We start from the raw sequence: 71,757 nt of genomic DNA on the forward strand, positions 1-71,757 counted from the left end.
CTTCTGCGCCAAATCCAAGCCTCCCTTCACCAACCTAAAATAGAAGAGTAAGAAGGAATTGATCTGCTAAGCACGTCACAATTCCTGATTCCATTTGAAACTTGTTGATAGATTATGGCAAATTTCTGAAACAATCCTTGGACTGAGTTGATATAAGTGCTGTTGGTGGAAAAATGGACCACCCCACAAATGCAATTATAGCACCCAAATCCGTCCGCTCTCGAGCTCATCCAAGTGCTCGGGCTCTTCCGCTCTCGAGCTCATCTAAGTGATCGAGCTCTTCCGCCCTCGAGCTCACCAAGTGATCGGGCTCTTCCGCTCTCAAGCTCGAAGTGATCGGGCTCTTCCGCTCTCGAGCTCATCTAAGTGATCGAGCTCTTCCGCCCTCGAGCTCATCAAGTGATCGGGCTCTTCCGCCCTCGAGCTCATCCAAGTGCTCGGGCTCTTCCGCTCTCGAGCTCATCTAAGTGATCGAGCTCATAGGCCGAGCTGAGCACAGCAGGCCGAGCACAGAAGGCTGCCGAGCACAGAAGGCCGAGCACAGAGAGCCGAGACCAGAAGGCCGAGACCAGAGAGCCGAGACCAGAGAGCCGAGACCAGAAGGCCAAGACCAGAGAGCCGAGACCAGAGAGCCGAGACCAGAAGGCCGAGACCAGAGAGCTGAGACCAGAAGGCCGAGACCAGAAGGCCGAGACCAGAGAGCGCCGACCAGAAAGGCAACCCCGCCGAGCCCATGCCTTAGCCAAATATCCAATCTCCGCCTAACCCTCCAAAGGATCTGACAACTAAATACATGACTCCACTTCAATCTGCTACCATCCCCAAGTCATTAAGGCACAAGATCTCCGCAGGCATTCGGCACATCCTATCATTAATGCATGAGACCCCCTCAGGCCTCCGATGCACCCAGTCATTTAATGATCACGGCCCAAGACGATCTCCGGATCACTGAACCATCAGAGCGTATGGCTCTTTCTGACCACCGGTTCACTCAGCAATCAATGCACTTGTCATCTACGGACCCCAGGCCCACCACGGCCGGCGGTTCAATCACCCCAACGGGTCCGATCAATCGTGACAGCTCCCTGACAGTGACGGTAACCCATTAATTCGCCCAGTCACATCACAGGTAACCCTGCCACTCTCCCTATAAAAGGGGAGCTTCTCCCTCTAAAAGGGAGGAGGCTTCTTCCTCCCAAGAGAATTTTTCGGACTTCACATACAGTCCCTCTCTCTTCTCCAAAATTAAGCCCCCCCTCTGACTTAGGCATCGGAGGGCCGGCGCCGGAAAAGCCCGGCCACCGGCTTCTTGCAGGTCCCCCGAAGGACGCTGCTCGCCGACGGATCGCCGTCCGCCAGTGTTCGCCGGAGCTCCTCCTCCTCGGTTCACGGCCGCCCCCGGGTCCAATTTCCAGCAACAGATGGCGCTAGAGGAAGGGCCCGAGTTCGCTGCCATGAAGCTAAGAAGCAAAGGGGCTTCCAACGCCTCTCGACGTCCTCCACCAAGTCCAGAACGTTCCGTTCGGAACTCACCACCTCCGGCCGAGTCAGCGCCTCAAGTTCGACCGGAGCAGTTTGATGCCCTGGCGCAGCAAGTGCAGGCGTTGGCTACCGCCGTCCAAAGCTTGCAACCCAGGGGCATTCCAGCGGCACCGCCTCCTCCGGCTCCAGTCCAACCTGAGCCACCGCTGGAGCAGACCCCGAGTTTGACATGGACTCTACATGTCGATGGCTCTTCAAACTCGGGGGGTAGCGGAGCAGGATTTATTCTCACCAGCCCGGAGGGGGTGGTCGCCGAGCAGGCCCTGCGCCTCGAGTTTCCTGCTTCCAATAACATGGCGGAGTATGAAGCGCTCGTCGCCGGGCTTAAGCTAGACAAAGAGCTAGGAGTGAAGGACTTGAAGGCCTTCAGTGATTCTCAGCTCGTCGTCAACCAAATTGTGGGCGACTTCGAAGCCAGAGACCCGACCATGCAGAAGTATCTTCAGAAGGTACGGGATCTCGCCTCGACCTTGGAATCCTTTCATATTCAACATATTGCCAGGTCGGAGAATCTTAGGGCCGACCAGCTATCAAAGCTGGCGTCCTCTCGCATGAGCGAGCTTCCCAAAGAAGCGGTACTGGAATATCTCCAAAAGCCCAGTACAGATGAGCCCGAGCAGACCCTCTGCACCGAGTTCGAGCCAAGCTGGATGGACGAGCTCACCAGCTACCTGCAAGATGAAGTCCTCCCCACTGATGAACAAGAGACTCGCCGAATCAAGCGCCTCGCCACTCGCCACGCCATCGACCACCGCTCCTACGGCGGACTTGCACCCCTCCAGGAGGACGCCACCAGCCGGCGCACGGTCATCCACTGTCCCTGCGGCGGAGCCCCTCCTTCCCCTGGCTTCGTGGCGGCCCCCGGGTCCAATTTCCAGCAACAAGTGCTGTGAGCCATGTCTTCAAGCCTATCATTTGCAAGCAACACCAATAATAGGCTGATTTTGTACGATTGTGGGGGAACATCGAATATAAGGACATCATGGACGGTGGAAAATTTTGGAAAATGGTTCCATGATTGCTCCAGATACAGGGTAAGTTCCTGAATTTTTGGATTTTCATTATTTTTCTAGTTAGATGTGAGAGTTAATTTGAGTATTTGGAATATTGCTTTACAGGTTAATGAGCAATGCAAATACTTTTCGATTGATCATCCTACTTGCAGACATGGGATTGAGTTAGCTGCAAAAATTGTGGAGAAATTTATAAGAATTCAGCAAAAGGCATATTTTCCTAAAGAGAAGGAAGAAATTCTTCGTGCTAAGGAAAAGATAGCTATGGAAAGAGAAATAATAGCTCGAGGGAAGGAGGTTTACAAGTATGCATTGTTTGGGTCTTGGATATTGTTTGTTATTATTGGTGGCAGTTTATTTCTTGGGGATTTTCACAGCAACTAAAACTCATTTGTTGAGTTTCCTTGCAAATGGTATTTATGCTGAAGTTCTGCAAAATAGTTCTTATAGTTGGTATTCAGCTTGCATACAGCTGGAATGAAGAAGAAAAATAGTTCTGTAACCCATGGTGTACTTGAAGTGACTTTTGGTAAACTAGACATGTCATTGTTATGATTAATAGGCAACATATTCGATTGTTATGAGTAATATGTAAAGATTTAGAGTTTAAGAAATGAGTAACATGGAGAATTCCTGTTATAGAAATCTGTACCTGATTTCAATCAGGACAAGAAATGTTATGGTGGATATGGGTCCGAGTAATGTGAATTATTGTTCTTAATTCCAGCTAACTGTTTCTGCTTCATTCTGCTAGCTGATTTAGTTCACATTTTTGCTAGCTGTTTTTAGTCTATGGACAGTGGTCAATAGCACAACAATGATGGTGCATAATAAGAGAAAAAAATGTTTGGATAGAGCCTAGCAATAGTAGTTATTTTGATACATAAAAGTGTGAAATTAATCGAGCGAGAAACAAAAGATACATCATAGATATAACTATCTTGTAGCTGTCCAGGAATAAATCTAAAGACCATCTAAAACTAGTTTGCACTTCCAGAAGCCAAGCTGAACAATGGAACAAATCTGGATCACTTTTATCAAACCCCTGTTAGTATATATAGACAATTCAAACACACAAAGATTGGATTTACTTCCATGCATGGCAGAGAGTCTGCAGCCTACTTGAGCCAATGACATCCAAATGTCTTCAATATACTGTTAGTAAGAGCACATGAAATATTTTGTGGAATATATCTGAACAATCTGGGAAATCACATCATAGTACAGAATCTACTGTTTTGATAATATCTTTGATAGCCTACACATACGAAAGTTCATGTGAAATGCAAATAAACATAGCTTAACACTAACATTTCAGCAAATACATTATACTCATTTAGATAAGCTGGTCTTACAAACATATCAACCAAAAAAGATAATTCTAAGAAACATTTCAACAAACATTTGATGCTTACATATGTATATATATAGATTTCATGCTGCAAATATTGCAACTAAGATATTTGAGCAGACATTTCGATTATAGACCCATGGAATCTCAGCTATATTCGTATTTTTCATAAGAAAGTTTTGGCTCGCCTCATTGGTCGGACACGGGAGGCCAGCAAATGATGGAGCTTAGGATGCCGGGATGAACGACGACCTCGCCTCCACGTTGTCGCGGGTGAAGAAGCCGCGGAGCCGTGCAGTTGTCTCAAAGACTTGACATCGATGTTGAGATGATGGTGCCGGAGAGGAAGAGATGAAGATGACGACAATGATGCCGATGGGATCCAGTGGAGCACGGCGTTCGTTCTAGTCAAGGAGTGGAGGACGAACAAAGGAGGGAGAAGAAGATGACGACGGTAGAAGTACGGTGGAGCACGGGGGCTATTCCAAGGATGTTAAGAAGATGGTGTACCTACTGTTGCTGGAAATTGGACCCGGGGGCAATCTTCGGTCGAGGAGAGGAAACGACTGTTTGTTCTCACGGCGGGGCGGCGGTCTGTCGGCGGGCGGCGTCCTCCGTCCGGGGCGGTCGGAGAGAAGGAACAGCAGGTCCTCGCAGCGGGGCGGCGATCCGTTGGCTGGCGGCGTCCTCCATCCGGATGCCTGCACATGAACCGGTGGCCGGGTTCTCCGGCGCCGGCCCTCCGACGCTCAAGTCAGGGAGGGGGCAAATAGTGGGGAGAAGGAGATGAACAGTGATTTTTGGGTGTATGAATGTTTCGATCCCCTCTTGGGAGGCCAATGCTCCCTTTTATATGCGGGGGTCGGTTTATCTGTGATGTAACAGGGCGAGGCCGTAGTACGGCTTGGCATGTTGTTCAGGTCGGCGCTCGGTCAGGCGAATCATTGCACTGATGTCGGCGGTATGGCCGAGATCAGAGACTTATCATAGTCGACTAGACCCTGCTGGGTCGATTTGCCGTGGAGAGCCGGGGATCCGTAGATGTCAGGAGCCATGCGCATTTATTGTGGAGTAAGCCGGAGATCCGCATTTATTATGGAGTAAGCCGGAGATCCGCATTATTGGTGGAGTAAGCCGGAGATCCGCATTTATTATGGAGTAAGCCGGAGATCCGCATTATTGGTGGAGTAAGCCGGAAGATTACAGCGGCCATGCGCAATAAATGCCGGAGGGGTGTTAGAGTACGGTCCTCGGACATCGGGGTTTCTCTTAGGTCGGAGGTTTTGGGGTCGGTCGTCTTGTGGCCGAGCGTTCCGAGGTCGGACGCTGACTTCGGCTGTCCGGGGTCGGAGGTTGTACGGCTTCTTAGGGGTATTTATGTCATTTGGGGGGAAACTTTATTCCCCCCAACACTACCCCCCGACTTCCGAGTTCGAGCGGCTTGTGGAGCTCGGACGTGGGAAGTAAAGTCTGTCACTAAGGTTGGGGGGAAGGTCTCGCCCGCCCCCTTGTGCTTTCCGGAGCTTTTATGGTGAGATATGCGCCCTTTGGCGTCTCGAGGCTGCTTTATTCGGTGAGCTAATGATGGAGCTCGTATCATCATGCTTCTTGAATCGCCAGGATCATTTTACGGCGGATTAATAATGGGGGACCTCGAGCTCGTCGAGGCGGTGTCTCGATTCCGTAATCGATGTTTCTGGCTCATTAATGAGTGTGCCGTTACGGGGTTTGAAACGGACACGCGGCGCGACCCGAGGTCGGACGTTTTCGATTTCATGTTACTGGATCATAATTCCGAAGAAGTGGAGGCCTCATCGGGGCTCCACGTGTCCCAGATCTTATTAAACGAGGGGAGCGGGGGTTACGTCCGCTCGTTCCTCAGGACGATTTGATTCTGTGGGCCCATGATGAGGCCCCGAGATCCGATGGGACAACGCTTCGATTTCGTATCCGATTTATTAGACCGGAGTGAATACGGTGCCTCGGCTTCCGAGGTCGACACGTGGCGCAACCCGGGGGGATGGGAACCGACCCCGTCGATCTGGGCCGTCAGGGGGGTCTATATAAACCCCACGAGTCTGCCCTAAAGGTCTTGTTTGGCTGCCTCTTATTTTCGTCGTCTTTCCCCCCTGCTTTCTCCCTCAGCTGAGTCTTGCTGGTGGTGCCCGGAGCGATTTCCGGCAATGTCCAGTAGGTTTTCTTCCCGTTTTCACTAGGGTTTCCTCTTTTCTCCTCCTCGTCAACCTCCATTTTCTACTCTTAACTTTTGCTCCACTCTTCCGTGAGAATGAGTTCCGGTCCCGAAGAGGTTGGGTCGAGTCTGTCGGAAGAGGAGCTGGAGTTAATCCGCTCCCGTTTCTTCTTCCAGCCCGGGTTTCGCCTTGAAACCGCAGGGCCGGAAGACAGGGTGACGCAGCCGCCCCCAGGTCGGATCGCGGTTTACCGCGAGACACTTTGGGCGGGCCTGCGTTTTCCCGCCCATGAGTTCGTGAGCAACTTGCTGGCCGAGTACCAACTCGTCCCGGCGCAGTTGGCTCCGAACTCATGGAGGACCATAATTGGGTTTTTATCCCTGTGCCTCGGGCACGGAATCCCGATTTCGGTAGGCCTTTTTCGCTGGTGTTTTCTGTTAAAGAAAAATCCGGCGGACGTAGGGTGGTTATATTTCGCCTTTCGGGGCGGTATGTCACTCTTCCGGGGCGCCCCTTCCTCGATTCACGAGTGGAAGAGGAAGTTTTTCTTTCTGGCGTCTGCGGCGCCTTGGGGGTTCGAGCCAAGGTGGGGACACCCTCGGCTGAAGGCCCTCAACAAACTCTCCGAGCCCACGGGGAGGGAGCTGAGGACCCTGGACTCTTTGCGAGCCCTCGGGAGGGGCAACGACCTGACCGAGCTCCTGCGGGAGGACGCCCTGGTGAGCGTGGGTCTGAGCTCGGCGCGCCCCGAGGGTAAGGGCGGTTGCATTATTCTATTTATTTATTTCTTGTTCTCCGTCTTTACGGTCACTGGTCTGACTCTTAACAAAATTTTTGATTTCAGATATTCCACGCATGCCGACCAGCAACACATCACTTTTCTCTCGCCTGAGGAGGCGAGAGGCCGAGGTCGGGGGCGCAGTGCCCCAGCCTCGGAAGAGGGCGAGGACGGACGGCGCTTCTTCGTCGGCCGGGACGAGGGGCCCCGAGGCGGGGGCCCCTGCAGCCGACCCGAGGCGGGAGCGGGTTGTTGGTGATGCGGGCCCGTCGACCCCTCCTTGCCCTACCCCCCTTTCCCAGCGGGGGGAGCCGTCCGTGGTCCGGCCGCAGCAGCCAGGACCCGGGCTTACCCGAGGCACCGAGGCGAGCGGCTCCGGGACCTCGGGTTCGATCGTGCCGAGCTCTTCTCGGGCTTTCCGAGAAGAGTCGGCCAAGCCGGACTCTCCTATTCCCGAGGGGCGCTCGGCCTTTCAAGATGCCGAGGTCGCACGCTCCATGTTGCGGCGTGCGGTGCTTCCAGCGGACCGGACCGTGTTCCAGGGTATTTCGCTGGAGGAGGTCGTCGGCAGTGCTTACTGCAACACTGCCCGGGTAAGCTTTCTTCTTAATTTCTCCGAGTTTTTAGCGTACATATGTGCTTTTCAACTCACAATACCCTCGTTTCTTCCTTTTCAGCATATTCTCGAGCTCGACACCATGGCGTTCATCGCCCATGGGTATCGGGAAGAAGTTCAACAGCTCGGCCAGCAACTGGAGCCGGCCAAGAAAAGAGTCGCCGAGCTGGAGGCGGCGTTGGCCGCGGCCGAGGCTCGGTGGACAGCCACCGAGGCTGAGCGCCTTGCCATGGTGGGGGCGCTCGAGGAGGAGAAGGCGGCTCATGCCCTGACCAGGGCAACCATGCGCGGCACGGAGGCGCGCTTAGGGGAGGTCCAGGCCAGGGTCGCGGCCCTCGAGTATGAGGAGGGGGTCTTGCGCCTCCGACTCGGGCAACTTGAGGCCCGGGAGAGGAGGGCCCTCGAACGAGCCGAGCATGCTGTGGAACTCTTCAAAGAGTCGCAAGAGTTCCGCGACATGTTGGAGGAGGAGACGGTCGACGGTTTCCTTCGAGGCTTCGAGAACTTCCGGGACCAGGTGCGCCGGTACTGCCCTCAGTACGACTTCTCGACGGTCCGTCCGAGGGAGGACCGGGGCTGGGGGTCCGACGTGCAAGCCCTTCCTGCCATCCTGACGTCCGAGGCGGGAATATACGAGCAGGACCCCGCCGAGCCTTCGACGGGGGTAGCCGAGGCGGACGGTGTCATGGAGGCGGCTCCGGCGGCCGAGATCGATGCTGTCCCGGAGGCGGCGCCCGAAGCTCCTGCTCCCGGCCCCGAGCCTGTTCCGGAGGAAGATCATGAGGTCATCAATGTGCCGGATGACCCCCCGGATGTGGCCCCCGCCGCTTAGGACTTAAGCATATTTTTCTTTTCTTTTTCATTGTATCCGGGGTCGGCCCTTGAGTGGCCGACTTCCAATTTTGTAATTGGCCTTCCGGCCCTTTGTTAATGAAGAAATGTTTGTCATTCTGTGTTCATCTTTCCCTCTGTTGTCGTGGATGAGGCTAGAACCTTGGCTAACCGCCTCGACGACCTCTAACTTCGTATTTTAATCTTTGGGCTGCTTAACGAAGCTGCCCTTTTCCCTGGCTATATCTTAGCCTTCTCGGATTCCAGTCGTCTCGACCAAAGGGAGCTCCGAGCTTAGGTTTCTAGAAAATTTCTCTAAGTCCTATAACTCGGATCTTAGAGTCGTGGGAGTTGCCACGTTTGGCCTTTAGGAAAATCTTAAGGCACCGAGGTCGGGCCTTAGCCCTTCAAGTGGGACCGGAATAGGTCTATTCGTGCCGCTATTCGGGGAGTTTAGTCGGGTTTCCGAACTCAACTCTGAACCTCTCATAGGGAGCGCGGGCTAATAAACAAGTTATTGCCGAAGGTTTTCATAGTTATCGTCCTCGGACCCTGCCGAGATTTCGGTGAACAAGGCTGGGATTCCCAAAGATCGCCTTGGTACCTGTGCTTGGCTGGTACATTCGTGACCGGATCCACTTTCCCAGCTGGACGTCGGAGTTTACTTAGAAGAGCCGAGTTGGGCCCTACTTTATAAAGCCTTAGTACGGATTACAGAGACTTGACGAACAGAGCAGGCATAATGAGGTTGGGAGGTCGGTCTTAAGCCGACCCAGCGAAGAAGCCCGGCTTTGGGGCAAAATAAGACTCCAACATTGGACGAGATCCCGCTTGGCAATATGTAGATAAAATTTGACAAGGAGGGCGTCTAGTTGGGTGTACCTGTTGCATTCTCGGGGTCATGCTTCGCATGGTGGAGTAGGTCGCTTCCCTTCCTCGTCGACCTCCGGAGTCATTTTTGACTGGTAAAAGGGGCCCGGGCTTCCCACGGACCCGGCGACTCTTGCCGGAGTTGAGAGGATCTGGGGAGGCTCTGTTAATTTGTAGCCCTTTTTGAGATCGAGGGGGCTTAAGACCCTATGGTTGGACCTCGGAGCGCCTCAGCCTTGGTCGAGGGATCTCACATCAGGTCGGCGGGTTTGTGGACGCCTTGCTGACCTGTGATACCTCCCGAGGTCGAGGGAGTCTGGTTCTCTACGGTCGACTCTCGGGGCATCCCGACCTTAGTCGAGGGATCGCTCGCTTCGGGGGTCGGGGATCGTCGACCGCTCCCGGGGGTCCACTTTGTGGCGTCCCGGGTGGAGCCACCCTTTCCACCCCTCACGGCGCCTTCCCGAGGTCGAGGGAGTCTGGTTCTCTACGGTCGACCCTCGGGGCATCCCGACCTTAGTCGAGGGATCGTTCGTCAGGTCGGCTGGTCTGGGCACGCTCTACCGACCGGCGACGCTTCCCGAGGTCGAGGGAGTCTGGTTCTCTACGGTCGACCCTCGGGGCGTCCCGACCTTAGTCGAGGGATCGCTCGCTTCGGGGATCGGGGATCGTCGACCGCTCCCGGGGGTCCACTTTGTGGCGCCCCGGGTGGAGCCACCCTTTCCACCCCTCACGGCGCCTTCCCGAGGTCGAGGGAGTCTGGTTCTCTACGGTCGACCCTCGGGGCATCCCGACCTTAGTCGAGGGATCGTTCGTCAGGTCGGCTGGTCTGGGCACGCTCTACCGACCGGCGACGCTTCCCGAGGTCGAGGGAGTCTGGTTCTCTACGGTCGACCCTCGGGGCATCCCGACCTTAGTCGAGGGATCGTTCGCTTCGGGGATCGGGGATCGTCGACCGCTCCCGGGGGTCCACTTTGTGGCGCCCCGGGTGGAGCCACCCTTTCCACCCCTCACGGCGCCTTCCCGAGGTCGAGGGAGTCTGGTTCTCTACGGTCGACCCTCGGGGCATCCCGACCTTAGTCGAGGGATCGTTCGTCAGGTCGGCTGGTCTGGGCACGCTCTACCGACCGGCGACGCTTTCCGAGGTCGAGGGAGTCTGGTTCTCTACGGTCGACCCTCGGGGCATCCCGACCTTAGTCGAGGGATCGCTCGCTTCGGGGATCGGGGATCGTCGACCGCTCCCGGGGGTCCACTTTGTGGCGCCCCGGGTGGAGCCACCCTTTCCACCCCTCACGGCGCCTTCCCGAGGTCGAGGGAGTCTGGTTCTCTACGGTCGACCCTCGGGGCATCCCGACCTTAGTCGAGGAGGCGCTACGGGGGGCCGCGAAGGTACTACCCCATTGTTGGTGTCGAGCGCCACGGGGGACTGCGAAGGTACTACCCCGTCTTTCCGAAGTGTCGAGGGGTCTGGGCACGCACTGTCGACACTCGGGGCATCTCGACCTTAGTCGAGGAATCTCGCTCCAGTCGACGTTTCACCGTCCTGCGATTCTTTCCGAGGTCGAGGGAGTTTGGGACTCTACGGTCGAGCCTCGAGGCATCCCGATTTTGGCCGGGGGATCTCAGTTTCCCCGTTTGTCTGGGGATGGGCAACCGAGGTGAAGCGATGATCAATGCCGAGCTCAGAGCAAAACTCCCTGAAATGAACATTGTCAAATTGTCGACCATTGTCAGATATAAGGATACGGGGTAGTCCGAATCGGCAGATTATAGACTTCCACACGAAGTCCCGCATCTTTTGCTCGGTGATCCGGGCGACAGGTTCGGCCTCGACCCATTTGGTGAAGTAGTCGATGGAGACGACCAGGAACTTTCTCTGTTCGGTGGCCAGGGGAAAGGGCCCCAGGATGTCGATCCCCCATTGGGCAAACGGCCAGGGGGCAATGATGGAGGTCAGCAGAGCTGAAGGTCGGCGCTGGATATTGGCGTTTCGTTGGCACCGATCGCACTTGCGGACGAAATCCGTTGCGTCCTTCTGGAGTGTGGGCCAGTAGTATCCCTGCCGCAGGATCTTGTGGGCTAAGGCTCGACCCCCCAGGTGATTTCCGCAGATCCCTTCATGGACCTCTCGGAGGGCGTAATCCGCCTCGGAGGGGCGGAGGCATCTGAGAAGGGGAGAAGTAAATGATTGTCGATAGAGTTTATTCTCGTACAAGACATACCGGGGAGCCTGGCGCTTGATTCGGCGAGTCTCCGTCTCGTCATGAGGTAGAGTTCCGTCCTGAAGATAGCAGACGAGCCCGTCGATCCAGCTTGGCTCGGAGTCGATGCACATAGTGGGCTCGGGTTCCTCCGTGCTGGGGACCCGAAGATACTCGAGCGCTGTTCCCTTGGGAAGCTCGCTCATGCGGGAGGTGGCCAGTTTGGATAGCTGGTCTGCCCTGAGGTTTTCCGCTCTGGGAATATACTGAATATTGAAAGAATTCAGGGCAGATGTGAGTTCCCGCACCTTTTGGAGATACTTTTGCATGGATGGCTCTTTAGCTTCAAAATCTCCTTGGACCTGGTTCACCACCAGCTGGGAGTCGCTAAAGGCCGTCAGGTCTCCCACTTTTAGTTCTTTCGCCAGCTTGAGCCCGGCGATGAGAGCCTCATACTCGGCCTCATTGTTCGAGGCCGGGAACTCGAGGCGCAGAGCTTGCTCGGCCACCACTCCATCTGGACTGGTGTGGATAAGTCCGGCCCCGCTGCCCCCCGGGGTCGAAGACCCATCTGAGTGCAGGACCCATGGCTGTTTCGGGGTCTCCTCCACGGACTCAGATGGCGGCTCGGGGTCGTCCGGAAGGGTGCACTCCACGATGAAGTCGGCGAGTATCTGAGCTTTGATAGCCGGCCTGGGCCGATATTCTAGGTCGAATTCCCCGAGCTCGACCGCCCATTTGGCGATCCTCCCCGCACGATCCGACCTCTGCAATATCTGCTTCATAGGCTGGTCGGTTAATATAGCTATCGTGTGGGCTTGGAAGTAAGGCCTGAGTCTCCGAGCCGAGTTGATGAGAGCGAAGATGGTCTTCTCAAGTTTAGAATATCGGGTCTCAGCATCCCTGAGAACCCGGCTGGTGTAATAGACCGGCTTTTGGAGCTTGTCTTCTTCCCGGACGAGGACCGAGCTTACTGCAGCTGGGGAGACGGCCAGATATAAGTAAAGAATTTCGCCCTTCTGGGGCTTGGTGAGCAGCGGGGGAGAGGCCAGGAGGCTCCGAAGCTCTTCGAAGGCTTGCTGGCATTCTTCTGTCCACCGGAAGTCTTTCGGCCGTTTGAGGCTCTTGAAGAAGGGGAGGCAACGCTCGGCTGATCGAGAAACAAACCTTCCCAGGGCGGCTACCCGCCCCGCGAGCCGCTGCACCTCCTTAACTGTCTTTGGAGGCGACATCTCTTGCAGTGCCCGGATTTTCTCCGGGTTGGCTTCAATTCCGCGTTGGGTCACTATGAAACCCAGGAACTTGCCCGAGGTGACTCCAAACGCGCACTTCGCCGGATTGAGTTTCATTTGGTATTTTTTGAGCTTGGCGAATGTCTCGCTGAGATCGGCTATGTGGTGTTCCGCCGCTTGGCTCTTTACCAGCATGTCGTCCACATAGACTTCCATGTTCCGGCCGATCTGGTCTTTAAAGATTTGGCTGACCAGTCTCTGATAGGTGGCCCCAGCGTTTTTCAGGCCAAAGGGCATCACCTTGTAGCAGTAGGTGCCCTTGTCGGTGATGAAGGCCGTCTTCTCCTCGTCTTCTGGCGCCATTCGGATTTGGTTATATCCTGAAAAGGCGTCCATAAAAGTTAGCAGTTGGTGTCCTGAAGTGGAGTCGACGAGCTGGTCGATGCTCGGGAGAGGGAAGCTGTCTTTTGGGCAGGCCTTGTTCAGGTCGGTGTAGTCCACGCACATACGCCATTTTCCGTTGGCCTTCTTTACGAGGACTACATTGGCGAGCCAATCCGGGTAGGAGACCTCCCGGATGAAGCCGGCTCTGAGGAGTTTGTCCACCTCCTCGGCCGCAGCTCGTTGTCGCTCAGGGGCGGAGCCTCTTTTCTTCTGCTTTATAGGCCTGCTGGTTGGTCTCACCTGGAGTCGGTGGACCATGACCTCGGGGTCAACTCCTGGCACGTCCGCGGGCGACCAGGCGAAGACGTCAGCGTTGTCCCGCAGGAAGCTGACGAGGCGATTCCTCTCATAGGCGCCGAGGCCGGAGCCAACCTGCACGGTTAGCTCGGGAAAATTTTCTTGTAGTGGGATTTGAATAAGGAGCTCACCGGGCTCTACTTGCTTCTTCCAGAGGGTGTCCCTCGCATCGAGGGTTTCTATGGGCAGTGAAGGGCCCATCGGGCGGTCTGGTGCCTCGGCTGGTTGCTTTACTGTGTGGGCCGCCATGTAGCATTGCTTGGCGACCAGTTGGTCTCCGCGGACCCCGCCCACTCCTTGGCCGGTGGGGAACCGCATGAGCAAATGGCGAGTTGAAACCACGGCTCGAAGGGCGTTTAACCCTGGGCGCCCAAGGATGGCGTTGTAGACCGAGGGCAGACGGACCACCAGGAAGTCCGTCCTTACAGTGCTCTCCCGGGGGGCGAGGCCAACTGTGACAAGGAAGCTAGCCTCACCTTCAACCGGGACCGCATCTCCGATAAACCCGACCAGCGGGGCATTGATTCTCCGGAGGTGTCCTTCTGTCAACCCCATTTTTTGGTAGGCATGGTAGTACAAAATGTTGGCTGAGCTTCCATTGTCAACTAGGACACGCTTTACATCAAACCTATTTACAATCATTGAGATGACCACAGCGTCATCGTGAGGGGTCTCAACCCCTTCTAAGTCCTCGTCCGAGAACGAGATGACTTCATCAGTGCGTGGGCGCTTCGGGGGTGCTCCCTGGGCGGCTGTTCCTGCCGAGGTCCGCCCAATCATGTTGATGGTGCCGGCGATAGGCCTGTTGCCGCCAGGATTTTCGGTTGGTGCGTCATTCTCCGCCGGCCTCCTTTCCTCATGTCGGTTCCTCACGAACCGGTTGAGTACTCCCCGTCTGATGAGCGCTTCTATCTCGTCCCGGAGTTGGAAGCAGTCCTCCGTGTCGTGCCCGCGATCTCGGTGGAAGCGGCAGTACTTCCTGGGATTTCGGAGAAATCCCGTGTCTCGCATAGGAGGCGGGGGTCGGAAGAAGTCCCGACCCTCAATTTCCATCAGGATCTCGGCCCGAGGAGCATTGACGGGTGTATAGTTCTCGTACCTCGCCTGGTACGTCCGGGGCCGTGGTGGAGACCTCGGGCGAGGAGGTGTCCTCTGCTGAGGTCGCCCCTGTTGACGGGGCGGGCTCCTCAGTCTGGGGAGATTCTTCTCTCGGCGGGGGGACCGGCTTCTTTGTCGACCGCGCTCCTCGCGGCGCTTCTTCCGCTTCTTCGAGGTGGGCTCGATTGCCCCCCGTCTGGAGGCGATTGCCTCCTCGGCCTTGGCGTACTTCCGGGCTCGGGCAAGCATTTCGGTGAAGTCGGCCGGGAAGCTCTTCTCGATGGAGAAGAGGAATCGATAGGAGCGGACCCCAGTCTTCAGAGCCGACATGGCTATCGATTGGTCTAGCTCGCGAACCTCCCATGTGGCGGCGGTAAAGCGGTCCAGGTACTCTTTGAGGGACTCCCCCTCCTTCTGCTTGATGTCCAGGAGGGAGTCTGATGTTCGTCGCTGGCGCCGGCTGGCAGCAAAGTTGGTGGCGAACTGCCTGCCGAGCTGCTCAAAAGAGGACACCGTGTTCGGCTTCAGACCAGAGAACCAAAGCCGAGCGGTCCCTCGGAGGGTTGCTGGGAAGGCCTTGCAGAGTATGGCCTCCGAGGACCCTTGTAGGGCCATGAGGGCCCGATAACTCTCCAAGTGGTCGAGGGGGTCGGTGATTCCGCTGTAGGGCTCCACCTGAGGCATTTTGAACCTCGCGGGAACTGGCTCGTCCTCGATCTGGCGGGAGAAGGAGGACTTGGTAGTGAACTCAAGGTCCCCTTCCTGTCTTGCCTTCTTGCTGTGGAGTGCCGCAATCTGGCGCTCCAGATGCTCGACTTTTCGGTCGAGCTCCCCCACCCGTGGGATTGTCGCTGTGGTTTGCGCTAGCTCACGGTGATCCGGGGCTGACTCCGCCTCAGAAAGTTGGGGTCTCCGGTCAAAACCTTCTCCCGGTAACTCTCTCCGGGGAGAAGCTCGTTCTCCATCGTTGGCTCTGGAGGAGCCATGCAAATTTTGGCTGGAGAGAACCGGGCCGTTGGGGAGACACTCCGGCGGGGCTTGGGCCTGCGGGGGAAGTGCCGGTAAAGCCTCCATGCGCCGCAGGCCCTGAACGGCGGCGGCCAGGGCCTGGACTTGCTGTGCCAGGGCATTGAACTGTTCCGGCTGGACCTGAGGAGCTGGGTCAGCCGGAGTTGGAGAATTCTGGACGGAGTGTCCAGGACTTTGCGGGGGACGCCGGGAAACGTTAGAGGTTCCCTTACTTCTCAACTTCATGACTGCTACTCGGGCCCTTCCTCTAGCGCCAACTGTTGCTGGAAATTGGACCCGGGGGCAATCTTCGGTCGAGGAGAGGAAACGACTGTTTGTTCTCACGGCGGGGCGGCGGTCTGTCGGCGGGCAGCGTCCTCCGTCCGGGGCGGTCGGAGAGAAGGAACAGCAGGTCCTCGCAGCGGGGCGGCGATCCGTTGGCTGGCGGCGTCCTCCGTCCGGATGCCTGCACACGAACCGGTGGCCGGGTTCTCCGGCGCCGGCCCTCCGACGCTCAAGTCAGGGAGGGGGCAAATAGTGGGGAGAAGGAGATGAACAGTGATTTTTGGGTGTATGAATGTTTCGATCCCCTCTTGGGAGGCCAAGGCTCCCTTTTATATGCGGGGGTCGGTTTACCTGTGATGTAACAGGGCGAGGCCGTAGTACGGCTTGGCATGTTGTTCAGGTCGGCGCTCGGTCAGGCGAATCATTGCACTGATGTCGGCGGTATGGCCGAGATCAGAGACTTATCATAGTCGACTAGACCCTGCTGGGTCGATTTGCCGTGGAGAGCCGGGGATCCGTAGATGTCAGGAGCCATGCGCATTTATTGTGGAGTAAGCCGGAGATCCGCATTTATTATGGAGTAAGCCGGAGATCCGCATTATTGGTGGAGTAAGCCGGAGATCCGCATTTATTATGGAGTAAGCCGGAGATCCGCATTATTGGTGGAGTAAGCCGGAAGATTACAGCGGCCATGCGCAATAAATGCCGGAGGGGTGTTAGAGTACGGTCCTCGGACATCGGGGTTTCTCTTAGGTCGGAGGTTTTGGGGTCGGTCGTCTTGTGGCCGAGCGTTCCGAGGTCGGACGCTGACTTCGGCTGTCCGGGGTCGGAGGTTGTACGGCTTCTTAGGGGTATTTATGTCATTTGGGGGAAAACTTTATTCCCCCCAACACCTACATTTGATCTTTCCCCACAATTGCACAAAATCAACCTATAATTTGGTGCTGCTCGCAGATGATACGCTTGAAGACAGTTCAAAGCACCTACATCATATCAGTCTAAAGGCTTGTTTCAGAAATTCATCATAATCCATCAATAAGTTTCAACTGGAAACAGAATTGCAGTATAGCTTACCAGATCGAGAAAGAAGCTTCGAATTGGAGAGATTTGGGGAGGAAAATGATTCAAAATCGAGTGAAAATGAAACCTAGACCGGTAACAAAGGAGGCCTCAATGAGCTCGTCGCACTAAGATTTCAAATTCATTCGAATCTAATCACAAGCACTATAATTAGCTCGTGTCGGCCTCTATAAACTCATATTGTAGTATCCATATAGGAGTTCGTTCGGATACAATCCAGAATCTCACCTAAAAATGCTAGCCAAAAAATATTATTTGTGTTCTTTAGTCTAGTATAAATATCCCAAAATTTATCGGCAAATAACCGATGTGGAACTAAATATACATCTGCATGGGTCCTCACAAAACCTCTATTTTCATACGAATTCATGCTCTGTCAACATCCAACAGAGCTGAGCGCAGGTGAGTTAAATGCTACCTTTTAAATCACAAGCTGGCTCAATGAAATCAAGCCTTACCAAACGTGGGCAATCGATAATTATCTCCTTTAAATATATCCGAGTTTTATATAGTCAAAGCCCGATTAAGCTAAATCATTTTTTTTTTGCTCGATTCGAAATCAATTCCAAGACTTCTTTGATAATTCAAGCTTGGTTTATCTAGCTTCAAGCTGAGCTTGATCCAAGCTTTCTCAATATCTCGAGCTCAAGATCGTGCTGCTCGGTTCATCTATCACCCCTACCCACAATTCCATCATGGACCTAGCTCAGCTCGATCTATGCGTCTTACAAGAATCAGACCTAATATCATGCGAATATTACTGTGGGAGGTGCATCTTCCATTAATATATAAAGATTTGCTCGCATCGATCCATAGGGTTGTCGACACGGCATTGTTCCCGGCCAGCAGCCACTTGCCATGAGGCACTCGCCACCACCTGTCGGCCACCCGGCCCTTTTAGGGGAACACTCTTCTTATTATAATGGAAGCAGCACATGTTATCAACCAATTAATAGAATCCAATCTCCTAACGAATTATATTTTGTGAGCCGATGTCGAGATTGATGTCATGATCCCTCCTCCTGCGATTGGCTGGTGAAGTTAGTTGAGCCCAACTGAAACCTGCCACCACCTTTAAACAATAAGGATGCTTGGTGATGCTCATTTGATAATTCCTGCTTGCTGATGTTGATTAAAGAAAGGACTTACTAAAGAGGAATTAATCCAATCCTAATGGAGGAACATGTTATGGAATGTGGAGGAAGTTGAGTGAGCTAATGAATGATGCGATAGCTATTTAAGTAATGATACAATATCTGGCCATGTCTATTGTTAACTGCATGTTTGCACGTCAATTAGAATAAAATAAATGGACGACAGAAATTTAATGAAGTGTGGCATTATGATATAGTATCTACTGTGAAATTATCCTTTCACTTTTCTAGCATCTTTCAGGTAACTACTTGGAAGATGAGCTCCTATCAAAGTTTCGCACATATTAACAAGGTTCTATGAAGTGATGCCTATGAGGTGAGAATGTAACGGTGGTCGAGGTCATTGTGGAAAAGTCTGATCCAGGTTTAATTGGAATTTGATCCAAATGGTCTTGGTTGAAATAAAATTTTATACGAAATACAGTAGGTTACCTGAGTTTACCTTGAGGGTGTCATGGGTTTGAGTAATTTTCTAAGTATAATAAATTCTAGTCTTACGAGCAATAGCAATTAAATTGCTCGAGTACGTATGGATTTAGGCTGTAATTAAGGTGGTGGCTCTGGTCTTCTCTATCTAAAAAGGATGAAGCAGTCCGATTAGATTTGGTCTTATATCATATGGTACTTGTAAGTTAAAACATTTCAATTTTATCATATATTTCTCATCCACTTTAAAGAGTACTCCACCCAAAAAAGACAATCACTGTGAAGGTGTACATTGTTGCTAATGAAGAAAAAAAACCCTCCTTCGTAGTTTTTTCAGTTCAAATACTAGCATGCATGCATGGAGTATTCATCCATCTCCTCAATAAAGTATCTTTTCTTGTGGACATTAAGCATCCACTGCCTCCTCTCTTTCCGTGCCTTTTCTCGGCATGGCTGGTCCCACAACACAGTCTTTTTTTTTTCTTTTTTTATTGTTTGGTAAAACACAACTGTCAAGTTGCAACTCCAAAGCAGCCATCGCGTTGGATTGCGCCAAGCACCAACTCTAGTGCTTTGGAACACTCTTGTCCCTCCCGTGTTCCCTCCTTTGTAAAAGATCTCAGGTTCCATGAGGCCCCCATGACTTTTTGCATCGAATTATGGAGCCCCATGACACTTACCTGAGAGAGAGCATAGTCCAAGAGCTAAGCATCCAAAAACCATATGGTGGATCTTGGACGGTTTAAACCCTCCTTTGATGGGATCCTCTTTTGTTTGGTTATTGTTCCATTGTCCCCACTTTGTTATGTCCCCCCCATTAGCCCATTAAGGTGACGTGTCCATGCCTTCTTTGGCTGATTAAGAATGGTTGCAACATAACAAGAGGATCTTTCCTCGTTTTTATTTATTTATTAAGCGGATGAATCATACAGTTCTAGTATCCAATAAGTCAGAAAAAACAAGGGTTTCGTCTGTTTTAAGATGAGATGATGAGAGGCGAGAAGTTATTAATTCATGGCAAGTTCTTTAGCTATGACAAGTTCTCCCTGTTTTTGAGGGATTTTGGTTTAGGATGAGATAATATGATGTGAGAGGTTATCAATTCATGACAAGGGTGTTATATTTTTGTGAGTTTAGCCTGCTCACTAGCTGTGAGCCTGTGAGAAGTGTGAACCACGTCATCCAATTCAAAGTTGGGGAGCGCTGACATGGCAAACAACAAGTATATTGAAACCGAAGCTGGTGCTCTTGTATGAACAATTCCCCCAAGCCATTTTGGGATGGGGGACCGAGACAAGGCCCCTTGATACATAAAGGTGTAGTAGAATGAGCATGGATGGGGACAGACCAAAGTGCGAGGTAGCCTCAAATGATGCAATGTGGACTAAATTTAGCTGGCTATAGTGGTAGGCCAACGAATTGACAAATAATGACTTGCAAAGGGCAACAATTAGAATTTTTTAACTGTAATCTTGTTTCCTAATTCTTGTCCGACAATCGAAGGAGAAGATGCTCGATAGACTCGACATTGTCCATATATAGGTAAGTTAGGTATAGTTTGGACTATACATATAACCCTATTGAAAGGAAAGTTGATTAGGTATGGTGTTGGGGTGGCAGACCTAAATCCAAATCTCGGAGCGAATCAAGCATGTCTCTAGCAAAATTTAAAGTCACTTGAACATCCATTATGAAACAATAAAGTTGTACTAATCGAAATATTGTTCAAAACGTTGGCTAAAGCAAAATTGAACCGGGACCTAGGTACTTATGCCCAAGTGTCTCGAAACCATATTCAGATCCTTAGGTAAATCAATCATGTGTCTAGTAAAATTAGAACTCATGCAGCATAATTTACTCAATGAGACTTGGCCTACTAAGAATATTGTTTGAGAGACCGGCTCCCATGCTTGGCTTCAAGATGGATCAGAGATGAATGCAGGCTGAGCAAATTTGGTTCGAATCCTATTGCAAACCATCTTGGCATGACTCCAGGTTTTCACCTTGGCCGAGATTATAGCTGTGATATATTTTGAGTAATAGGCCCTCACCGATATGGTATAATGGACATCTCAGCTGATGTTTGAACAATCAAAATATAAATTTCTTTACCAACATTTTACAATCTTAAATTTAATTTTGAATATTAAACATTTATTTTATGTTTTCAAATGGTAGTTACTTTGGATACACTATATTGTCTAGGATTTCGGTAATATTGGTTTCTATAATATTGGTTCCCTATTTTTCTCCCACTTTCTATGTTATCTAATATAAATAAAGATCATGATTCTTCTTGATATCAACTAACAGCCACCCACCAAGGTGGAGATCTTCGGTTTTTGAAAATGTTTACATAGACCTAAGATAGATAAGGAAAAATAATGCTAACTATCAAAAACAGTTTCATGCAGCTTGCCAGGTTCTGCTACATAGTTATTATGGCTTGCTTAGTTTTTGAGGGATATCATGGCATGCTTATATCTGAAGGCTGCCATCGGATATTCTTTGGAGGTGAAGTAAATAGTACATGAAAATAGATTCTTTATTGGATCACAAATCTTACAGACTCCTCTGTTCTACTTCTAGAGATCTTGAAACTTTATCTTGATAAATATAAGCTTTAGAGTCATTGACATGGCAATAAACACATTGTCTAATCTTTAATTTTAAAACAAAAAAAAGGGCAGAGTGCATGCAAGCATCGTACTGATGCTTTCTAAACAGATTCCCAGTCGCCTGAGCTTAGTGTCAGCTCCATGTGTTACTGGCCACCTTTAATGGGGAAGAGGCATGCGATTTTAGTTTTGCGAGAAGAATAGTGGAGTAAACTTTAGGAAAGGTAAACATCATTATGGAGAAGAGTGGAGAATATGATAAACCTATGTTAGGTTCTAAAAGTATTTATGTGGTTTGTACCATTTTGGTTTTTGGAGATTATGACATGTGGAGTTGGGACATGAAATGTGGACACAAATGATCCACAGGGCCAAAGGGGGTGAGGTTCATCATTAGGAGGTGGAATTGAAGATCAAGCAGGTGTTGAAGAACACATAAACAAGGATTACCCATGGTGGTTGGACTGAGAGGAGGCGGCTAACCAATACTTTCCAATAAGAAACCTATTCTAGAGCTTGGGATGAGGAGCTTCCCATGTAAGGTCAACTATGTTAAACCATACTTGATGGCTTCGTGTTTAAATAATATTAGAGAAAGCATTTCTCTTTTTAGAATTAGACAATTTGGTATGCTACTTTGCGTATCTCTATTTTTTTTCAAGATTCTACATTGGATAATTAGATCACAGTAACCATAAAAGATATATAATATTTTTTGTGTTAAATATTTATAAAAAATTGCAGTATTTTTCAGACAGTGCATGCGTATCAAAAGATGAACAGAATCATCGATTATGCAGCACAACACTTCGGTGAAATTTTGAATATACTAGAGGTCTCTCCTTCACAGTTATACTAGATTGTAGTTCTTAATTTTGCCGGCTGCAACTATACTAGAGTAGGTAAGCAGTGGTTGCACTAAAAAAATAAAATTTATATTTAAAATTTACTTAGTTAATTATTATCATACTAACATTATTCTTATTTTTCTTGATAATCTACTAATATATTTTTTTACATCAAACAAAATAATAACATCATTTTCAAGATCAATTATATTACATCAAGAGCACAAAGTCGAGCACATCAATGATGAGAGAGCCCTGTTAAAGATATGGCAGCAAGGAGAAAAAAGTAAGGGCATCATTAATGAAGGCAGGCTTGTTTTAGGAGGTGGTCTTCATGACATTAAATAGTTGTGAAGTATTGGGACTTGGGACGAGTTGGAAAGAAGAGCAGCTGACATTCTTTATTGACCATCCCAGATTGAATTGAATCCATTATAAAATAAACAAAAGATTTATATAAATCCTGAATACTCCAACATTTTTCAATAATACCAGGGTAGCCTGAGAAAAAAAAAAAAAAAAAAACCAGGGGTAGCAATGTGTCACTTCATCTTTTAACTCAGCAGAAGAAAAGAGAGAGGGAAAAGAGTCTGTGGGTGGGAAGCAGTTTATAAAGAAACAGTTAATGGCAATAAAAAGGAGAGAAAGGAGAAGAAAAAGAAGAGCTTTTTTCTTCTTTTTTTATGTTTCACCCTCCTCTGCTCTGGAGAGAGAGAGAGAGAGAAAGAGAGAGAGAGAGAGTGAGAGGTTCGGTAAAAGAGGACTCCAGAGCTTGTTCTTTGGATTCTTGTGGTCATTGGATTTGAGCTCGCTCTTCTTTTGCTTTTGCTGCTCAACAGTGGGTTTGGGGGAGTGAGAGGACTGACAGCACGCAGAGAGGAGGTGTGGGCATGGGAGGGGTCATCATGGGTTTCCTGCTGTGCGCCTATGGAGAGTAATCCTTAGAGGACGGGCTCAGTTCATGACTTTACGGTGGTTTCTCTTTACCCTTTTTCCGTTCTAAAAATATTATTGTTTTGCTCTTCCTAATAGTCCTAGTCCTTTCTTTTTGGCTTTTGGCTTTGTATTCCGCTGTTGTTGGTGGGTTTTAGTGCTTCGTTTTGGTGGCCATTTTCATGCACTTTGGAGGTTGGTTTATTCTTCTTTCTCCTGCTTTTCCTCTCTCTCTCTCTCTCTCTCTGTATGTGTGTGTGTGTGAGGGAGTTTTCTCTTTTTTCATCATTTTCTTCTCTAAAATGTGGGATTTCTTTTGAGGTTTTCCATTTATGCTGGGCTTTGGTTTTATTACTCTTGACTTCATGAGGATTTGTACTATTTTTTCTTGAAAAAATCAACCTGTTTTGCCTGGGAATTGATGAATGAGTTGGTATATTTCCCAACTTACAAAATACGAATATTTATTTGATGTATTTGATCCATAATATCATATGGTTTGCAATTACTTCACCTATACTGTTACTGTACTTTATTGTTTTAATGCTTTTCCCCCCTTGATCTCCATGTCTATATGCCAGTTCTTTCATTTGATTTGTAGTTAGAAGGTGGTATTTTTTTTATGGATTTTCTTTCGCTCTTCTAATAACTCCACTGGAATACTAATGCAGTCTCATGCAGTCTCGCATGTTTTCTTGACATCCATATATTTATAGTTATTCTATATGCCTTCAGATGTGGGATTTTGCCAACTTGATAGGATTCCTTCAAAGAAAGCAGTTGTTTTGGTCTCTCTGCACCCCCTTCTCCTCATTTGATGTGCTGTTTTGGTCTTGCAGGAGTTGTGATCACACAAGTTGGGAGTTGACTGGAGGAATAAGGATGCCATGGTATAAGCATTGAAGCATGGGACACTAGATCTTATAGATCTTTGGAACAACGCAAGGAAGAAAAAAGAAAGAATTGGAGAACACTATACACAGCTGAAATCAAGAGAAATTCATTAACAAATGGCAGGGAGGGTGGAGGTATTAGCTTAGTGTTTGTGTGTATCTCAGCTCTCCCTTGATTGTTTTCTACTTTAGAGAGCCCGTGGCTGTCTCCTGTGCCTGATCATTAGCCCTTGGACCTCGTGGGCCTGCTGTGGAGCAGGGAAACAATATACCTTCTCCCTTGGACGGCATCTCTGGTTCTCCTCTTCATTGAGTGGAATGGCCTTTGAAGTCTAGACCCAGTAGTTTCTTCTTGTGTTGGATGCTCTGCATCCGTTTCTATTTTTAGTAACAAATCGATCTGGAAGTCCACTCCACCATCTTGTAATTGCACACTTGGCAGCGTTCTTTATAGCAGCTCTTATTTACACTACTGGGGATGCAGGGAGGCGGTATAGCTGTTCTTACGACAGTTTAGTGGGGTTGTGTGGTTTGCTCTGTGTCATAGAAGTGAAGGGTGTTTTTTGTTTTGTACCACAATGAAGTTTATGAAGCTTGGATCAAAGCCTGATTCTTTTCAGACGGATGGGAACAATGTCAGGTGACATATCCTAAAACTTCTTTTTTTGTTAAACATAAGCACTTTAAGAACTTATTCTGCATCTTCCTCTAGGTAATGACTTATTTTACTTTGAGTTTTTTCTATGATGTTTCTTCTTTTACCTTCTTTCCCTATCTATTAGTTTTACGCTTTTTTTTATTGGACTGCATACGATCCTGTTTTTGGGTAAATCTTTTTATTTAGTTCATCTACTTTTTTGGCTTTCTTTCTAGGGTCTATAGAAGATCCAAGTAATTTGATATCTTTGAGGATGGTACATTAAAATCCAAAGTAACTTGCAGATTATGTTGCGATATCTTGCTGCTTAGGTGGTTGGTGATTTTTAATCAATAGCACTGAATAATAATTTACTCTGCATTAGGCTTCATTTGATCTAAACTGGCTTTCGGCTATTGGCATCTGAAATTAGTTAGAAGAAAGAAAAAGGTGGATCTACTTTCCTCATGCTCGTAGTAGCCCCAGTACAAGGATGGATTTCAATATGTCAGTGTCATGGATTTGACATCACTAGCATTCGTTGCTGATTGTGCTTTTCCATGTGGCACATGCCAGCTTGTGTGAGATGATATTATGATGTTCTTCCTTCACTATTTCTATTCATTAGATGAAATTTTAGCCTCACCACTTGTTCATCTTTGGATAGCTCTTGGTTCTTCATGTATTTTCTAACATTTTTGCGGTTAATTTCTTTGACTGAGGCCAACAGGACTTCCGTTCACTGGTTAAAACCTCTCTCCTCAGTACTTGCACAGGAGAGTTTCTGAGTTCAACTTGGAAATGTGGCACTAACAACATTGTTCTCAAAAAATGTTTAAGCAAGACCTGTTGATCATCTTTTATACAGTGAATGGACTCTTGGCTTAAAATGAGCATGAGCAGTTGACAATAAATTGCATGACACTTTGTGTCGTATTGCATTCTTTTGAATCCAACCAAGAGGGTAGGGATGTGGATGGGTTTTAGTCTGCAACTTCAGCTTTTGAATTAGATTTTCAGAGATGAAGTTTTTCTGACTTTCTAGATCAACAATAGCCTCAATGATGCTCTACTTCACCTGGATTTTCATGCGGAAGAGTTCTTCTTGTGCCCCTATATTTGCTTCAGTTACTATCTCGAGTTTTCTCGTTATCAGGCTCAATTTAGAGTCTGCTTGCTTAAGCTCGGGCAGCTCCACTTTTACAGCATTGAGAACTGCCTTTTTCTTTTCTTTGAAATCTTCATCCTTCTGCGTCTTCATCTTCAGCTGCAACTCAGGATGAAGTTTTCAGCACTTCTTCTTGGTATGTCCACGGAGGTTACAATGATCATAATAAATTTTTCGAGTCGTGTTGGCGTGCTTCTTTGCTTGCTCCCTCTGTTGACATGGATTTCCATCGCTTTTTTTGAACTTGTCTCCCTTTTTACTTTTTCTAGACTGATTCTTTTCCTCAATCTCCATGGCCTTCATGCTGGCTTCGCTGATATCTTCAACTTTGAATACTTTCAGCTTCTTTCGAATACTTTTGTGGAGACCTTCGATGTATTTAATGAAAATTGCATGATCATCGATGGAAATTTCGAGGAAGATTGCTTGCTTGTGGAACTCGATGGTGTAGTCCTGGACAGACTAATTATTCTTCTGTCGTAAGTAATGCCACTTGATCTACCGATCTTTCTTATGACCGATTGGGGAGAACTTCTTTTTAATTAGGCTTTTGAATTTGTTTCATGTCAAATTTGAAATGCATGTACGAATTCCACTAGATAAAAGCATGTCTAGAAAGCTTGAGACGGGCAAAAGCTACCTTCTGGATACTGGAGTATCCATAGTAAAATATGTTTCTAATTGATCTAGCTAGTTATTTAGTCTTTTCGCATCAACAACTTCGTCATATACAGGAATCTCGATTTGAGTATCAACTTTAAATAGTTGAAGAGAGATTTTTTTGTACCCGTAGATTGCTCATCCTCATTCTTCTCGCTAGATGGTGGATCTTCATCTCGAGCCGTAGGAGACAACTTCGTAACAGAAGTTGGTGGTGCTTGTTCTAAAGGTATTACCAATCTGGAGACGATCTTGGTGAGTTGGGCAATTTTCTCCTCTAGTTGTATGAGATGTCCCTTCGTCTCATCATCATCCATTGAGGAAGAACTACTAGCCATACTTGCCTTTGTCCTTCGATGTACTTGAAGCACGGATAGCTCTTCTCCTGATTGCTTTATTACTCATGCGTCTGGACCATGAATAGAGGCCCCTAGGCTCCTACAGATATAGAGGACCTGAGCTCTGATATTAATTTGATCCGATCGGAGAGAAAAAAGATTTTCTTCAACCTGCTCAACTCGAATCTCTCAAAAGATAACTAGAAGAAGATAGAAAATTTTCGAAAGTAGGGCTTTTAAGTTTCCTTTTCTTTCATTAACCCTTAAAAAAACAAGGTACACATCTTCTATTTATAATGATGAGGTCGTCCCTCATACAATTTGGTTCGGATTCCTCTTTCTAATTCTAGTAGAACTCTTTTTTCTAAATTAGACATCTCTAGTAGAAATTTAGAAAAAGCTAAAAATCTTGAGGTAAATCTTGTCTTGTATATCAACTATGTTTTTTGTCGCTCCGCCTAATTCTTCTTATATAGAGATCTATGCTCGGTTAAAGTAAGAAAACTTCGGTTTGATTGGCTGTTTTGGAGTCTAAACAATAGAATTTCGGATCGGGATCGATTTAACCTCCTAGGAGGTTAGCCCAAAGTTGTAGATTTCAAAGAAATCTCCAATTTTTTTTAAAAAAGATAATCTTAGTCAAGCATCGTATGACTAAATTATGGCCTTCTGAAGTTTGGCTTGCGACTCGGCTTTTCGATGTGGCAGATGTCGCTTCGGAACCCTGTCCAGCACTACTCGTAGTGGTCAAAGTGGTCCACATCGTGTCTGAGGATCCTTCTGGATCATAATTTCCTCTTTTATCAGCAATCATTTTATTCCACCTCTCTTCATGGAATATTTAAACCCAAGAAGACCGAGTTTCATGGAATATAGGGGAATAGGGGGTCATGGAATCAAATAATTTATTCAATTATATTTGGCATTGAACCAAACAATTCTTGTTTGCTCCGAAATTAAGGTAGGATAAGGTTTGGGATAAACTCGACCCCAGCCACATCTCATTTGCCAATCTAGTGTTGCTTTGGGACTATTTATTCTAGGTAGAGGGCTTTATTCTGTGAAAATAGGGATAAATTATTCCATGGTGAGAGAGAGGGGACTATATTCCTTCCCACTTCTCAATTCTAATCCATTCCATCTTAAGGCAACCAAATAGAACCTTGACTTATATAATGAACAGGAGTAATCTTAACTAGGAATCGCCGTTCCAGCTTTTACTTGTAACTAAAAAAGCCTTAGGCTACAAGATGTAGTTGTTTTACAAAATTGGACAGGAATGGATAGTAGTGATGGTTTTTGAAATGTGGTGGCAATGATAAAGATATATGGGATTGAGAGAGGAGTTCTCCAAGGTTTGAGGCCTTTGAAGAGCTTGGAGTATGGCATCTCTTGGATAGGTTGATCTTTTTTTCTCTTTACTTGTAAAGGCTGGTGCTTAACAACATCTGATAGGATCATTTAAAGTAATCAACTAATCACAGTTGGAGCTTCATGTATTTAATTGCTGAAAATGACATTTTCGTTAAATGGGAGGTTTTCTGAGAGAATGACAATATGTGGGCCAATAAATTGTACATGTATGTATGTATGCATACCTTTCTTGTGGTCTGGTAGTATTCTCACCATGGTGAGGACCAAATTCCTTGTATGTTTATATTTACCATGGGCAATATCTTAAAGAGTATTGCACGTTACCACATACTTGGCTTCTCTTGTTCCTCTCACTTGAATCTATCATAGTATCAGAGTCATATTTCTTCTTTGGTGTGCAATCATCTTCAACATTTGCATTTTTATCCTTGTGCTTCATTCTTGCAATTGGAGAGTGCTTTTGGAGTTTGTTGTTGCTCTTCTTTGGTTACGATTACTATGGTTCATCTTCATCTTGTCTTGCCTATTTGTTGGGATTTGAGATCCACTGTTTTGAGGCATAGTCTACTTAATCAGGACTAGCCATCCAACAAGATTTAATCTTTAATATGCTACACTGTTCATTGGTTGTCTTCTCACGAGCAGCAGCTTGCTAATATATCTTTACAAAGTCATCAGCTTGCTGTTACAACTGCATCTACCAGCTGTTTGTTGATTTGTCTCTTTGCAATCAACTTCCTGTTCTACACAGAAGCTTGTTGGTTTGTGTTAGATAGATGGAAACTCAACCACCTTACTGTTCAGTGGCTGCTGTTTTAGTTGTCGGCCTTCACAAGCTAGTGATATCATGATATGCCTATTCTGGTTCCTACTAGGAGTTTAATGATTGGCCCCTTTTTATACATCTCATCTACATTGATCAGACTTCTTGCTAACATCAGTACATAGCTATAATTGTCTTGGATCTGCAACAGCCCACCAACTGTTTGGCAGGATATCTCATTTGCCTTGCAAAGATAACCTCAAACAGTCAGATTTAGCACTCCTGAGGATTGTTCTGTTGCTTGACTTAGTTGAGCGCTCTTTTGGAGCATATTGTTAGAGCTTTCCGCTTGTATGCTACACCTCTAAGGTCCTACAATGGTATCCACCTACTTTTCAGATATTTTGTATTGTTCTGATTGGCTAGAGATGGTTGTTCGTGCTACTGTGCCTACCTCGTCAGCTTGTTCAGCCTCGACCACATCTAGATTCGGCTAGATTTCTTAATTCTTGAGCCTCCCATGACTGCTGATGCTTCCATCTTGGCACACCCATCATCACTTCGTACTCCTTTCCAGATATCTACTGCAGATGGCTCTCCCTTACCATTTAGACACCATGGCACTATTACTCCCTTTTGTGGTACTTCTAGTTGGTTTTCTATTTCTCATGATTTACATTTTTCTAAGCTTGCAATGAATATTTTTTCTGCTAGTCAGCTTGTGGATAGCCATTGTACTATTACCTTTGATTCTTCATCTTGTTCAAATCAAGATTGTCATACTGCTATATTGATTGGGACAGGCCATAGACAAGGAGGCCTCTACTACATGGATCATCTTCTGCTTCCACTACTGCAGCTACCACTTCATCTCTACTAGTGGCATTAGTCCTTTTGATCTATGGCACCACAAGTTAGGACATCTTTCTGGACTTAGGCTTAATTATCTTGTTAGTACTGTGCTCTTGGCTCCATTTTGTTCACTCCCTGACACTTTATATAGGTTGTTAGTTGGCAAAGCATACAGCCCTTCCCTACAATCCTAGTGACACTATATCATCAGCTCATTTGACTTAATACATTTTGATATTTGTATTTCACCAATTCCTTCTAAGGGTGGAACTCAATATTATGTCTTTTTTGTTGATGATTATAGTCATTATACTTGACTCTACCTTATGCATCATAACGCTCAGGTTTTTGTCAAATCTATAAAGAGTTTGCCACTATGGTCCATGCTCAATACTATGAGGTCATAAAAGTATTTCGCTCAGATTGTGGTAGTGAATTTTTATTTTTGTAGTTTTGGGCCTTTTTACTATCTCAAGGCACTTTATCTCAACCTTCTTGTCCACATACACAACAACAAAATAGTGCTGTTGTGCGCAAACATCGCCACATTCTATAGATTGCTCGTTCGATTCCGTTCCTACCCAGTTCTTAGTAGAAGCTGTTCTTACCATAGTGTTTCCAAGGTCACTACTGATGTTTCTCCTTTCAAGCGGCTTTTATCTCGTGCTCCCTCTTATTTTTATCTTAGGGTGTCTGGTTATACCTGTTTTGTCCTTCCACCTCTTAAGAGAATCAACCTTTCTACTTGATTAGTCATGTGTGTTTTTCCTGGGTAGAGCCTAGAGTATAAAGGACATCAGTGCTATGATCCTGTACCTTGATGCTTACTTGTCTCTAAGTAAGTTACCTTTCTAGAGTGTGTACCCTATTATGCTCTTCCTTCCCCACCTTCTCCTTTACCTAAGAGTCTTACCTTTCTTGATCCATGTCACTGTCATACTATAACCTCAATTCATTCTTCTACCCCAAGTGAGTCTTCACCGTCTTTACCAAATCCTCCTCCTAGGCCTCCTATTACCCATGTTTACACTAGGAGAGCACATTGCAGTCTATTGGTGGAGACTTCTTTGTCTATTGATCCTGCCATCCCCTCTACGGCGATGATCGTGATCCTCTGGCAACTTTTTCTAAGCATCGCTATCCTCTCGCAGTTGTCGTGCGCCAGATTATCTTTGAGATTATCATGTGACAGGTGTTCATTTTATTGGTGAAAACCAATTTATTGCATTATTTTATTTTTGTAATATGATGGCTTCTTCCACAAAAAAGCATTTTAGAAAGGGTTTAAAAGCTTCATTCATAACATTTTGCCCTTTGCACAAATTTTATCGCATACCCACTAGCAATACCACCAACATATTGAAGTTAGACATTGGGAAGCATATTATTGAGAAAAATATAATTGAATCTACATCTTCCAAAGATTGTGCCTAATCTTTATGAGGTTTGTCAAAGAATCTATTTGTGATATTCGGCACTGATTCTGACACCATCAAACATAATTTTGTGAACCCTTTTTTGCTGGTTTCATGTTTGCCAAAAGTTATTGGGTTCAATGGACCTCAATGCCTTCAAATTCTATATATATCAGATTGTTATTGGGATCTCTGGAGACTGGACTTGTCAATGCCTTCAAGAATGTAAACATCATATGTTTATTTACAATTGCAGATGGGAGTGAGGAGAAAAATAAGATTGGCTTTTTTTGATAAATTTTTGTGATGGAAATATGGAATACAAAACAGTTTAAGAGGAATATGCCCACAAATATAAAAAACTCTGCATTGGAGGAAGACTAGAGTTACGACTGAATAGGTTATGACTTATGAGGTTCATAAATTTTACCATGGAAAATCAATAAAAATATTGTTGTGGTTAGGCCTTTCTAAATAATGGAGGTTGGATTTGATTGAAGAATTGGAAGGTGGAAAGACTAAGGAAATCTAGTCAGAGTTGATTGGTAAATTGACTAGAATTAAAAGACATCACATTGTTATGGTGACTTCGTTGTAAGAGCTGTAACAAGATGATGCAATACAAGCACATACTATGGGATGAATTCGATCACTGACAAATGATTTACATGATTTAAAGATTAACATGTGCATTATCTTGCATGAATCCATCAAACGATCAAACTAATCGTGCAGATGATGCATTTTGGAATGTTTAATGTAGGATATATTTAATCATCACTCTTACTAAATCAGCAAAGCATATCCACGAACATGGAATGAGAGACTATTCCAATAAACACTTGATCCAAAAGCATGTACATGTTTTTGAGCTTAGATTCGATTTAGTTCATGTGTTTCTTTGGTGCAAAAAAAAAAACACTCGCATGTGTAGTTTCTTTACAAAATTAGCTAAACAAATGGATCCTGATCCATAGAAATTATGAGGTTGACTTGTATATGAAAGCTCATAATGTTCAAACAAAATAAATGAAGCAACGTTCTTTCACTAGAAATAGTGATTCGTACAACTTTTCTGCTGAAAATTCGCTGATCGGTAAGAATGGTGAAGCATATATTAAGTCCATTTGTGCACCTGTGACATTTTTAAAAAAGAAGCTTTTCTTCTGAAAAATCAAATATATTTTATTCAAGTTGTATTGAGAATCAACTGTTTGGTTAAATGAGCTCATTGTGTGCAAGTCATAGCTTAGTCATTCTACCAGCGAAATTCCACTTTCATCTCTCCTAGCTTATACCTGTAACTGTTCAAATTCGTTGTTTTTGCTCATTTAGCTCTGTCGATATTTTATTTATTTATTTATTTATTTGTTGAAATATGATTATATAGTTGTTTATCTTTGCAGGTTTGTGGCAACTGAGCTGGCAACTGATATCATTGTTCATGTAGGAGAAGTTAAATTCCATTTACACAAGGTAGGAACTCTGGTTTTCCAATCATAATGAATGTCCGAAATGATTATGCATGGACTCTGAATGTTTGACTTCTGTACCTTAATCCACTCACCTTGTGGCAAATGCACTTACCTTTCACGACGTATATGGGCGGTCTCCTCATTACTTGTGGAAATTGTATTTTAGTAATTTAGCTGAACTTAAATATATTCATTAAAATGGGCATGCAGAGAGTTAAAAAGTGCTGACATTTTTTTATTCTTTCTGCTGAATATAGGTGTTAGCTAATAACACCAAAGAATAGATATTGATAATTGTAATGAATTTCCTTAATCTTTTACTGCTAGGCCATTATGTTAGAACTTGTATGAGGAAAGCAGGGTGGTAATGGTTTTAAAAGTAATTATTGGGATATGTAGCGCCTTTTTCACTAGGCAGTTGTCTTTTATATGTCCATTCTTCCTAACTATATTACCTTTATCATTCATGCACCTTTGAAATACAATTCATGTTGTTAAAATAAATAAGTTGCGGGGACAGTTTAACAAAAGGTAATAGGCCTTTCATTTATGTATATAGGAAAGCATTATTCGTCATTGTGCATTGTGTTCAATCTCTGCTGGTTCAGTTTCCTCCAGGCCTCTTTTTCCTTTTACTTACTGTGCTTACCTTTTCCGCACCAATTGAAAAAATGCAGTTTCCTCTTCTGTCCAAGAGTGCTCGCTTGCAAAAGCTGGTGGCAGCTACCAATGATGAAAGCAATAATGAGATTCATATTCTTAATGTTCCCGGCGGCCCTGCTGCATTTGAGATTTGTGCTAAATTTTGTTATGGTATGACTGTCATCCTCAATGCTTACAATGTGGTTGCAGCCCGTTGTGCAGCAGAATATCTAGAAATGCATGAATCTGTGGAGAAGGGGAATCTGATTTATAAAATCGAAGTCTTCCTCGACACAAGCATATTCCGCAGCTGGAAAGACTCAATTATAGTTCTCCAGACTACAAAGTCTCTGCTACCTTGGTCTGAGGATCTGAAATTGGTGAGCCACTGCATAGATTCTATAGCTTCCAAGGCCTCCATTGATGCTTCTATGGTGGAATGGTCTTACACTTATAACCGAAAAAAACTTCCGTCAGAAAATGGTCTCGATACACAATGGAATGGGGTCAAAAAACAGCAGTCAGTACCTAAGGACTGGTGGGTCGAGGACCTCTGTGAGCTTGAAATGGATTTCTACAGGCGGCTTATAATGGCCATCAAAGCTAAGGGAAGAATGTCCGGGAAAGTGATCGGAGAGGCTCTGAAAGCTTATACATATAGAAGAATTCGAGGTTTTGGCAGAGGTTCCCTGATCCATGAAGGTGATGTCATGAAAAGTAGGTCACTGCTAGAGACCATTATCTGGTTATTGCCGGCGGAGAAAGGTTCCGTATCATGCAGTTTCCTTCTTAAGCTACTAACAGCTGCAAGTTTACTGGATTCTGGCGAAATGGGTAAGAAGGAGCTCATCAAGCGAATAGGCCGCCAATTAGAAGAAGCTTCAGTACCTGATCTTTTGATCCCCAGCATGTCAGGGGAGGACACTGTGTATGATACCAACATGGTTCTTAGTATAGTGGAGGAATTTGTGATGCAGGATAGTGGTGCTGCTCATACTAGCCCAAAGGCATCTGAAGTGCTCGAGGAGACCAGGAGCCCGGCTATAGTTTCAGGTAGTTCAAAGATCAGTGTAGCGAAGCTGGTTGACGGGTATCTTGCTGAGATAGCAAAAGACCCCAAGTTACCTCTTTCAAAGTTTGTTGATCTCGCTGAAATGATGTCAGCTGACTCAAGGCCAGTGCATGATGGGCTTTATCGTGCTATTGACAGGTATCTGAAGGTATGAATATCGGAATCCTTCAAAAGTTACATTCTTTCCTAATCCTTGTAAAAGATATGGTTGCCTGGACCATCACAGGACTGAAATTAGAAATTCTATATAGCATTAAATTTAAAATCTGCTCCCTAGAAATAAATTGTAGGCTTGAAGAATCATAATCAATGCATTATCATGTGATGAAGTTGCTACTATGTTAGCTACTATACTTTAAATGATTCATTCTTATTATTGTGAGCAGGAGCATCCGGGCCTGAGCAAAAGTGAGAGAAAGAAGATTTGTGGTCTGATGGACTGCAAGAAACTGTCTGCAGATGCCTGCTCTCATGCCGTGCAGAACGAGCGCCTCCCACTACGGGCGGTAGTCCAGGTCCTCTTCTTTGAGCAGGTCAGGGCAGCAGCTACTGCTGCAGGCCGGACCGAGAACTGTGGTGGTTCCTATGGGAGTTCGAGTTCAGGCGTCACTACCAACACAGAGGATGACTGGGATGGACTCCCAACAGTTGAAGATTTCAAGTTGCTCAAGTCTATGAAGCTCGTAGGCGGCGGGGAAAGCGAGAGGAGCAGCGACAGCAACGCCGCTAGTAAGAACCAAGGCAATGACAGAGCTGGCAATGGCAAGGTGAAGGGCATCATGATGCCCAAGAAGATTCTAGGCAAGCTGCTGTCGAGCAAGGGGCAGGGAGGGGAGAACACTAGCTCTGATACGTCTGGTAGCCCAGGCTCAGCAAACCCGGATGAGCCCAAGTCCACACCTTTAAGGAACACAAGATACTCAGTTTCATGAGCAACCTGCATCACTTAGGCCGAGCACGATGAAAGCTTACAAATGGTCTCTTTTGTGTGATCAAAGACCCAGTTTTGCATGTACCATAGAAAGGTGGTATGGTTTTGGTAGAAGATTAGAATGTTGAACAAGAGAGAATGTCGATGTGGGTGAATGTAATTGTCTATTATTTTATATTGTAGCAAAAGAATCGGTTAAATCTTCTATGACATCCATCCAACTGCATCATTTGATGGTTGGGAATGCCTTTTGATTCTTGATGGTGGAAAGAAAGCCAGAATGATCTATTTTTGCATGTAATCAACTGACCAAGAATGGAACCATTAGAGTGGTTTGCTTGAAGTGCTCTCACCTCAAAAAGTTCATGTTACGGGTGCAAAGATTAGCTGCCCATTTGATAAGAATCAAAAGCATGGGGATGAGCAATACTTACATAGCATGAATATCTTTTCCATAAAAAAATAATCTAATAAAGAGAAAAGCAGACGTGGAAGAACATTGTGAATCATGTGGCTGCCCAGCAGAGACTGCACGTACACAAAATTATTCTTTTATATGTCAAGTTTGATTTCCTTGCCCTTTATGGTTGAGATCCTATATGAATCAAGCTTTATTATTTGAAGATTGGTTATTGGAGCACACAGAAGATTGAATTTTTTGGGATGTCAGGTCGAAATGACATGGTGTTTAGGGGAAAAAAAAGGGATCCGTTGGCCATAGCTACCATATTTGAAAATTTATTGTGCGAGGTCAATATTCTGGTGAAGTAGTCCAAAGGAGAACCCTACTGACTCGTTGGAACCCTCCTTGGAACTACTACTATGAACTCAATATTGATGGTGCAATACTTAAAAATGACTTCTAACAACTAATATAAGTGTCGCAAGAATAGCAATTATTATCAGAAATTACTTGGATCAGTCCATTGCAATGATGTCAAAAAAAGAACGGGAATTGTGATTTCCACTTGATGCATTGAAAATTAATTACAAGACTTGGTTTTTAGTTTGTGCACTAGACTTGAGAATCACTAATATTGTGATAGAAGGGGATGCCCAAAACATTAAATGACTTCCATTGCAAAAGAAGAAGATTTCTCTATTGTCGGAGCAATTATCGACTCGATGAAGTTTGAGGAGTTGTGCCATGCTCTCATGCAAGTTGAGGAGGGAATTGGATTACACATCTTTTAGCTAAAAATGCTTATTCGATTGATTTCTAATCAGTTTTGATTGGAAGATGCCTCTTTTTTTTCTTTTCCAAATCAATTGCCGGAAGACTAACGAGTTCCACGATTTAGCAAAGTCATCATCTTGTCATCAAAAAAAGATGGTTCACTTCCATGTGTTTTGCAATCATGGAAATGATTTCCATGAGTGAAGTTTTGCAATCATGCCCGGATCTGAATTCATGCAACCAAACTGCTCTGACTGTGCTGGAGACTTTCTGTGACCATTTTGCTAGGGCCATATTTAGAAGGTCAAGATGGTTGCTCGGTGGAGCCCAGCTGGTGTCAGCCACCCCCTGGGCTCAGTGCTGTGGCCATCCACATGGGGCCCATAGCCTCTCAGGTCCCCTGGCATTTCTAGTACATTCCTCCCCACCAAGGCCATGGCCCAAAATCCAAAGGCCCTAAAGCCTCTTCTGACTTCAACTTGGGTTTGTTTACTTCCTTCCTTGTCTAGAACTCTGTAGTCTTATAGGTTACTTTCTCTCAGGTTCCCAAAAGTCCACCTACTTGGAGCTTTGGGTCAAACACATTGGAAGCCACGGATGCGGGGGGAGGGAATCTAACAGTAAGAGAATCACCTTTTGATTGGACTCATCGATTGACCTTTTTCCTTCCCACAGATGGAAGGATTCCACTGTCTTTGAGATGTGACATCGATGGGTCACAAAAGATTGGCGAGCGGGAGTGTTCCCCCAGCCACATGTTTTGGTCCCTGGTGGGGCCCTGTGGCTAAGTTGGCCCGTGAGTGGTTGCGAGGTGGGGCCAGGGCTGGTGGGCCTACACACATGAATGAAACTTGGAGGTTTGTATGCTTGTGTGGGAGCTGAGTGGGGTTTGCTTGCTTTTGTGGAGAGAGAAGGGGGAGGTGCGGATAGAAAGCAGTCGGCGAGAGGTCCTAAGGAGACAATCCCACGAACGTAGTCCAAATGAGAGGATCCCACCCTTAAAAGGAAATGGTACCTCAGGTGACATACGTGGCAAAAGGTTTGGAGTAGGGTGGTAAGTGGATCAGGTTCGGATCGAAATAGAAAACTATCAATCCATTTCCAATATGTTTATTAAACAATTCAGAATTTGAAATCTGGATGGACTTGATCGGTTTAATAAGCAGCTAACCTGATCTAACCTATTTGACCTGTTTAATAAATATATACTATCAGTTCAAGTATGCAGTAAATTTGTTTAATCGAAACATTTTTTTTATCAAACAAGTATTACCTATTTAAATTAAACTCGTATAACTTGTTTAGCATAATTAATCACAAACAAAATTGAGGAAAATTTTTTTATCATAGAATTTAAGTTTCTTTTTCAAAGCACATATTTGAACATGTTTTAAGATGCCCGATTAAGTTAACAAAATAATGAACCAAATTAAATGGTACCTCTTCGGAGATATTGAACTAAATTTAGAGCTACAAACATAATATGTTGAAATTGGTTCCAAAAAACTAGCCCCTGACCCACGTTAAGATACACCACAAATCACATGGATTTCTATCTTAAGAATAAAGGTTCCACATAGAATACAATAGCCAATAGCCTAGCCAAAATAGCTTGATATAAGCACTACAACTAGTTCGTTTCAGGTTTCAGGCTTTTAGTAATTCGAAATAATTTATGAGCATGGCCCTTTATCCGATTATCCTCTTCCTTGTTATGCTACGCCCATAACTATCTATAGCAAAAAATGATAGATGAATTAATACAAATATGAATTTTTTACTGTAATTCAAATGAAAGAGAAACAAAGGTCTTGACCACCTGAAAGAGCAGCTAAATTGATCATAGCTCGTAAGGTACTCGGCAAAAGCATGGCCTATGGAAGGATAACATGCAACATTGGAAGCTTAAGAGACCACTGAGTGATTATTTTAGATCCTACTTTTAGTAGCCAAACAAATGAAACAGATTCACAGGTAAAAGTTGCATCAAATAAACAATTTTTAGGATTTCATTATACAAGGAAATGGCTATGTAGAAAGAAAAACAAAGCCAAGATAATTTAATAGTTCACAACCATGCAACTTGCAAGAAAAGATTGCACTCTATGAAATGACAGCTTGAGTGAGCAAGCCCAAATTACTATCGCTTAACAATCTAGATATATATCAGCCCACAGATCCTTAATATTATCAAGAGTGCGCGCTAATAATTAAATTATAGCTGATTCTTTATCTACTAGTACACTAAAAAGTCCAAACTAAATGTTTAAATTGCCACAAAAATTTACAAACAAAAATTATTACATAATAAGAGAGTTAAAAGTATCTAGCAAAAGCAACTACAAAAACTGCAAATCTATGATAGGATTCATCATGAGAATTTTTATAAATATTCAGCTTTATTTTTGAGACTTAAGTTCAGGACATATACTATAAACTCATCTCACTTAATTTCCAAAGTATCTACACTAAAATATTGCAAAACTAATAATTGTTCATTCAAAAAGCAGGTAATGCTATAAGTAATGAAATATATACTTTTCTTTCCAAACATCCAACTCCAAGTACAAATTAAGGCCTTAGAGTGAACATTTACATTTGCTAAGAACTCTCCCATCAATACTAGAAACGTATTAGAGGCCACTGTAGAAAGGGAATACTTAAGATATCATGTCTTGTAAGAGAAACTTAATGATATCAAATTTGATTGGCTTTCCAAAATTCAAGGATGTCTAGCTTTATCTTTCTATCAACTAGTCTTAGCTCATCAAAGTATAATTTCATGTGTGACTTTTGCGCAGAAGGTTATTAATTCGATGTTTTCAAATGTATCAAAATCTTGCATTATTGAAAAAAATGAATTGAGTTATTTCTCATAAGCAAACTATGTACAAGTATAATGCACGAGTTTATTAATTCTGACAACATATTTTATATTACCTTCGAAATTTACATTTTTCTAGTCATGAACTACCAAGCTCCATATTTTCATGATTTGATATGCTACTACTTGAAGCCTTAGAAGGAGCAAGTTAAAGAGAGAGAATATGTTGTGATGAATGTGCATGCACTTAGTGGAACCATTTCCATATAGCTTCTTATAACAAAACTCCATAAATTGAGTTTTGTACCAAGAATCCAAAATGATGGTCGCAGCCAAAATTAAGCAATATGACCAATATGCTTTTCAAACTTTACAAATATCCATCTTATTGTTTTTTGCATCAAATCATTTAGACTTTGCATTTTTTGTCTCAATGTAAGCTCATTCATGAAAACTTATGAAACATACAATTTAATTTAGGGTATTTAACTCTTAAAAATATTGAAGTGGCATCAAAGAACACCCTAAAACTTGCAAGTCTTTTCTACTTTGTTCCACTTTTCTTTAGATGGACAACACCTATAATTAGAATTACTAATTATCAAAAGAAAAGCATGGCGATAAAAAAGAGAACTTTCAAACATTAAAAAAATAAACTTTCATCTTGTAAAAAAGCTTACTTTAAGCATTTTCTATTCCCTAAAGAAATTTGGCTATAACATTCCAAAAAATTTTGTTTTCTAGCATGTGAGTTTCTCATCTCTCTCTTTTAGTCCCTCTAATGTAATTAAATTAAGAATATGAGTACAAACTTGAAAATGAAAGAACTATTAAAAAATGTATTCCTCATATTAAGTTGGATCTTTTTAACATGTGAACAAAAATATCATTTGCAGATGTCTTATCTAAAGTCATGCACTACAATTTCTTTTCAATTTTCTATTTAGTCATTGGATTATAAATTATTTCACATAAATAAATGCCATTATATCGAGGAGGCATAAAAGAAAATTTAGAATTTTCTTTTGCGGCAAACATTCTTCATCAATCATAAATATCCACCTAGAGTAAAAAAGATCCTCAAATCTAAAATCAAGCTTATCCTAAAAAATTGAGTATAACCATGATTCTAGATTTTCCTTCTATTTTTTTTATACGATTTCAATATATCAACTTTGGGAATATTCCTTGATACTAATTTGGCATCCTTACAAACATAAGCAAACAAAACTCTAAACGCTTCATAATCGATAAATGAAATGGTAGATCATGTTTAATAATTGTAAATATTACGAAAATATAGGATCAAATATTATAGAATGCTTTGGCATAAATTCTTTCAAATTGTGATAAGATTATTTATCCTATAACATAATTCTTTCTACACTTCTGCACATGATGTTTTAAATTTTCAGTCCCAATAACTCTACCACCAATTGAATATTCTTTGCCATATCGATCACTTCATTTAAGCGATAATAATTATAAATGAGTGAAGTTATCTTTCTTTTAAATTTAATATGTTTAGAGTCACTTGCTATCTTTTTATTAGGAACTCAAAAGATTGATTCATTAGACTAGCTATATCATCTTTACTCGAAGTCTCCATATCTACACTAGGATCTTCAATTTCAATACTATCTCTATCCATCTACAATATGTAATTTAAAATAATATCAAAAGATCAGTATATAATACCAAAACTAGTGACAAGAGGCATGTTGAAAATTCTATAAATAAACTAACATGCATGCTAAATTTGACTTACACTAAATAAGTTATTTAACATTATAATTTTAACATGGACCCAAAATATTTTACTTACAACTTCCTCCACAACTAGAAAGTGAATTATACTTAAAATAAAATTTATTAAAACATATCATTAGCCAAAGACCCATTGATAAATCATCGTTTTCTGGTGAAAAATTGATAAATTTTATAATTCTATACATCTAATGAAAACTATGACTACTTAAGTTATGCATTTAACAGTCAAGGTAATTGATTTATGCAATAAATGAGACGTTAAAAATCTCTCTAACAACCATATATTATTGGAAACTGTATTAGAGTTTAAATAAAAATGATTAAAATAGAAAGAATGATATCGCTAGATATAACTAATAAATTTTTATCTGATATACTTCATGCATGCAATAATCTAGTATGCTATCATTAGCAAAATAAATGCATTAATAAATCAATAAAATATATGCATGTACCAAAAAAAGTAAGCAAGCAAGTATTAAAGAAGCTCTCTAAGCTTCTAACAATCCTATATCAATACACCATCTAGTTAAACCAACCAAAAACTATGTTAATGGATACTATCTAGCTAAAATAACCAAAAATCTAATGCAAGAATGCTAGATTTCTAACATATTTAATGCTTTAAAAATAATACTTTGAAAGAAATAAATCTCTTTAAATAAGAGCTAAGAACATCTCTCTCCCTCTGCTATTACAAGTTTAGATATTAAATCTAGAAAGAAAAAAGAGAGGAAAATGGAGGAGTGGAGATCACAGCCTTTGAGGAGTGGCTTGATATTCTGAATGGTGAAATGCCATTTTGGAAGTTGGAAACCGCTGTTAGAATGGCAGACCCTAAAATCATGGTGAAAAGTATCCCTTGACAAGATTATTTGGTAGTGAGGAAGGCGTGGTTGCTCACATAAGAAGTAAGAAAAAAAAAAATTAGCCCAAACCTAGGGTGTCATACGATATTCAAAGAAAAAGAGAGATGAGCGGATGAGCGGAGGAGAGCAAGGCTTATTGTGTAGTAGCTATAGCCAAGGGAAGAGAGGCAAGAAAAGAAGAGATTTGAACTCTAGGAGTCTTGCCCAAAGAAAAGAAGAGGGACCTAGCGCTAGCCAATGCTTTTTAGAATGAGAGAAGAGGAGATAAGAGATTAAGAAAAGAGGAACGGGAAGAGAGGTAAGAAAAAAAAAGATTTAGATTTTGAAGTCTCATAGAAAGAGAAGGAAGGGTGTAACCCTAGCCAACGCTCTTTAGAATGAGAGGAGAGGAAAAGAAAGGCACTCAACACTATGCCCAAACTCCTCATGTGTATATAAATATATATGTATTTATATGTGAGTTAGGTAAATAGGTTAACCCAACCCGACCTCATATGATTTGATTATTAGATGGGCTAAATAAGTTTAAGACATTGAAACCCAAATAGGACCCATTTGATAAACTTGTCAAGATGAGTTGACCTATTTATAATTTGAACTTGTTTAGTTCATACCCCAACTTGTTTATTACAGACCGGGCATGAGTTGGGTTGACAGGTAGAGTCATAATTTACCACTTTTAGTTTGGAGAAATGAAAAAAGTGGGCCACCTTCACCAAAGTTAAATCCCACAAAGCATTGACAATGAGAGTGGCTTTGTAAGCAGGAATATTCCTATATTTAGGAAATGTACAAAGGAAAAAGAAATATTTCTTAAAGACCAAAGAAATAACTAGGCAAATTTATAAAGCCACACTCATTATGTGATAGGTAAAGAACATTTGAACCTAGCTTCTAGCACCTAACTCCACAGTTGGACTAATGTAAACTCAATCTGTCTATGAGATGGTGTTGTCGGAAGTGATCGAGTTACCTATGCAATGTATTTGTTTGAAAGATTTTTAAAACATTCAGCGACTAATCATAGATGATAAATGAACATGTGAAACATCTAAGAATCATTAAGTCAAGAAGAGTGGATTATCACAATTGAATTGGCGCTATAAATTTGCAGAAAGCAGTAATTGAAAACTATAAGATATTTGAATGTAGCTGCCCAACAACTTAGACCCTAGTGTTAGGGATCTCTAACACTTCTTTAGCTCAGGGACTTACTTTAGAATTGTTTAAACGAACTTAAATTAGCCTACACTGCTTTAAGCTAGTGCTTGATGGATGAGTATTGATCAAATTATTATATCTTAATCTGTTGAAAGATGGATGGGTAGGATTCATGCTTGATCCTAGTCAAAGTTGTGCATTCTACGCGGTTTCTTGATTTCGATTCTAACACACGTTTACTGGATTGCTTCTTTTTGACTTGCTTTCCCTACCGGTCAACACCAATATTATCTCTATGATCCATCAACACCGACTCTAAGGTATGGGGGAAATTGAGGTCCAGCAAATGTTTGATAATATTAAATTCTAGCATAAGATTTGGAGTCTAACAAAATCTTTAGTGATATTAGCAGATAGGATTGGTGTCTACCAAACATTGGTGCCCAAAGTTGCCTAACAGGAAAAGAGAACCTGAGAACAAATCTAGGTAAAAATGAAAGAGAGAGAGAGAGAGAGAGAGAGAGAGAGAGAGAGAGAGTTCAAGCAAACTAATCTTGTCGGTTAGGCAGGCTTAGGCATAGTCAGGTAGTGGAGAACTAGCTTACGATGCTCCTCATCGAACCTAGAGTCAAGTCATGAGGGCCATTGAACTAATATTTTTATTAGGATGAATCTTTTAGCTTTATTGACTCTTTCTAATAACTATAATGACCTCATCTCTGTCTTATAATTGAGGTATTGATATATAACGTGGTTTGAAATATGTAACGAGCACAAACAGTTCATAGGTGGCACAAGTACTCTATGAGATAATAGACTTGATGCATTTTATGCACCAATGAGCAACAGCTTACTGGCGCGTAATTTGTAGTTTATTACAGCAACAAGGATTGAAATATTGCTGTGGGACGCCAATGATCAGTAACAAAAAATTTTCTTTTGTAACATTACATTTTTAATTTGATAATATTTATGCTATATTGATACACAAAGTTGTTTGTTCGGTTCTGTACCCTCTGTATATATATATATGCATGTAGGTACGTATGTATATGCATATGCATGTTTATGTATATGTGGGTAATGTATGTATGGATGTACATAAGTATGTTTTGAACCTTAATGCTGAGGAAGAAGGTCCAAAACAATCTATACCATAGGTACGTAAAGGAAATGATCCACATATAAATAAAGAAGGTTACAACCTGCTCCGCTATGGTCTAGTCGATATGCCACATGTAGAAATGTATAGTATTGTTTACAGTTCAAGCTATAAGAATTTCTGATAGGTTGGGTGTGTTCCAAAATTTAATTTTAAAAGGTTAGAGGTCAGCTTCCTTTCCATTAAAAACTATACATATGCCTCCAAAAAAAAAAAATCACGCTTTTCGAATAGGTAGTTCAAGAGTTACACGAAACACCTATAGAGCAAACATTTACATGCACTGCATGCCTTGCAAGTCATGCAATAGAACACCCATATTTTTTCGTATTTTATTGTTTGGATTTTTAACAACCCTTTTTCATTATCTACTTTGTGTGATGAATCTAATAATACCCCCAAAAAAATGCCAAAGCAAAGCAGAATTTGTTCATAACGCTTACGATGAAACCATATATTCATCATTCTTCAGATTATTAAAACCATCTCCGTTCGACATCATTCCATAGCCAGACCTCCACAACTAAACCTTGTGCCTACTCTTCCCGCGATTCACTATATGTTTCAGTATCGTACATTAACATGCCTGCTCTAACCAATACGCGAACTGATTCTTTGAGCTCACCCCCAAAGAATACAATGAACTAAAAGGCCACAAATCAGTGAAACAAAAGATAACAAAATCCAAGTTTGTGAAGAGTAGGAAATAACTCAAAATATCTTCCGTCCTAGTTGAGCCGGACAAAGTTCTCTCCATAGGGAAGCCTACCACTCAAACCTCTCGCCTTCACCCTTAATAATACACCCTTAAAAAGCTTGTTTAATAACCAGGATTCATATCTTTTATAGTAGATATGTCATTCTGCACTCATTATTCTTATATATCTAACAATGCTTCAATAAACTTCATGTGGCCGGCACGGTTTATGCTTAAAAATCATATCATGGAACAGTCAGGACATTGGAACCAACCATCAACAATATCATATCATATTAGATTATACATCTACAAAAGAGTTCCATCTTCCATCTATTCTTTTGACAAAAATAAAACAAAAAAAGGGAGAAAATTAAATGGAACTCTGGAAAGCGGAAAGAACCAAAAAGCTACCACCTTTGTTTCCGCCACATCTTCCACGGGATTCCCCCCATATCTACTATCCGTTACAGATCTTTTCCAACCAAAACAAGCAACCAGAACAGAACCCTTCCATGTACACGTCACCCCCGCGGCGCCATAATCCCCTTCCTTTCCTTTCCCCCACCCTTTTTTTAGCAAAAAGAGGACCAGAAAAAGCTCCACCCTTATCTAAGTCTAACCTTCTGAAGTGAAGTCCAAAAAAGGAAAGCTTGGGAGGGGGCGTCACAGCTCCCGGGGGTCTACGAAGATGGAGTTGCCCGGCGGCGACTTGGTCCAGTCCCCCACAGCCCCGCCGTCGCCGTAGCCCTCCGCCAGCCGCTTCGCGCACCACAGGTCCTCCGCGAACGACAGCCTCCGCCAGTGCGGGATCCCCCGCCTGAGCGGCTCGCACGCCGCCACCTCCGCCGCCACCACCCCCGCCGTCCCCTTCCCCATGTTGTGCGCGTGCCTGCACAGCGCCGCCACCATCGCCGCCGCCCCCGGCCCCTCCCCACCTATCCCGTACAAGAACAGCGCCCCGAACGGCCGGAATATGTCCGGCACCGACGGGATCCGCAGCCACGGCAGCGCCCTGTCCGCCGCCCTCGTCGCCCACGCCAGCCCCCGCCGCACCCTCGACGCCCCCCGCACCTCCAGCCGGAACACCCCCCCGCAGTTCCACACGCTCACCACCGCCCACGACTCCGGCGGCGCACTCAAGAATCCTTCTGTCCCAGGCCACTTCCACTCCCCTCCGCCGCAGCTGCCCGCCGGAACGGCCAAGAAGGTGCCGAGGGAGAGGTGATTGGAGAGGACGGCGTCGATGTCGCGGGGGAACAACTCGGTGGTGGAGAAGTGGAGGCGATAGAGGGACTCGGCGTCAGCGACGGGGAGGCGGAGGATGCGGACGAGGCGGGGGATGGGGAGACGGTGGGCAAACACCGGGTGGACCAGGATCGCCGGGGTCCGGAACTTGGAGTACCCGCACCGCCCGGTGAACAGCCGGACCGACGCTTCGTTGTCCTGGTCCGTCGCCATGTACGCGTACTCCGCCCCTTGCTCTTTAAACCATTCCTCCAACCTCCTCACTAACCTCAACCCAATTCCCAACCTCCTATAATAAAAATTATATATATCTTTTAATAAATAAAATAATATTTAATAAAAAAAATATATACAGAGAGAGTAGTGATGGCGGAGGGGGTTACCGGTAGAAGGGGGAGACGCGGAGGCCGAGGATGTAGGCGACTTTAGTGTACATAGGGGCGGGGAGTGGGTTCTGGTGCTTCATGGCGGTGACGGCGCCGGCGTTACGGGGGATGCTCTTGCCGCAGGTGACGGTCTTGACGCTGCCGCGGATTATACCTACGATCTCTTTCACCGGCTCACTCGTTTCAGCAACCTAAAATTTTAAAACTTTTATATATAATAATAATAATAGCATATATATTCATTCTATATATATATATATATATATATAAAGTAGCAAAAAGAAAGGAGAGAGATGATAATTACGAGCATGAGGAAGGCCGGAGAGTGTCGGACGCGGGAGACGGGGTCGCCGAGGTGGTCGGTGAAAAGAGTCATCTCACCGCTGGGTCCCACCTCGCACATCCGCTCCATGGCCTCGGCTCGCAGCCGGTCTCTCTGCTCCTCATACTCTCTCACCACAATTCCTTCCTCCATCTCTGTACCTATAGTGTCGTTGGTAGTGGTGCTATGAGCAAAGGCAAGAGATATAGCTGGGAGGGAGAGGAGAGACTCAGAAGTTGAAGGAAGGAGAGAGGAGATAAGAGTGAGGGATGGTTTTATATCACTCTCTTGAATCACGTGTAGAGCAAGAATAAGGGCAACTAAGGAGAGGAAGAGGAGTTCACTCTTTTTTTGAGCGCCTTAAGAGTTGGTGTGCGAGTAGTTTAAGATGATTGGGCTTTTAGTGTGATGGGGTTGGAGGGGGGGGGGGGGGTATATATACTAGTTTGTGTAGGGTGGTGGGGTTGGGATGAGGGGCCTTCCCTTCCCTCTCTGTCTCTCCAATTTCCTCTTCTTTTTTATTAGTTTATTCCGTCTAGAATCCTCCCCTTCTCTCTCTTTCTCTTTCTCTCGCGTTATTAGTATCGCATTTATTTTAATTGGAAGTAAGTAGTAAAGGCGGTGGAAACAACGTAGACGTAGGGGGAGGAAGGAGGGGGTAAAACTGCAAAAGGCTTAGAGAGAAATGGCGGCTGTGACTGCGCGCGGACTCGTGGGTGTGCTCCCTGGTGTTTTTTTATTTATAGTCATTTATTTCCATGGAGTAGATACGTGTATCGTGCCATTAATTATGGCCCAGCACCAATAACTTGTTGCTCCCAACATTGAACGCGTGTCCATAGTATCATAAATCATATGCATGCATCCATGCATCCTCATTCACCATACATGTGATGTGGTAATTATAGAGGCCAGGAAGAGACATATTACATCATTCCCATATTACATGTCCGCAACTGAATGCAAGACTAAAGAACTTCTACTACTCGAAATTTTCCGTTATGTCCTGCGAGCATGATGTAATTGAGCAAATTGTCATTAAAAAATTGAGCATGGTATAAGAAAGATCTTAAAATATGATTGCTGCTTGAGTGCAAAAGAACAAGAATATTTCCTTTGATCATATGATCAGAACATCAGTAAGGAGTCTACTACAATAACTATTGTGAACGGTAGACTTCGGCGATTGTTTCGGCGTGGGCTTGAGACTGCAAATCAAACCATAGAGCCCTGCTCTCGAACTGGGCTTGAGAACTGCTAAGTGAAGGGGAGCAACCATAGAAACAAACAGATAAGAATGACCTATTATAATGGAAGGAGCTTCAATTGCTTCAATTGCGGCAGGAAAATAAAGATGTATAGAGCATAAACAGTATGGGAAAATATTTGCAGAAAAATGAAGCCATCCTAGATCAACATAAGATTCACTTGAAGGAAATGGCAGGATAGATGGTTAAGGGATCACACTTTGGAAACTCTCTTTCCACATCTATATAGGCTACCAGACAACAAGGAAACAATGGTGGCAAAATGCTGCGATCCATAAGCTAAAAGTTGGAATGTTAGCTTAAATGCACCTCTCTCATCAGGAGCCTGGAAGGAACTAAAGGAGCTTGAAGCATTTTTCCTTTCAGATGGCCAGGACAGAGCAAATTGGAGATGAACAGAAAAACAAGGTTTACTGGATCCTTTTACAAATGCATCAAGCCAGAAGTGATTTAGCCTATAAATTTTTTCATGTGGCTGGCCTTGAGTAGCAAGCTTAACACAAGTGAGGCCCTCAACAAGAAGGTTTGGTATGCAATGTTGAATTGCCCATTGCGCAAAGAAAGTTTTGAAAACATAATTTTCATTGACTCTTGAATTGTCCTTATGCTAGAAGGTCTTGGAGTCTTATTGGAGCTCTCTTGTGGATTAATTGGCCAAAGGAGAGGACCGTTAGGATAATATGGAGCTGATGTATTAACGAATAGCATGGAACTCTGTTATGGAACTCTGTTATGCTTGCATTAGCTTGGGTTATCTAATCTGGTTGTAAAGGAATAACCCCATCTTCCTCAACAAAGAAACAAGTGCAAAGCAAACTCTTTATGTAGCAATGGAAACACTCTTAAGCTGGGAGTCGCTGGTTTCATACAAGCTTCTAATTTGTTGCCACTTATTTTTGAATGGATTAAGAAATTCAGTGAGAGGCTTATTATCCTTGCATTAGTCAACCACTTAATGTAGAGTTTCTTTGTTATCTGACTTTATTTTCTTAATGAAGATGGGTGGAGCTTCTGCTCTTCCTCTTTCGGAAAAAATGGTAAACAGGACTCTATTTCTCATTGTAGCTTGTCCATATTATAATACCCAGGTTACATTGTAAACGGCTTTATTTAATTAACTAGCATATACCCCACACGATGCCCCAGATATGATTTGTTTATCTATTTTTAAATTAATCTTGAAATATAGCATAGCAGTATAATAAATTATATTTAAAATATTATGCATATTAATTAAAGTCATCATGGTGTCATTACAGTATTACAAAAGCTGTTACTTCAAGCCATAAAATAAATTATATATATGTAGGCTAAAGTATAGAATATATTAAATTTCAAGATCGTAGATACGGTTTGAGTTTGAGTTAAAACTAAATTATGAACATATAATTATTATGCATGATTTTAAATATATTTTATAATAAATTAATATATATATATATATTATATTTTTATTATGTATAATTGTTATATTATATTAAATTAATTATGAATGTTGGATATATTTATTTCAATTGTTATATAAATTTTGTATTAATTGTTACAATGTTTATATAACAAATTAAAAACCACTATTATATAGCCTTAAATTGTTTATTTACATGTTTCAGTGTTGTCCCGTGGATTTAATTAATACATAGCTATCTTATTAATGATAACATGCAATGTGAGATGGATATAAATCCTGTCATCAATATTAATATTCACATGACGAGTGATTAAAAAATATTACTTTATAGCCTACAATTAATTAATGCATGATTATATGGTTTTTACTTTATTAATGATAAAATAGAATGTGAGAATGATTAAAACCTTATCATTAACGTTAGCAGAGGCCCTATTTTAGTACATATGGAGTAGATGAATTGAATGGAGCTCAGATATTTTCTTAAAAGAATTAAAAAAAGAAAATATAAATAGGAATCTTTTTCTCATTGTAAGCGTAACTTGTCCACGTTAGTGCCCATATTTAGATACTATCTGCTTTTTCTGGATAACGTAGGCTTCAGGCATTAAATGACATACATGTAATTAAGAGGTACTTATTTATTCTAATGCTAAGAATGGGTTTGGTCCGTAAAAAAAATAATTTTTTATTAAATTTTTTTTAAAGCTAATACCTGCATATATGATAGCTGAGATAGTAATTTTTGTATATTTAATTAAAAAATACCGTATTCCAAAATAGTTTTGATTTAGTTTAGCCACTATTTTTCTAAAAAAAATTATATAAAATATCTATTATATTTTTAATTAAAAAAATAATCTCATTATATCTAAAAGTCTTAAGGTTTTTTTATAAAAAAAATTATCGTAATTTTCAGCGGGCAAGAATTAAAATTTTTTATGCATAATTTTTTTATAAAATATAAAACTTTTATTTCCATCCAAAAACTATTTTTAATTCTTTTAACAATTAACTAATTATACGATATTTTTTATTTTTTTTTGTGGCTTACACCTTCCTCGCGGACCGAACAGTCTTCAGTTCGTTCGAGGATTTACCAGAAGAGACAAAATAAAAAGGAAAAAAACTTTTTTCTTTTCTACTACAGACCGCCGCCGGAAAAGGTGACATGGCGGGACGGCCGCCAGGCTTGGGGCGCGCTACGACCTCCTAGGCCTCAAGGCCACGGATGCTTGACACGTGGAATTTCGAGGCGGCGATCACATCATCACGGCAGATTAACGGCTGGTGGAGGTGATAAGAGTTCCCGTGGTCCCCACCTCCCACTCGACCTTATCCCTCAGTCCACGATACATACATAGCCGCTGCGGACCAGCTTAACAAGATATTTCTCAGGTTCTTTTCCGTTACTGTCGAACCGTTGGCCAAGTAAGTTCTCCGTTGCGGCCGAAGGCCGTTACGGGCGACAACGATCGGGAGCTGCCTTCTTTTGCCTACGCTGTGCTGACCGTGACGGGCGGCTCTATCCCGCACAACGCCATGTGGGCCCACTCAGCTTTGGACAAATCAATAATGGCCATCCAATCATTTTTAGGTCATTTTCAACTCTAAATCAGACAATTTAGATCAATATGATAGAACAATGTCTTGTATAACTAAATAGAAAGCTACATTTATGCTCCAGCTTGTTTTAGGTTAGTCATGTGCATTGCATGATTTTGTACCATGAACTTAAACAACCTTGCTTTTCTCATGCTAGTAACAATTGCCTTCATTTGCTTTTTGATACGTAGAAGATTATTAGAAATTTTCACAATAATTTGAAGGTTCAAAGTAATTCCTTGTGATCGAGATACCATGATATATAAAGGGTATCAAACAATGAATGCCATGTTAGTAAATCCATTGTGGTCGTTATCGGTCAATCATGTTGGTGTAATGACATCGACCTCAACATTAAATTGAGCGATTTTGGGTGGCCATGGCCTTCTTCATAGCCTTTCATCTATTCGCTTGACTTGTGTTGCTAGGTTTCCTACTTGAGTTATAAGGAGGTTGGGTAGGTAACCTAATTATTAAGAGTACAAGATGGATAGTTGTTCATTAGTTATATCAGGAATTTGGGATGTCTTTCATGGCTAAGAAGTTATGAGCTGCCATGCATGAATTTGAGATGAAGATGTGAAGAGAGCAACTAGGATGAAAGCAATGATAGTGATATTGATGATAGTTACAATAACAAGGACAATGTTTACGACGATAGTAATGATTGGCTGCATGGCTACCATGTGAATTAGTGGAAATGGGGAATGCTTCTCCATGTCAATGAATGCTCATCCAACTAAAAATCCAATCATGATTAAGCACTAGGGTCAACAAGAAATAATAGTATTGAATTCAATGAGTTTGGACTGAAGCTATCATTTAAGAAAATTGCCTTGAAAAATTTGAAACATATTAACAAAATGGGTGGAATGGGACCATTATAAGGTGTTTTAAGCTACTTTACAATCTTGATGATGCTATCTTGTGACATCTTTTATTCGATAAAAGAATTGATGTGCTAGAATAAAAAAAATCTAGTTTCTTATCTCTACTTAATCATTCATGTATCAAAAATGCATAATACTATATATTTAAAAAGACAGACTGTAACTCATTGTGTTCATTGACCCATATCAGATTAGTTTAAACGAAGATAGAAGAGAAGAGAGAGAAGAAACAATCGAGACAAGATAGTCTTATTTATAGGCTTTGCATCATCGGATCATCTCTTTCTCCTCGGACATATGGCCAAGAAATCGTACACAATTCTTTCACATTTCAATTATAATGCCAACCGATATAGAACACAATGTAGAGTTGTCGGGCCAGACAGGTACCGATAGGCTCTTAGGCTAGCCCATGACCATGCGTCAAAATCTTTTCTTACCCACAGCCCAAATAAAGTAAGTAAAAAACAATACTTAGGGAGAGATGAAGCCAAAGAAATATTGTCAACTAGTGCAACATGTTTGCTATAATTCCGCCTTATGTTTGGTTAGGCTTGTTCACACAAAGCCCATAAAAGAAATGTGTTGTTCAATGTGGACTAGGGAAGGAGATTTGGGCTTGCAGGGGTTGTCCCATAAAAATCTTTGAGTGGGGGCATTGCTCGAGGAATGATGGGATTAGTTAAAAGTTTAGCAAGAGGTTGGCTAGCTTATTCTTCTTCTTCCCTCCGCCATTCACTCTCATTTGTCTTCCTTTAGGGAAAACAAAGGCATCCATGACTTGGACGTCCAACCACCTAAGGCTTTTTATAATCTAATTCTGTAGAAGCTCATGACATCGAGACCTTCAATTTGACCTGGACTTTCCCTCATTTTGTCATAAACCAACAGGATCTCCAAGCTCACCCTACTTCATTCATATGTTTGCAGTCTAAAGCCTTTCAATCTCTGTCTATAGTTTTTTTTATTGTGAAGTTTCCAATGCAAGGGTGAGGCTGACCCCCATAACAACGACCTTCTAACCAGAACTACCCATTGGCGACCCTTTAATATTTCCGGGTCTACATTCATAAAAAAAAAACAAAGAAAGAAAATTTAATGGCTCGCCAGACCACCTGTCGAGTCTCAATCAATCAAAGGCAGTCCACATCCTAGTAGCCGTGAGGAAGGATGTAATCCAAAAAGGGTGGGACCCACGTCAAGGGCCCCTCTCCACACGTGATGTGGCGTGGGGCCCTTATTTCTTTGGCTTTGGGTTGCCATTGGAGCGCATGTGGGACCCATGGAGAAATAAGAAACTTCTTCCTGAAGTCAAGATTAAACTTTGCCGATGTTTGGAAGGGGTGCGAACTAGGGCAGAAAAATATCCATTTCGGTCTGTTCTCATGTATTCACTTTTGCATTCGTATTCCCAACAACAACAACAACAACAACAACAACAACAAAAAAAAAAAAAAAAAAAAAAAAAAAAAAAAAAAAAAAACACCACGATAGGATATGGATGTATATCCAATCTTATCCTTATCTGAATATTTGGTTCTATTTGTCATTCTATGCCGTTTTATACAGAGCAATCTTTGATTTATAGATGACTTTTTAAACTCAATCTTTTGGGATCTCCAGAAAGAGTGAAGTAATGAAGTAGATATATCTATATTGAATTTTATATGAGAAAATTATAAAAAAGGTTTTATATAAATTTATATTTTTGAAAGCATGAATTGCTTCAATTTTAGGAGCTTAGTTGTAGTCAAAAAGAGTTTTAGAATAAGTGAAACTTCTAATTAAAGACGTAAATTAGAAAATTTTTATTTTGGTAGAAGTTTGGAAAATATTTCTTTATTTTTGTAGTAAGATTAGGGAAGAAGAGTAGTCAATATGAAACTCATGATGTGATATGCTTGATTTCTGTATAATTTTCTAGAATTTTGGAGAGGTTAGTGCATTCTATCTTCGATCTCTTTACTAGGTACAAAAATATGAATATGGATTTTATTCTCCAATTAATATTTATATCCAAATTTGTATCCATATATGTCAAGTAAAAATGGGTACTAATATGGATACAGTGACATTTGATCTATATTCATTCTATCTTTAGCCTTAAAGCTTGATATGCACAAGAGAAGATAGATGAAAATAGCAACAAACTAAAAATTGTTTGATCATTTATGTTACTTAATGGATATATTTTTAATTTTTTAGGGGTGTGTTATTCTTGTCACTTTTTATTAGATGTAACGTAGAATAATCTAAAAGAAGTATCTATATTGACAAGGGCTTTTTTCTCTAAATGGAATGGGTGAATGAGTTATTTTTCTTCCTAGTTGCATCAAGAGTCATCTGCCAATGTGAATCAATGTGGACTATGACTTGGCTAGTCTCCTTAAAAATATTTATCGACCATACCAATTAATCTAGTTTGGCATTTAAAAAAACATAAAAACATTTGAGACTATGTTTCATTCATTTAGAATAAATATTTATCAACATATCTCATTGACAAAGGAATGAAAATTTGCATTGCTAGAAAAGCCAACCATAGTGCAAGCAATACTAGTCGTCGTTTTCTCAAAATTGGATTGCAACAACCACTAAGATGTCAAGACTCAAGAGTGAGGAGATATGCTTAGGAAAAACATCCACAAAATCTATAATAAAGATATTGTAAGAAAATCGCAAGAGATAAGCAAGCAAGGTTGTGGAGACGATGCATGCCACGTAAAAATAAATCCGAAAGAATATGATGGTAATTAACTCATTCACTATCACTAGCTATCACTTCTCCTTTTCTTAGTCTTCCATCTTTCACTATCAATAATTTTGTTTGTCTTCCATATATACACTTTCCAATCTCTGATAATGAAGTATGATTTTTTTTTTTAACACAAAAACTTAAATTAGGGTGAATATGTAAATTTTGTTTAGTTGAGTTTCATGTATAACAACTTAAATGCTTTTCTCGCTAGCTTTAGAAAACTTGTCTATAAGATGCTAGATTTTTTTTGCATAAATATCCTCCTAAATATCGAATTTTGTATGAATACCCTTTCAAAATTGATATTTGCATGTATATCTTCGTAAAACACTTATTTTGTTATTCTACCATATTTTTATTTTTATTTTTGCATATGTACCCATTATATCTAACGACGCTAAAAAATTAACGGTTTTTAAATTAAAATAACTAAAATATCCTTAATGGGTAGACATACAAATAGATCGTGATCTTGATAGTAGGAGGAAAAAAGGGACAATAGCAGAATTTTAAAATTTTATTTTATTTTTAATTAATATAAATATAATTTTTCTTAACACCGTTAGAACAACCGTTATATTAGGAACATTTGTACAATAACAAAGTTTTACGAGGGTATACATGCAAATATCAATTTTGGAAGGGAATTAATGCAAAATTTGATATTTAGAAAGATATCTATGCAAAAAAACCCAAATGTTGGAAAACGTTTGCCCCTTAATTATCAAGAAGGTGTAATAACATGTCCTTAGTCATATGTATCTTTATAGGATTTGAATATAATCATAAAGTTCTCTTAGAGGATAATGAGGAAGCCTAGTCAATAAGAAGTCTATTTAAGGAAATATGCACTATATTTTGGAAGTTTGAGAAAGAGATGCACCAACATTATAATAAGTCTTACTTTCATCCAAGAATTGAACCTAAAACCTCTACGTACTGACAGGGCAAGCTCCAACTCGAAAACAAGAGTTGCATTGAGTGGTTTTTGGGTACTTTACCAACTAATTCGCTTACAAGTTTTGATTTGTAGAGATGAGAAATAAGCGTGCCTTTGTACATTGTCCTCCAAAGTACAGATGTTTTATACTGATAGAGGAACATGCGACAGTGGCAGCATCTGTTACAAAGTAGAACTACACTTGAAAAGTGTCCTCTCAAGACCAAGGAAAGTCCAGTCGGACTGAAGTTAAGGAAACATGCTTTACATCGAGTGGATGCGACGCACTTCACTAACCATCTTTCCATTTAGGTTTCTAGAGATTAGAGCTCCAAGTTCGGATCTCAATACATTATTCCAAATATTAGATATTTGTTAGGTGTGGAGTAACAAGTCTAAGGCAGTTTGAATTTTCTTGGGTGCACCTTTGTCTACACCATACATAGTTGCCACATCATTCATCTCGAACAGCTCTTACTTATTTCGCATCGTGGAGATCAAGAAGATGCATCTATGTTCGAGATTAGATAACGTACGACTACCCATGATGATATTGTAGTTTACGATGCACAAATTGTACCGCAAGGAATCCCGTTCGATAGCATGCTATCGGTGTGAACTTGCAAATGCACCCTTCGTAACACAAACCCATTTCTTGCTCTGGATTCCAGCAAGCTCATCCTAATTTAATCCCATCACTCATCAAACATGCCTATCCTAACTAGCGACCGGCTTAATGGGTTTAAAAGGTAGAAGAAAAGCAGGGAAATCAACATAATCATAAGCCCATGAGCCAGCAAATATGTAATATAAAACCCAATTAGAGCCAAAGCATTCCCATATGGTACCTGTTGGGAGATTACCCAAGTCACAACACCTCAGAGGCGCTCGACCGAAGAGCACCGACCAAAGAGGCGCTCGACCGAAGAGCGCCGACCAGAGAAGCGCTCGATTGGAAAGCACTGACCAGAGACAAAAAGCGCCAAATAGAGGCGCTCGGCTGGAAGGTACTCGACCGAAGAGCACCGACCAAAGAGGCGCTCGACCGAAGAGCGCCGACCAGAGAAGCGCTCGATTGGAAAGCGCTGACCAGAGACAAAAAGCGCCAAATAGAGGCGCTCGGCTGGAAGGTACTCGACCGAAGAGCACCGACCAAAGAGGCGCTCGACCGAAGAGCGCCGACCAGAGAAGCGCTCGATTGGAAAGCGCTGACCAGAGACAAAAAGCGCCAAATAGAGGCGCTCGGCTGGAAGGTACTCGACCGAAGGGCACCGACCAGGAGCAATCCCGCCACAGGACACACCGCTAAGCGACCTGCTCGGCTCGGCACCTCCGCTAGGCCCATGCCTTAGCCGAATACCCAATCACCGCCTAATCCTCCAACAAGTCTGACAACCAAGTACGTAACTCCACAACAATCTGCCACCGTCCCTAAGTCATCAAGGCACGGGATCTCCACAGGAACTCGGCATGACCTGTCATTAATGCATAAGACCCCCTCGGGCCTCCGATGCACTCAGTCATTAAATGAACACAGCTCAAGACGATCTCCGGATCACTGAACCATCACAATGTATGGCTCACCCTGACCACCGATTCACTCAGCAATTAATGAACTTACTATCTACGAACCCCCGGGCCTACCATAACCGGCGGTTCAACACACTCCAATGGGCCCAACCGACCGTGACAGCTCTCTGACTCCGGTCTGATCCGGCCTTATTCTCCACAACAACATTAATGAGCGTGATCGCGTCCAATTATTGCAAAAGGAGACAAACTCCCCTGTCACCTCCCAGGTAACGTTATGTCCCTCTATAAAAGGGGCGGGCCCTCTTCCACTACGACACACAGATTAGCCCCCTCTGACTTAAGCTTCGGAGGGCCGGCGCCGGATAATCCGGCCACCGGCTTTTTTGCAGGACTACCCAGGGGAACACCGCCAGTCGGCGCACCGCCTCCCACCATCCCGGTAGCGGAACTCCTCCCCCTCCTTGGTCCGCGGCAGCCCCTGGGTCCAATTTCCAGCAACAGTTGGCGCTAGAGGAAGGGCCCGAGTTGCTGCCATGAAACTAAGAAGTAAAGGGGCTTCCGATGCCTCTCGATGTCCTCCACCTAGTCCCGGACACTCTGTCCAGAACTCACCACCTCCGGCCGAGTCAACTCCTCAAGTCCGGCCGGAGCAGTTTGACGCCCTGATACGGCAGGTGCAGGCCTTGGCTACTGCTGTCCAAAGCTTACAACCCAGGGGCGTCCCGACGGTACCACCCTCGCCGGCCCCAGTTCAACCGGAGCCCCCTACAAGCGGGCTCCCCCTTCAAGGTCAGGACTCTCAAGTCCAGGCCTCTCTCTGGAGAGAACACCCAGCTAGAGGCCCTGGTGGCTGGCCTCAACCCTCGGAGGTCGAGTCAGTCCCAGGGCAACTCGCACCGGAACGGACCGTTGCAGCGATCCCCCAGAACCATGAGCTCGACAAGAAGGTCGAGGAGCTGGAGCGCCAAATCCAGGCATTCCACGGGAGGAAATCGGGACGTGATGGTGACTTCGAGTTCACTACGAAGTCCCCATTCTCCTCGGAGATTGAAGACGAGCCGGTCCCGTCGCGGTTCAAGATGCCCCAGGTGGAGCCTTACAACGGCAGGGCTGACCCCCTAGACCACTTGGAAAATTATCGGATCTTAATGGCCCTACAGGGGGCCTCGGAGGCCATGATGTGCAAAGCTTTCCCAGCGACACTCCGAGGACCGGCCCGGCTTTGGTTTACCGGGCTAAAGCCGAGCACAGTCTCCTCTTTCGAGCAACTTGGCCGGCAGTTCGCCAGCAATTTTGCCGCCAGCCAGCCCCAGCGGCGGACATCAGACTCCCTCCTTGATGTCAAACAAAAGGAGGGAGAATCCTTCAGGGAGTACTTGGATCGGTTTACCGCCGCAACATGGAAAGTCCGGGAGCTTGACCAGTCGATCGCCATGTCAGCACTAAAGACTGGAGCCCGGTCTTACAGGTTCCTCTTTTCTATCGAAAAGAACTTCCCTGCGGACCTCACCGAAATGCTTGTTCGGGCACGAAAGTACGCCAAGGCTGAAGAAGCCGTGGCTACCAGGCGGAGCGGGGCCGAACAGACATCCAAGAGACAGAAAAGGCGTCGCGAGGAGCACGGCCAGCCTAGAAGCCCGTCCCCGCGCCGAGCCAAAAATCCGCCCCGCCTGAAGAGTCCACCCCGATTACGAGGACCGCCTCAGCAGAGGCTATCACTCCGCCCGAGGTTTTCGCCACGAGCCCACGCACCTGAGGGGAGGTACGAGAGCTATACTCCCCTCACCGCTCCTCGAGCCGAAATCCTCATGGAGATTGAGGGTCAAGATTGCATCCGACTCCCACCTCCTAAACGAGATTCCAGAGCTTGGCGCGACCCTCGGAAATATTGCCGTTTTCATCGAGATCACGGTCATGATACCGAGGACTGCTACCAGCTCCGGAACGAGATTGAAGCACTCATTCGCCGAGGGATGCTCGATCGATTTGTGCGGGGCCGGTGTGAAGAAAAGAAAAGAGCCGAAGAAGCCGCCCAGCCTGACGGTTCAAACGCCAACAGGCCCATCGCCGGCATCATCAACACCATCCGAGGCGGGGCCCCTGTTGGAGAAGCTTCGGGGGAAGGAACCTCCTCGAAGCGCCTACGCTCCTCGGAAGCCATCTCTTTCTTGGAGGACGATCTGATGGGAGTCAAAACTCCCCACGACGATGCCGTTGTCATCTCCATGATTATAAATAGATTTGATGTAAAACGCATCCTAGTAATGGAAGCTCGGCGAATGTTTTGTATTTTGATGCCTACTGTAGAATGGGGATGACAACAGAGCAACTACAGAGGATGAATGCTCCGTTAGTCGGATTTACTGGGAATTCAGTCCCAGTAGAGGGCGAGGTCGACCTTCTGGTCTCGGCCGGGCTCGCCCCCCGTGAAAGTACCGTAAGAATGAGCTTCCTTGTGATACGCCTGCCTTCGGCCTATAATGCCATTCTCGGACGACCAGGTCTTAATGCCCTCCGAGCAGTGGTTTCGACTCGCCACTTGCTCGTGCGATTCCCCACTAGCCAAGGAGTTGGCGAAGTTCGTGGGGACCAGATAGTAGCCAGACGATGCTACATGGCAACTCATGAGGCGAGGCGACCAGCTGAGACACTTTTCCCTGCAACCGGTCAGCCTTCAGTCAAAGCTCCGGAGGCACGAGTCAGCCCTCAGAAGGAGCGGATAGAGCCTGGTGAGCTACTGATCCAAGTTCCCTTACACGAAAACTTTTTCGAGCTAACCGTGCAGGTCGGCTCTGGCCTTAACAAGTGCGAAAGAGAACGCCTCGTCAATTTTCTACGAGACAACCTGGACGTCTTCGCATGGTCGCCTGCGGACATGCCAGGGATAGATCCAGAGATCATGGTCCACCGGCTCCAAGTGAAGCCAACCTGCAAGCCCGTGCGACAAAAGAAGCGAGTCGCCGCCCCAGAACGACAACGAGCGGCGGCCGAGGAGGTTGACAAACTCCTTGAGGCTGGATTCATCCGGGAGATATCCTACCCGGAGTGGCTCGCCAACGTGGTTCTTGTCAAAAAAGCCAACGGAAAGTGGCGCATGTGCGTGGACTACACTGACCTGAATAAAGCCTGTCCAAAGGACAGCTTCTCCCTTCCCAGCATCGACCAGCTCGTAGACTCTACCTCGGGGCACGAGCTGCTGACGTTCATGGACGCCTTTTCCGGATACAACCAGATCCGCATGGCACCGGAAGATGAAGAAAAGACGGCCTTCATCACCAACGGGGGCACCTACTGCTACAAAGTAATGCCATTCGGCTTGAAGAATGCCGGGGCAACTTATCAAAGGCTGGTCAACCGGATCTTTAAAGATCAAATAGGCCGAAACATGGAGGTATATGTTGATGACATGCTGGTGAAGAGCAAGGTGGCGCAAGACCATGTGGCCGATCTTGATGAAGCATTCTCCACACTCCGAAGGTACCAAATGAAGCTTAACCCAGCTAAATGCGCTTTCGGAGTCACCTCGGGCAAATTCCTCGGCTTCATTATTACACAACGAGGAATTGAGGCCAACCCCGAAAAGATCCGAGCACTCCAGAAAATGACGCCTCCGAAGACAGTCAAGGAGGTACAACGGCTTACAGGCCGAGTTGCAGCCCTCGGGAGATTCATCTCTCGCTCGGCCGAGCGCTGCCTTCCATTCTTTACGGCTCTAAAGAAGCCAAAGAATTTCTTGTGGTCAGACGAATGCCAGCAGTCTTTTGAAGAGCTTAAGCACCTCCTGGCCTCCCCTCCCCTACTCACAAAGCCTCAACAGGGTGAACTCCTCTATTTGTATCTAGCCATTTCCCTTGTAGCAGTAAGCTCGGTCCTGGTTCGAGAGGAGGGCAAGCTCCAAAAACCGGTGTATTACACCAGCCGGATCTTGAGGGATGCTGAGACCCGATACTCTAAGTTGGAGAAGACTGTCTATGCTTTGGTCACCTCGGCACGAAGACTCCGGCCCTACTTCCAGGCCCACACAACGGCCGTGCTGACCGACCAGCCAGTAAAGCAGATCTTGCAGAGATCAGACCGAGCTGGCCGGATTACTAAATGGGCCATCGAGCTTGGGGAATTTGATCTCGAGTACCGACCCAGACCGGCGATCAAAGCGCAAGCACTCGCCAACTTCATAGTCGAATGCACCATACCAGACGAAGTCGAGCTTAAGCCCAAGCTTACGCCAACAAAGCAGACCCCTAGTCCGGCATGGGCCTTACATGTCGATGGCTCTTCAAACTCGGGGGGTAGCGGAGCGGGTCTCATCCTCACCAGCCCGGAGGGGGTGGTCGCTGAACAGGCCCTACGCCTCGAGTTTCCTGCTTCCAACAACATGGCGGAATATGAAGCACTGGTCGCCGGGCTCAAGCTAGCCAAAGAGCTAGAAGCAAAGACTTGGAGGCCTTCAGTGATTCTCAGCTCGTCGTCAACCAAATCCTGGGTGACTTCGAAGCCAGAGACCCTACAATGCAAAAGTATCTACAAAAGGTACGGGATCTCGCCTCGTCCTTGAATTCTTTTCACATCCAACATGTCGCCAGGTCGGAGAATCTCAGGGCCGATCGGCTGTCAAAACTGGCATCCTCCCGCATGAGCGAGTTCCCCAAGACAACGGCACTGGAGTACCTCCAAAAGCCCAGTACGGAGGAGCCCGAGCAGACCCTCTGCGTCGAATCCGAGCCAAGTTGGATGGACGAGCTCATTAGCTACCTGCAAGACGAAGTCCTCCCCGACGATGAACGGGAAGCCCGCCGAGTGAAGCGCTCCGCCGCCCGGTACATATTGTACGAGGGAAAGCTTTATCGGAGATCCTTCACATCTCCCCTCCTCAAATGCATCCGCCCAACAGAGGCTGACTATGCAATGAGCGAAGTCCATGAAGGGATTTGCGGAAGTCACCAAGGGGGACGAGCATTGGCCCATAAAATTTTGCGTCAAGGATATTATTGGCCGACACTCCAGAAGGATACAATGGACTTCGTCCGGAGATGCGACCGATGCCAGAGAAACGCCAATATCCAACGCCGACCCTCGGCTTCCTTAACCTCTATCAGCTCCCCTTGGCCTTTGCCCAGTGGGGAATTGACATTCTAGGGCCATTCCCTCTGGCTACCGGGCAAAGAAAATTCCTGGTCGTCTCCATCGACTATTTTACAAAATGGGTGGAGGCCGAGCCACTTGCCCGGATCACCGAGCAAAAGATGCGGGACTTTGTCTGGAAGTCAATAATCTGCAGATTCGGACTCCCCCGCATCCTCATCTCTGACAACGGTCGCCAGTTTGACAACATTCACTTCAGAGAATTCTGCTCCGAGCTTGGCATTGACCACCGCTTCACCTCGGTCGCGCACCCTCAGACAAATGGAGAAACCGAGGTAACTAACCGTACTATCTTGCAGGGTCTCAAAGCCAGGCTCGACAAATCCAAAGGACAATGAGTCGAAGACCAATACAATGTCCTGTGGGCCTACCGGACCACGTTCCGCGTCCCCACCGGCGAGACTCCCTTCAACCTGACATACGGAACGGAGGCTGTCATCCCGTTGGAGATCGGACTCCCCATCTCCGAGGGTAGAACATCATGACGCCAGCTCCAACTCCTCGCAGCTAAGGAACAATCTCGACCTGATCGAAGAAACAATGGAAGCCGCCCGTGTTCGCATGGCAAGGTACCAGCAAAAGACCGCCCCAGTACTACAACGCCAGGGCTAAAATCAAGTCCTTCAAAGCAGGAGACCTTGTCCTCAGAAGAGCCGAGGCCTCCCGACCAACCGAGCAAGGGAAACTGGCTCCAAACTGGGAAGGACCTTACCGAGTCACACGCATCCGTCGGCCCGGAACTTATAAGTTAGAGTCTTTAGATGGGACTCCCATCCCACGAAGCTGGAATTCTTGAAAATCCCGCGTGTACTACCAATAGTATTCCAAGGGATCCCCTACTGTAACCATTAAATTTATTTGTAAAGGGCTTGTGCTTGTTCAAACTCCACCGATTCTCCTATGTTGTCTCCTCGGTGCCAGGCTCGTTCTCCATCGACCAACGAAGCTCGGCTCGTTCTCCATCGACCAACGAGCTCGGCTCGTTCTCCTACCCCGACCTCGGCCGGGATGCCTCGAGACGTCGAGATGCCCCAATTCATCGGGATGCCCCAATACGTTGGGATGCGGTCTTCAATTGACCAGACGAGCTCGGCTCGTTCTCCACGACCAACGGGGTTCCCGACCAACGAGCTCGGCTCGTTCTCCTCGGCCAATCGAGCTCGGCTCGGAGCTCGGCTCGTTCTCCATTGGCCAATCGAGCTCGGCTCGTTCTCCTACCCCGACTCGGCCGGGATGCTCGAGACGTCGAGATGCCCCAATTCATCGGGATGCCCAATACGTTGGGATGCGGTCTTCATTGACCAGACGAGCTCGGCTCGTTCTCCATCGACTTCAGCCAACGAGCTCGGCTCGTTCTCACCATTCATGATCAGCGAGAAGTCCGTGTTTGGCAAAAGCTGAATCTCTGCTAACGTTCTCAAAAAACGGAGCCCCGAGCAGAGGAGGCGTCTTCAAGTAGCCAGATGAAGTTCATAGCCTCGGCACAAGAGCGCTCACGGTACCCAGGTACCCATCTCGATTAATGTCTACATTATCTCATTTATTTTCATTCTTGGTTAATTAATCGATCATCCGCCCTCGGCAACCCGAGGTCCGGGCTCGAAGTTCGCTAAGGAATCTTAAGTCTAGTGGCCTTATCCTAGGGCTCGGTCGAATTCCCGAGTTAAACTCGGAGAGTCCCCCCCGAGCCCAAGCACGTCCTAGACATAAGCACCGCTATATACTGGTCTTGGGCCCCTAGTTCAGCTATGCCGAGCCATAACGCAAGTTCGGTTATATAGCGGACGAAGTTGGAGCCGCAGAACCTAATTCCTTAATATAAAAACGGATTCAAACGAAAGATCTTTAGTCAGCCAAAAATGGAATCAAAGCATAAGTCATAACAAATGTATATTCATTTTAAAAAAGCCCATAGGCCAAGTACAAGAGTCCGGACTCGGCCTAAACAAGTATAAAGGCCATTCCGACTTGCACAAAAAAAAAAAAGAGAGCAGAAAGGAAAGGAGAACTATATAAAGGGCTCAGGCCCGGCGATTTCAGCAACGGTCGGCTCCTCTGCGGTCGAGGCCTCCACGGTAGCCTCGGGAACCGCCCCGGTGACCTCGGGGGCGATCTCGCCTTCTTCAGCTTGACCCTCCTGGTCGGCCCCGCCAGAGGTTGGAACCTCTGCCTCCGCCTCCGCTTCTGGATTTTCGACCCCAGCGCCTGGTTGAAGCAGGCTAAGGTCGAAGTCGGGAAGAAGTCGCCGCAACTGGTTGCGGAAGTCCTTGAAGCCCTGGATGAGCCCGTTGACGCCTTCCTCTTCCATCAAGTCGCGAAACTCTTCCGATTCACGGAAGAGCTTGACGGCGTCCTGGGCCTGCTCCCGAGCCTCCTTCTCCCGAGCCTCATGGTAGGCGGCCTTCCGCTCCAAAGTCTTTATTTCTCTTTCGCGGTCCGCGAGCAGAGATTGCACGTCAAGTAGACGGATCTCGAGATCTTGGACCTTTATTCGAGCCTCCCCCACCTCCTGCTCGCGAATAGCGAGCGACGATTCGGCCTCCGTCCGGCGGGCCTCAGCGGCGCGCACTTCAGACCTGGTCAAAGTGTGCGCGCCCCTCTCCTCTTCAAGTTCGGCGACCAGAGCCCGAACCTCGTCCTCGGCCGCCCCTAGCTTCGCTTGAAGCACTTTCTGCTCGGCCTCGGATGCGAGAAACTTTGTTTCGGCCTCCTCACGCCCCCTTTGATGCCTTCGGGCCCGGTCCCGATAGTCCTGGATGATGTGAATCATCGTTTCGGTCTCGTGGAGGCGCTGCAAGAGGAACACGTAAGAAATAGTTTTAAGCCGAAACACAAATTTGCACAGAAATAAAAGCTGACTTACTCGGATGGAGGAGCAAATAGTGGAATCCATGAACTCGCCATAGTTCATGGACCGGATCTTGGCCTGGTCGGCCGGGAGCAGCGCGACCCGGAGAACTTCGCGCGCCACTTGTACGCTGTCGAGGGCCGAGTCGCCCTCAAAGACGGCCCATCCAGGAGCGTATGGAACCCGCTCCTGGGGGCCCGATGAACCCGACAGGCCGGCCTCGGCCTGGGTGCAGCCGACCCCGTCGCTTCCTGACTATTCCCCGGCTCGGAACTGGAGAGCTGGGGTCGGATTGGCGGCCGACTTGACCGCCGCATGGTAGAAGAAGGGCGCGCGAGCGCCAAATCTGTCGAAGTCCTCCCTCCCTGGTCGGAATTTGGAGCTTCCTGCCGACCAGAGATTTGCGAAATGGGCATCGGGCATGGGAGTGCCATCGTGGCTCCGCCAGAGCCTACGCCCTCTCCCCGACCAGCCTCAGGGCGCACGGGGCGAGGAGCGCGCACCTCAACCGTTGTGGTCGTCGAGGTCTTCGCCGAGGTCTTTGCTTTCTTCCTCGGCTCGGTCGGTTCTCCTGAGAGTTCGGCCGCCCTCTTTTGGAACCGGGCGTATAGGACCTCGCTCTTGGTCACCATTTTTGCGATATCTGCAAGGACGAGCAGGATTAAAACTTGGAAACTGTAACAAAATGAAAAAGACACCCTACTGCTACTCTTACCATGGGGACGCGCCGAGCTCAGCCCAACATTCACTAGAGCATCCTCACTGATGAGGCCGCTCAGTAAGATGCCGCCCCCAAGGTTGCGAATGGTGTCGAGGACCCCTTGCTCGCGCGAAGAAAGCTTAGGGACTTTATTGACAGACTTGAGTTGGGTTGGCCCCCACCTAGGGTTAAATCCCCATGTCCGTTCAGACCCCAGGAAGAAGAACTTCTTCTTCCAGTCATGAATGGAGGAGGGGGCACCCTGAAAAAGTGGCCGACCCACCCGAAGGGCGATATAGAGCCACTCTCCGTCTTCCGGGTTCGACTTTAACACAAAAAGTCGCCGAAAAAACATTAACAGAGGTCGGAATCCCGTGCAGTAAGCACAAGGACAGGAAACCGATCACTGTCCTCCAGGCGTTCAGAGCAAGTTGTGCCGGAACCAGTTGGTATACCGTCAACAACTCATTCACGAAGACGTGAAGAGGAAATCGGAGGCCGGCCCAGAGTGATTCTAGATACACTCCAATCCGGCCTACCGGAGGATCGGTTACCCGATCCCCACGCCTGGCGGGTTCCAAACAGAACCCTCGAAGAGGGAAAAACCACTCTTCGGTCATTTCGACCTCCAGGACACTCATAATAGACTCGACCTCGGCTTGGGATAGAACCCATTGGAAGAAAAAAGGAAGATTAGGAAGAAAAAAGGAGACCTGAGAGAGACGCCGGGAGAAAAAAGAACTTCGGACCTGTAAAAAGCTGGAAGAAGAAGGCAATAAAGAAGAGAAGACGAAGGCCAGGGGAGAGTTTATATAGACCTCCCCAACGGCCCGGATCAGCGAGAAAAACGCTGCTCCCCGTCTGGATTACGACACGTTTTCGGCCCGAAAGATAGAGCGCCGCATTTAACTCAGGTTGATGCTTCGGTATACCGAAGCGGCCCCATCGGATCGTGCGTGGCCCATCATGGAGCCACGACGCGAGGGACGCTTTGGAGAAAGCCATCCCAATAATGAGATATTTCGAAAAAAGAGGAGACGCCGCCTATTAAAGGCACCTCGAAGCGTCCGATAATTCAAAACGCGCAATAAATTAAAATTTTCGGAACCCGTAATGACCCAACTAAAGCTACTTCCCGCGCGTCCAGCTGGTAAGCCAGCTGGAACTCGGAAGTCGGGGGGGTAGTGTTGGGGGAAAACCCGAGTCATATCGCCACGGAGGCGCTCGGCCAAAGAGCGCCAACCAGAAAGAACGCTCGGCCAAAGAGCGCCAACCAGAGATGCTCGGCCAAAGAGCGCCGACTAGAGAGAGCACCGACCAAAAGAGCGCTCGACCGAAGAGCGCCGACCAGAGAAGGCGCTCGATTGGAAAGCGCTTGACCAGAGACAAAAAGCGCCAAATAGAGGCGCTCGGCTGGAAAGTAGCTTGACCGAAGAGCGCCGACCAGAGAAGCGCGTCGACTGGAAAGCGCCAAATAGCAGGCGTTCGGCTGAAGGTACTCGACGCGAAGAGCGCCGACCAGGAGCAATCCCGCCACAGGACACACCGCTAAGCGACCTGCTCGGCTCGGCACCTCCGCTAGGCCCATGCCTTAGCCGAATACCCAATCACCGCCTAATCCTCAACAAGTCTGACAGCCAAGTACGTAACTTCCACTATAATCTGCCCACCGTTCCCTAAGCATCAAAGGCACGGGATCTCCACAGGAACTCGGCATGACCTGTCATTAATGCATAAGACCCCCTCGGGCCTCCGATGCACTCAGTCATTAAATGAACACAGCTTCAAGACGATCTCCGGATCACTGAACCATCACAACGTATGGCTCACCTGACCACCGGTTCACTCAGCAATTAATGAACTTTAACTATCTACGAACCCCCAGGCCTACCATAACCGGCGGTTCAACACACTCCAATGGGCCCAACCGACCGTGACAGCTCCCTGACTTCCGGTCTGATCCGGCCTTATTCTCCACAACAACATTAATGAGCGTGATTCGCGTCCAATTATTGGCAAAAGGAGACAAACTCCCCTGTCACCTCCCATGGTAACGTTATGTCCCTCTATAAAAGGGGCGGGCCCTCTTCCACTACGACACACAGATTAGCCCCCTCTGACTTAAGCTTCGGAGGGCCGGCGCCGGATAATCCGGCCACCGGCTTTTTTGCAGGACTACCCAGGGGAACACCGCCAGTCGGCGCACCGCCTCCCACCATCCCGGCAGCGGAACTCCTCCTCCTCCTTGGTCCGCGGCAGCCCCCGGGTCCAATTTCCAGCAACAAGATCCAAATCAAACTAGCGTTGGATTCACTCAGGTCACAGGTCTCTATTGGGTTTTAGACAAAATATGAATTGCAATTAAAATTAAGTAAATTCTCTTTTCTTTTGGATTCGTTCGAATTATTCCGTCCGACAATCAAACAATTTCACGTCTCCAATGTGACACCGACATTTTTAATCCGCGGGTCCTTCAATGGACACGTGTGCGACGATAAGGGACTATGAATTGATTTTTTACTTTGGTCCCTCTCCCATCCATTACCATGCCAAGCGTGGATGCTTTTGGACTGATCGAGAATTTTTTTTTAAAAAAAAAATTTTGTTTGGCGGATTGGTTTTAAAAAAAATTGGGCAACGAGAAGTTTTTTGTTAGAGTCTCGTCCTCAAAGGACCGGGCATTAATTAAGTTTCCTGTAAGATCTGACCTCAAGAAACTCATGAAAGAGATGACGAACTGGCATGGAATGATAAGAACGGAGGGGAGAGACAGAAAGAGGGCAAATTGAAGGAAAAGGCTACGTATTTCAAATGGAATTTAAGATTCTCAAATACACAAAACATAGACTGAGAGATACATCATACATGCATGTATATACCTAAACAATTACAACTTAATTGCTATCGCATTTAAATAATTATTTTTATAATAAAAATTATAAACTATTTTTTTATTTCCTCTATCAAAATTATAACTAAATAATTAAACAGTTCACCAATATTTACAATTACTAATTATTACTTTGTCATTGTAATTGTCCTCATTTTTATTATAATAAATAATAATGGACATCAAAAGTCTTTTTTTTTTCATTAGAATCCCAGTTAAATATCGAATTAAGCAAATAAAAGCAGAACACATTTTTTAAGAGAAAATGACAGTCCATCTCCATTGAACTCCTGATAGGACTGTCCCCGAGTTGGCACTAAAATGTCCAATTATGAGGAGGCATGATGTAAAAGAAATGATTGTGAGGAATATGGTCGGGTGGTGAGAGACCATCTTGGGCTCAACCGATGGAGCTTTGTGGCGCTCCCTTCAGACTCATTTGTTTTTTGCCTTCTAGTAGTCACCACCCCGGGAACATACATGACTGACATTATAATCAGGAATAGAAACAGCTTGGGAATAAAAAATTACAATCATCATATATTTTTGGACATATTTGGTTCATGACTGAAAGAGATATCAAAATCGAAATTAAATTTAAATACTAGATCAATATCCGAATTAGATTTTAAAAGATCTAGGCATATTTCTATTCCGTTGAAATCGTAATGAAAATAAATTTTTTTCTAACCAAACGGCCGAAATAAAAGTCATTTATTTTCATTCTTATTTTAGAACCCAACTCCTTCTAACCAAATATGCCCTTTAATAATCTAAAGACGAGCCGCACGATTGATTGCAATTCAATGCCTAAGAAGAAGTCTAACGCCATATGTCTCTACCATAGTTTCCAGAATCTCCAAATAAATCTGTGATGCATCATGGAAACTATCATCCAACTCATGTTCTTTTGATTCCTTAGTCCTAATTTTTACCAACTTAAAAATTGAATACTATTTATAAATAAAAATAAAACTTTATACTCACCATAAACTTTGATGATATGAATAGCAAAACAAAACAAAAAAAATCTTAATCATTAGACATGATTTACAAGATTTAAAGGAACCATGCATAATATATATTTTAGAGATTCTTAGTCTGTGCATTAATTTTTTTTCTTTTTAGCTTTCAAGCTACCTAGAAATGTTTTTAGGAGATATATTTTTTTGGATTATAGGAACCAGAGGGGTTTCAATATTATATATCTCTAAAAGAAAATATCTTTTGACTTCAACTCAAAAGACATCCCATAGGGTAGTGATTGAAATCAAAGGACCCATCCTTTTGTTAAAGGGAAAATCTATTCATTTGCATATCCTAACCCTCCGCATTATAGGGTACAAGTCATCTTCCCATAAAACTAAAAATCCAAAAGTTAGAAAATAAGAGTGACTAGTATCATATTTAGCGAATCCTTGAATGACTTGTATCTCTGAACAGACAATTTAACTCTATTTGTGTAATACATATGCCTAATATATATGTACAAGGCATGCTATTTGAGTATTGCGCCAGGCAATGTTGGGGGCTACTAGGCTTATAAATAAGAAGTGGTAATGAGGTCAGGTCGAACAAGATACGGATTAGATAGGATATAAAATAAATCAAAAATACATCAATTGAACTCGGTATTTTTGTTAAGCGGGTCAAAATCCCAAACTCGAGCTCGATTATTTTATTAAATAGGTAATCTGATCTGATCTTACAATGGGTTGAATCATATTAAATGGGTTTAAACGGGTCAAACATTTGCCACCCTAGGACTACTATCTATAAATCATGTGCCCCAAGCTTGGTCCTAATTTTAAAATCAACTTTGTGACTCGAGCTCAACCCACCATATAAACAATACAACGGGCTTGGCCGAGCCGCCCATGGATTGGCCTGACCCAATATGCGTATCTAGTATTGGGACAAAAGTAGGGTAGGGGCTGATCAATTAAAGGCATGAAATTTAAAACAATGTAAATTCATCTCAAAAATGCTACTTAAAAAGGAGAGATTGTAGCTTGTGTTAGGCTGAAGATTTAGAAGCGCTGAAAATAATTATCTTATAATCTTCTATGGATGATAATTATCATAATCACTCCACATTCTCTTAAATCATTACATGCTTCTTAGGAGCAGCAGTCCCATCTCCAGGAGCCCAACTAGTCCTGAACATGAGTGCTTCATGTCTTTCTCCTGCCCTGCATTGTAACAGGTTGAAACCCGAAAGAATAGGTGTAGTGGTTGATACCTTTTACGAAGTGGGTTCGAGCCACATATATGATGCGTATAAACACATTGCATCTCCAAAATGAGTGCGTATCAGAGGCCCTCCAATGCGCCAGGCAAGACAGTTTAATTAACACCGGAAAACGACAGAGGAACTCACTATTTTATTGGCCAACAATACCAATAGACCTTCAACTATAAGTTGAGTTGGAGAGTGCTTATAGGAAGGCAGAGCTTTACATTCTTCTTCTTCTTCTTCTTTTTTTGTTTTTTTTACTGAGACGATATTCATATATTTTAATACGGATATTATCCAAAAGATTGAAAAAACAGTATATTCCGGAGCGCTCTAGATAGCTCCCTTATTTCGACTCACAAAGTATTTTTTGGAGTGATTGGCTATATACGAAGCCACCCAGTCGGTGGCCTCATTGGCCTTTATGTATACATACTTGGCCTGAAACACAACGCCATCACTAACCATGGGCCGGATATCTCAAAACAGGAGGGTGACACCCACACAACACTGCAAGTTGCCTCTCTAAATCTAACCGATAACCATGGTCGAGTCACCCTCAAACATAACTACTCTGGCCCACAGCACACGCCGAGCATGGTCCAACCTTACCCATGTTGCCCTCAGCTCAGCCTTCGGCACTGAGGTATCAAAGATTTGACAACCACGAGCAACAACCACTCGAGTCAAGGCTTTTAACGATGTAGCCAACGCCTCCTCTCCTTTCGCTATCAACTCGCATCCATTGAAATTGATTTTGAGGAAGCTCGGGAGTGGGGGCTCCCAGGTGAAAAACACCGTTCAAGGTGCTCTACGAGTAGAAAAAGAGCCCCAGGTGCCCTAAGCTATCAAAGACCCATCCGGTAGAGCTGCATGGATAATCTCT

The 71,757-nt window shown here is 44.7% G+C and overlaps 2 protein-coding genes and 1 long non-coding RNA gene across 7 annotated transcripts; 1 reads left to right on the forward strand and 2 right to left on the reverse strand.

Moving 5' to 3' along the window:
- Window positions 1-3,867: 3,867 nt before the first annotated feature.
- LOC120107818 lies at window positions 3,868-16,778 on the reverse strand. Its single transcript, XR_005509442.1, has 2 exons — window positions 16,652-16,778; window positions 3,868-4,416 (listed from the first exon to the last, which is right to left on the reverse strand). It is a non-coding gene; the product is annotated as an uncharacterized LOC120107818 (long non-coding RNA).
- A 5,833-nt stretch (window positions 16,779-22,611) lies between these two features.
- On the forward strand, window positions 22,612-35,294 carry LOC120103738 (BTB/POZ domain-containing protein NPY2-like). 5 transcript variants are annotated; one of them, XM_039121279.1, is made up of 6 exons: window positions 22,612-22,856; window positions 23,657-24,350; window positions 25,858-25,994; window positions 32,324-32,393; window positions 33,070-34,254; window positions 34,493-35,294. In XM_039121279.1, the coding sequence occupies exons 3-6, from the start codon at window positions 25,909-25,911 to the stop codon at window positions 35,036-35,038; spliced, it is 1,887 nt and encodes a 628-aa protein (XP_038977207.1). In that variant the 5' UTR covers window positions 22,612-22,856; window positions 23,657-24,350; window positions 25,858-25,908; the 3' UTR covers window positions 35,039-35,294. The 5 variants fall into 5 exon arrangements, with proteins under 5 accessions (XP_038977207.1, XP_038977210.1, XP_038977208.1 ...); XM_039121280.1 differs by lacking the exon at window positions 22,612-22,856 and adding an exon at window positions 22,881-23,012; XM_039121281.1 differs by lacking the exon at window positions 22,612-22,856 and adding an exon at window positions 23,091-23,250.
- A 9,685-nt stretch (window positions 35,295-44,979) lies between these two features.
- LOC103705335 (probable N-acetyltransferase HLS1) lies at window positions 44,980-47,035 on the reverse strand. Its single transcript, XM_008789000.3, has 3 exons — window positions 46,636-47,035; window positions 46,329-46,522; window positions 44,980-46,234 (listed from the first exon to the last, which is right to left on the reverse strand). The coding sequence occupies exons 1-3, from the start codon at window positions 46,804-46,806 to the stop codon at window positions 45,364-45,366; spliced, it is 1,236 nt and encodes a 411-aa protein (XP_008787222.2). The 5' UTR covers window positions 46,807-47,035; the 3' UTR covers window positions 44,980-45,363.
- Window positions 47,036-71,757: the final 24,722 nt, after the last annotated feature.

The sequence above is a fragment of the Phoenix dactylifera genome, unplaced genomic scaffold (genome assembly GCF_009389715.1).
Source record: "Phoenix dactylifera cultivar Barhee BC4 unplaced genomic scaffold, palm_55x_up_171113_PBpolish2nd_filt_p 001031F, whole genome shotgun sequence".
NCBI lineage: Eukaryota > Viridiplantae > Streptophyta > Magnoliopsida > Arecales > Arecaceae > Phoenix > Phoenix dactylifera.

Coding starts and splice junctions, on each gene's coding strand:
- LOC120103738 (XM_039121278.1), top strand. CDS start 30,603: ATGATCGTGATCCTCTGGCAACTTTTTCTAAGCATCGCTATCCTCTCG. Junction 30,695..32,323: donor TTGAGATTATCATGTGACAG/GTGTTCATTTTA, acceptor TTATCTTTGCAG/GTTTGTGGCAACTGAGCTGG. Junction 34,255..34,492: donor CTATTGACAGGTATCTGAAG/GTATGAATATCG, acceptor TATTGTGAGCAG/GAGCATCCGGGCCTGAGCAA.
- LOC103705335 (XM_008789000.3), bottom strand. CDS start 46,806: ATGGAGGAAGGAATTGTGGTGAGAGAGTATGAGGAGCAGAGAGACCGG. Junction 46,523..46,635: donor CTCCGGCCTTCCTCATGCTC/GTAATTATCATC, acceptor TTAAAATTTTAG/GTTGCTGAAACGAGTGAGCC. Junction 46,235..46,328: donor CGCGTCTCCCCCTTCTACCG/GTAACCCCCTCC, acceptor TTTTTATTATAG/GAGGTTGGGAATTGGGTTGA.